At 38.8% G+C, this 71,133-nt stretch overlaps 4 protein-coding genes and 1 pseudogene across 6 annotated transcripts; all 5 read right to left on the reverse strand.

Annotated features, from left to right (window-relative positions):
• Nucleotides 1-1,107: 1,107 nt before the first annotated feature.
• On the reverse strand, nucleotides 1,108-3,176 carry LOC308404495 (arrestin domain-containing protein 3-like). Its single transcript, XM_080894567.1, has 6 exons — nucleotides 2,759-3,176; nucleotides 2,597-2,657; nucleotides 2,321-2,492; nucleotides 2,117-2,204; nucleotides 1,772-2,028; nucleotides 1,108-1,310 (listed from the first exon to the last, which is right to left on the reverse strand). Exons 1-6 carry the CDS (start codon nucleotides 3,012-3,014, stop codon nucleotides 1,179-1,181), a joined length of 966 nt encoding a protein of 321 aa, XP_080750693.1. The 5' UTR covers nucleotides 3,015-3,176; the 3' UTR covers nucleotides 1,108-1,178.
• A 968-nt stretch (nucleotides 3,177-4,144) lies between these two features.
• LOC308404822 (arrestin domain-containing protein 3-like) lies at nucleotides 4,145-7,070 on the reverse strand. Its single transcript, XM_080895052.1, has 6 exons — nucleotides 6,411-7,070; nucleotides 6,260-6,320; nucleotides 6,031-6,172; nucleotides 5,822-5,912; nucleotides 5,204-5,463; nucleotides 4,145-4,707 (listed from the first exon to the last, which is right to left on the reverse strand). Exons 1-6 carry the CDS (start codon nucleotides 6,667-6,669, stop codon nucleotides 4,450-4,452), a joined length of 1,071 nt encoding a protein of 356 aa, XP_080751178.1. The 5' UTR covers nucleotides 6,670-7,070; the 3' UTR covers nucleotides 4,145-4,449.
• Nucleotides 7,071-15,822: 8,752 nt separating this feature from the next.
• LOC308404821 (arrestin domain-containing protein 3-like) lies at nucleotides 15,823-19,026 on the reverse strand. Its single transcript, XM_080895051.1, has 6 exons — nucleotides 18,689-19,026; nucleotides 18,538-18,598; nucleotides 18,303-18,450; nucleotides 18,099-18,189; nucleotides 17,007-17,266; nucleotides 15,823-16,586 (listed from the first exon to the last, which is right to left on the reverse strand). Exons 1-6 carry the CDS (start codon nucleotides 18,945-18,947, stop codon nucleotides 16,323-16,325), a joined length of 1,083 nt encoding a protein of 360 aa, XP_080751177.1. The 5' UTR covers nucleotides 18,948-19,026; the 3' UTR covers nucleotides 15,823-16,322.
• A 911-nt stretch (nucleotides 19,027-19,937) lies between these two features.
• LOC308403929 lies at nucleotides 19,938-37,460 on the reverse strand (annotated as a pseudogene). The gene is made up of 13 exons (XR_013974679.1): nucleotides 37,226-37,460; nucleotides 35,358-35,520; nucleotides 35,186-35,282; nucleotides 34,595-34,851; nucleotides 34,260-34,510; nucleotides 31,055-31,061; nucleotides 29,064-29,457; nucleotides 26,870-26,911; nucleotides 26,046-26,106; nucleotides 24,158-24,308; nucleotides 22,805-22,901; nucleotides 22,469-22,725; nucleotides 19,938-20,644 (listed from the first exon to the last, which is right to left on the reverse strand). The product of XR_013974679.1 is annotated as an uncharacterized misc_RNA (transcript).
• A 20,168-nt stretch (nucleotides 37,461-57,628) lies between these two features.
• LOC308403889 (arrestin domain-containing protein 3-like) lies at nucleotides 57,629-63,112 on the reverse strand. 2 transcript variants are annotated; one of them, XM_080893685.1, is made up of 7 exons: nucleotides 62,673-63,112; nucleotides 62,528-62,594; nucleotides 61,650-61,797; nucleotides 60,658-60,760; nucleotides 60,282-60,547; nucleotides 60,042-60,136; nucleotides 57,629-59,091 (listed from the first exon to the last, which is right to left on the reverse strand). In XM_080893685.1, exons 1-6 carry the CDS (start codon nucleotides 62,941-62,943, stop codon nucleotides 60,044-60,046), a joined length of 948 nt encoding a protein of 315 aa, XP_080749811.1. In that variant the 5' UTR covers nucleotides 62,944-63,112; the 3' UTR covers nucleotides 57,629-59,091; nucleotides 60,042-60,043. The 2 variants fall into 2 exon arrangements, with proteins under 2 accessions (XP_080749811.1, XP_080749810.1); XM_080893684.1 differs by having other exon boundaries at nucleotides 62,528-63,112.
• Between the last annotated feature and the right edge of the window lie 8,021 nt (nucleotides 63,113-71,133).

A 71,133-nucleotide genomic window follows, 5' to 3' on the forward strand; every position in this document is an offset into this window, starting at 1 on the left:
TGTGTTTTGTGTGCTACAGCATCATTGTACTGGTGTTTTCTTAAGTTCGAGTACATTTGACCTTTCAGGGCTGCTGTAAAAAAAACACAAAGAAACCCTTCACAACATCTATCAAAATGCAGAGCACTCTAAAGTATCTAGGCGTACCATTGCCAGAGTCTACAATCAAGAGACACCTTAATGAATGTGAATTCAGAGGGTTTACAGCATAAAACTCACCACTAGTTATACTCAATAACAGAAAGGCTAGATTAGACAAAAAACATCTAAAAGAACCTAAAACAGATTAAATAGAAATGATCTTCTACCAGAATGATGGGAAGAGGAAAGGAGCTCAGCTCGTGACTTAAAGCATACCACATCATGCTTCAAACACGGTGGAGGCGTGGGAATGTATAGCTGCCAATGCCAGCTAGCGTTTACTGATGATATGACTGCTGATGAAAGTAGCAGGGCTATACTCTCGTTACCCAGAGCATATGCAAAAGCAACCCAGGAGCTTATCGAGGCAAAGAAATGGGATATCCTTCAAAGGTCAAGTCAGTCACCTGATCCCAACCCAATAAAGCAGCTTTTCATTTATTGAAGACAAAACTGAAAGCAGAGAGATTCACAGACAAGCAGCAGCTGCCAGCGTCTGCAGTAAAGGCCTAACAGTGGATGTCAAGGTTGTCACTGACTGCACAGGATTTAAAACAAGTATTAAAAATAATCCTTTTAATTATTTAATATTATTAAATATTATCTCAGTCTGTCCAGTTACTAAAAAAACGAGGGCTTTGTGAAAACCCCTGAATTACAGTCTGCACTTCAGTCAGATCTTGATTGTTCGATTTAAAATCCCCCGTGATGGTGTACAGAGGTATATTTAATAAACATCCGGCTTTGTTCATAAACTTATGGACCTAACTGCCTGATTCGGAAAATTAAAAATCAAACAATGTGGAGCTGTGTGTAGTGAAAGACACATTTCCCTCTAAATTTATCTTACTATAAATAAATAAAAATCTTTTTCTACTCTCTAATGTGGCCCACATCTCCACCTAGTGGACACTTGGGAAGTTGCCCACTTGAGGTAGTTCAAACATCCACTTATTTAAACTCGTGTTTTTATTTTCAGTCCTGATATTCATTTCAAAGAACATGCAAGCCACTTCCTGGTGATCTAACACATCCTTCTAACTAGGAAGCTTTCTAAACCAGATGGACCTCTTTTTCGTCTTTTTCTCATGTGGTTTTGGTGAACCCAGCAGGATGACCAGAGGGAGTTTGATTACAGGCTCTCTTGACAGAGGGACATCAAGGGTAACCTGTACAAATAAAATAAAGATACTTTGATTACTTACATTCTTTTTAAGTTGTGTCTGATTTTGCCTTTAATCAAAATCTACTTCTTCTGTAGACTAGATTGTATAATGCACTCTGTGTCTCCACCACAGGACCAGTGTTTACTGAAAGCACTGGCTTAAATCTGTTTGAGCGGATGGCATGGAACAGGTTGGACTGCAATGTGACGCTTTATGTGGTCTCATCAGTGTGTGGACAAGCCATGAGGAAATCTCCCCTTTCCTCCCTCTCACACTTCCTGTCCCCAGTATGCAGCCACTGTGCAGTGCTGTTACCGCTGTGCAAATGTATCCCAAAAAACCTCAGATCTCATTTGACTTATTGTCTCAGTGTTACACTGTTTCATCTTAAAATACGGTATTATTCTGTAATGTAACCTGGTGTAAGGCCATATCATTATACTGTCTTTAAACACAGTCTGTACCTTGAGTCTGTACTCCAGCTTCATCATGCAGCAGTTGAAGAAGGTAGGAGGGAGCTGCGGAGGGATACAAAGAACTTTGGTGGTGGTCTGACTGGTTTCAGCCAGAACAGGCTCTCCTGTCCCAAACAGGATGTCATTTGTGTGCACTTTCCTCTTTGACTCAGCAACAAAGGTCTGCTTCTCACACAGGTAGAATTTGGGTATTACTGCATGTGCTGAATCATTGAGCACTTCCACAGAGACTCCCACTGCCTCACCTGTGTATGTTTAGAAAAAAAAACCCACATTATTTATGTCTCAGTTAACAAAATTTAGGAAAATATATTCTGTGAGACATCGGTTTACCTTGCTTTAATCCCATTTTTTCTGAGGTAACATTCATAGTCACCTTTCCAGAGCCATAAAATGAAATCCTAGTTGCGTGTTGTTGCTCCTAGTATAACAATAATAATAATAAAAAAGGCAATGAAATAAGTCATGACACATTTAGGAGAGCTGAAGTTGAGCTCAGTCCAAAAAGAAAAAAGTTTTTTTTTTTTTGTCTTTTACCTGAAGTCCAATGATAATCATTTCTGATTTGGAGGCAAAGGGGAACTCAGACTTGGTCCAAAAAGGAAACTCCGTCTTGGTTTTGTGTACAAGCCAAATCGACTGAGTAAGCTGTGCCCGCAAACTGTATGTGATCCTGCCCCATTTCCCTTCATAAGATGAAGGCATGTCTCTGAAAGAACCCAGAGGGAAATGATTTCATTCAAACATATGGAAAGAAAGTGTTTACATAATATAGATTTATTATTAGAGATCATGTTAGAGGGGAACACATACACATCTGGAATTACAAAGTTGAATGAATACACATTCCTCCCAGGGCTGATGGTTACCGAACCTTATAAAAAGAAACACTTTATGTTACCTGTATGTTCGTCAGTATTTATAACAGCAATTATATATCTCTCAGCTCAGAAACTTTACTGGGACAATACTAACCATCTCCCTTTTTATCTTGAAGAATAATGTGTTCAAAATAAAAGTATTTCTTCTTGTTGCTGTGGGCCACAATATCCTCTCCTTCTTTTTCATGCCAAGTTACCTTAGCCTTCCCTTTGGCTTTGACCAAAAAACACTGCACTTTGATTTCCTTGCTGATCACCACTATCACATTTCCAGAGAGGATGTCCCCAGGGGAGAAGGTGCCTTGTTCGTTCACCTTGTTGAATTCCACAAAGAGATGCTTGACGGTCATTAGAAGGATATATCAAACCGTCTTCTTATGGAGTGAAAGTGAGAGAATCCTCATTTGGTTGAAATTAAATCCCAACAATTTACTGCAAGCAGGTTTGACTTGATCCGCTGGGATGGAGTCTTTCCTTGACGAATAAGGATGCCAGTAAGGCAGGCGTATTCAGTGGAGCAGTGGACCTTCTTCAGAAGCTGTATCTGCGTCACACAGTATCATGTGATCAAGCCTGCAGGTGTTGCTTTCACAAAGGTAACTCTAGCCTCTACCTGTGTCACTGGTGATGGTATCGTATTGTATTACTTAATGATCAAGCTAAGTGATGAAAAATTGGTGTAGAAAATTCAAACAACAGATTTCTGAGGGCAACATGATGTCACTTTTGTGTTGATTTTTATCAAATGACTGTTTTTTTAATGTTCTAATATGACGTTAAAGGTGAAAGATTTTTAATGTGTTTGAATACTGAGTCACAATAAAATTAATTTAACCTTATTCTAACCATAAAAGGTACATAAGATGGAAACTTTGTTTTGAATTAAGTGTTAGAGAGTGAAAGTCTGAAAACAGAGACCAATCCAACTTGTTCAGTGTGTCATACTGCATTTGATATACAGTGTTTAAGCAATAAAACTTAAAAAATTAATAATTAAAGGTTTTAGCACAACTTTGTGTGACTCAGTTTAGTTAAAAAGTGCTGAAATACACTGAATCATTCACCTGACAGCCAAAGTGCAGAACTGAAATTCACACAGAAGAACTTGAAAACTACCTCAACATCTGAATTAATATTGAATGCCCATATTCTTTAAATCACAGGAAGACTTGGAATATCTATCTTAAATGTCTAAACTCAAGAATCTCAAATGAAAAAACGGAATATTTTCAGTTTGTAGTTTTACAGTTTACAGTAAGTGTTATTATGGCTTGGTTCGGCATAAGTCTGCATGAAATTAGTATAAGTCAACATAATGTCCTGTGAGCTTGGTGTGTGTGTGTGTGTGTGTGTGTGTGTGTGTGTGTGTGTGTGTGTGTGTGTGTGTGTGTGTGTGTGTGTGTGTGTGTGTGTGAGAAAGAGCCAAACTGGCATCAAATGACCAGGTAAAAGAGTTTTAAATCTTTAAGTGTTTTGTGGGTTTTATTTTAATACTAACTGCATTTTAGTGGGGAGATAATCTACACAGACTAAACACAGAGACAGTAGATTACATTAGATCAGTTGAAATGTGGAAGAATTCTCCACAGACAGGTAAATGGTTTCACTTCTAATCATACATAATTTTCCAAGACTGTAACTCTGGTCAAAATACTTTTTGAACCATGAGGGTCCCAAGGACTCTCTCAAATAATGGGGTCTTTCCTGCTGTTGAAACAAGCTCCTCACTGGAAATACAATATATCATTATGGGTCTGTTAGAAGGTACACTTTGATCCACACAGTTCAAAAAGTTAACATCTCAATGCCATCATCATCGAGAGTGGTAGTGGGGTACGTCGCATGTGCTCCGTAGGGAGGTGGAAGATCTCCACACTGGGGTGGTGTTTGCTGGGGTGTAGTTCCCCAGGCTGGATTTTCTGGGTTCCTAAAAGTGTCAAATCCAATGCCAGCAGAAGGATGTGGTTGTTTCACAACCGCAGGCATGATAACTATAGGAAGTTTGAGCTTTGGATCAATGGAACATTTGATTTTCATTTGGACCTGTGAAAACAAAATAACACACAAACAGTATTGTTTAGCTTTGTTTGTTTGTTTCAATGAATGTAGATGTTGATTCGCATGATTAGGAAGTATTTATATCAGCAGGCCTTTGTTGTTGCCCTGTTTTGTCACTAGAGGGCTCCCGTGCTTTAATCCAAGTTTCTCACTCTTTGTCTTTTTCCCTATTAGTGTTTGCACTTGCCTCTTAATGAGTGCTTTTCTTCCTTTATATGGAAGTACTTTAGTTCCTTTGAGTACTTAGATCCTTTGTTGTATTTCCTTTTGTGAACGTTAAAAAGAAGAAAAGCAGTTTTCCAAAAAAATGATTTGTTACAGTTACCTGTGACAGAAAAGAGGTGCCACTAACCAACTAGCAGCCCAAATAAAACAACCAAAATAAAACAAAGACAAGCCATCCAAGCTTCCTACCATTAGTTATATTACTTAAGCAGTACTCAAGTACACAAACAAAAGGACAGCTCTACAAGTTGTTTACCTTCAGCATGTACTCCAGGTTGATGATGTGGCTGTTCAAGATGGAGGGGGGTAGGTCTCCAGGGATGGTGATCACCTTGGTCACAGTTTTTCTGCCAGAAGATGCTTCAACAGCCTCAGCCTTATCCTTAAGGATGTCGTGTGTGTAAACTGTCCTGTGGCCCTGGGCAAAGAAACTGTGTTTCTGATACAGTTTGAATTTGGGCTTCACTGTGCGACTCGAGTTGTTGTTGATTTCAACTGTGACCACGAGAGCTTCGCCTGTAAAGTACAGAAAGTTATCCTGTATAAATCACTGCCAAGCACAGAAAGACATTTCCTTACATCTACATAATATCTAACTTCCTTTCACTAATCAAAGGATCAGTGCCACAGAAACACCCCTCACTGAATCATGCACACTGGTTTCCTGTTTACAAGCACTTTAAGTAGCTGAGAGCTGGGATGAAATAAAGCAGTATTTTTAAATGATGGGAAGTATCATTTAAAAATACTGCTTTATCTGAAGAGTGAAAGCGCTTGACTCAACCAAACTTATAGTCACTTTCCAAAAAATAAAAATAAGGGAGAGGGCAGAAACTGAATACTGAAAGGCAGTAAGCCAAGTAAAGATAATTACCTTGCATGTATCCCATCTGAGTGGTATGAACATCTACTGAAACCTTTCCAGAGCCCAAAACAGATTTATCCTTATGAGTATACTGAGGTTCCTAAAAAGCAGACCCCCACATTATAAATGTGCTTTAAGGTAATGATCTCGTCTGCCTGAACACTATCAGTTATGAAATTAAATGATTGCTTTTTTTTTTAGGATTAATGATTTCTTACCAGAAGTCCAGGAATGCCCATGTCTGCCTTGGACACAAAAGTGAAGTGAGCCTTGGTTTTTCTTGTAATTGATTGTGTCAGCTCTGCTTTCACCTTATGAACAATTTTTCCACGGGCTCTTTTATAGGTTGATGGCAGTATTCTGTAAAATACAATACAAAAACATTCAAATGACCCACAAAGAAGCAGAATGGAAATCTAAACCTCTGATTAAGACAAGAAGAGGTACCCATCAGGAATCCTGAACGAAAAAGGATACACGTGTCTTCCTTTTCCAATGACTTCAGTGCCTGGAAAAGAAGTAGGTGTTGTTTTGAACAGTCTGTTAAACAAGGAACAGTGTATCACGTGTCAGCAACTGTGTTAATTCAATACATCACCATCGCGTCTTGATTCTCTCAAGATATCTTGTTTGATGTCATAATATGTCTCAGTAGCCCAGTAATCGCGGTAATCATTCTCTCCGTAATTCTCAGTCCAGCATACCTTCGCTCTCCCTTGTCCTCTAAAAATCAGCGATTGGATCTTGGTTTCACCAGACACCTCCACAATAATTCTTCCATTAATCATATCTCCATTCGTGAAGGTGTTTTTGCTGTTGATGGCATCGTATTCGATTGAGAATCTTGTAATGGTCATTTTCAGATGGCAAAAAGTGGGATAAAAAAATTCTGTTGCAAAAACCAAGAGAAAACTCAGGCCAGTTGTGCCCAGCACAGCCACTCTCTGCCGGTTATATCTGCTTTCAAGTATACAAATAATGTGAAACCAGTTTTTCTTGTATCATACACCCTCCCAAAGCAGTGCCACTAAAAGATTTTCAGCTATGGAAACTTAACGGGGTTTAACATGAGATTACATTATGAATGATTTGAGACACACTCTCTGGATAACCAGCATGGTCTCTTCACAACCACATATTGGGGCAGTGAAAAATACCACCTTGTTTCTCTTTATTTATTTTTTATTGTAGGTGTGACTGCCACATGCTGGCTGCATCACATGATATATTTCACCACACCTACAGTAAATTTTCCACTTGATGCAGATTACATGCCATGATGTTAAAACTCTTTGAAATCCTAAGCAGAGGTGATGAGAAGTAACCTTAACAATAGACCCCGTTTTTCAGAGAGATGACAAAAGGGCCTTTGGGGGGGGGAGCATGCTGCTGTTCTCACGGCCCCTGATTCCCAAGGCTTGGGAGATAAGTTTCCACATATTTTGATAGCAAAAATTTGGGGGAAGTTCCCCAAAAAGGATTAACAAATTCTTGTTTGGAGGACATTACTATTAAATAAAACAGTAAAAGTATCACTAACAACACTATAATATTCACAGTAGGTTTAGAAATAATATTATATGAACGGTATCAACTTTTCCTGGGGAAACACGTTCTAAGTAAGTTAGTGTTAATAAGTGTTAATGACCCCTCTTACCAGATTAATTTTGTCTTAATAGTCAAAATTAATCTGGAAACACTGGCAAAACCTAAAACATACCAGGAAAAAAATGTTGCGGTCAATATTTTGATGGCCCCATGAACTGAAAGCAATTAACTCAAAGTAAAAGATGTCTAGTTATGTCAGCTTCATGTTTTGTGGTATATCTTGAAAAATTACTAAAATCCAAAGACCACCCCAAAGACGTTTATTTCGTTAAAAAAGTTTATTATCATACAGAGCTTTATTTCAAAGATACCAAAAAAACAAAACAAAAAAGTGCATTATATGTCACCTGCAGGCTTGATATTGTAATGCTGTTAACCAGTGAATGGAAAATATTTTACTCTTTACTTTTCAGAAAGGGATCCTGGGATCGGAGAGCACGGGATGGAACATAAAGGTGCAAAAGATCAGAGAGGTATGAAGGTGGCAATCCATTTAAAGCTTTGTAGGTGAGCAGCAGGACCTTAAAATCTGCTCAAACCTGACAAGATAGCCAATGAAGGGATTTCAGTACAGCGTAATGCACTCAAATTTTCCAGTTTTAGTTCAAATGCGAGGCGCTGTATTTTGCACCATCTGTAAACCTCTAAAACTTTTCTTTGGTAGCCCAGAAAAGAGATTGTTACAATGATCAATACGTGAAGACACAAATGCATGGAGAAGAACCTCTGCAGTCTTGCTTGATAAAACTTGTCTGATTTTGGCTATGTTCCTTAAATAATAAAAGGTGGTCTTTGTTGTCTCTCTTACATGAGACTCAAAGGAGAGCACTGTGTCAAACCACACGCCCAAGTTTTTTACCTTCAATTTTCAAGATTAAATTTTGGGACATGTATTGAAATTTTTGTGGTCCAGTGACCATCAACTCTATCTTATCAGTATTAAGAAGCAGGAAGTTATCCGATTACCAGCCCCTAATTGCAGATAGACACGATTCTAATTTAGACATGTCAGCACAATTTCCAATGGTTAAAGGAACATAAAGGTGCAGGTTGTCAGCGTAACAATGAAAAGTTACATTAAAAGAACGTAAAAGAACACCAAGAGGCAGCAGATACAGGGAAAACAGCAATGGGCCAAGTACAGAGCCCTGAGGGACCCCATGCCCCACTGCACAGGTCTCGGAGAGATCATTTTTAAAACTAACAGTCTGAGATCTCCCAGACAGATAAGATCTCAGCCATGATAAAACATTTCCTGTAACTCCAATAAAATGTTCAAGCCTATCCGATAAAATACAGTGATCCACAGTGTCAAATGCAGCACTTAGATCTAGTAGTACTAAAACTGAAGTGCGATCACTGTCTGCATTTACCAACAGACTGTTTGCCACTTTGATTAAAGCTGTTTCTGTGGAGTGATTTGGTCTAAAAGCAGACTGAAATGGTTCAAACAGATTGTTTGTTGAAAGATGATCAGTGAGCTGCTTAAAAACAACTTTTTCAAAGACCTTAGACAAAAAAGAAAAATGTGAGATGGGTCTATAGTTTGCAACTAAGTCAACATCCAGTCCAGGCTTTTTCAAGATTGGCACTACCACAGCAGATTTAAAACATTCAGGGAAGACTCCGGTCATCAATGAAGTATTTAAAAGAAACAGAATGTAGGGTCCTAATACTGACCACAGTTCCATTATAAGTACTGTTATACATTTTCTGCTTTCTGGAACACGTAGACACTTAAGATATGAAGTGTTTAATTAAAAAAAACAACAACAAAAAGAAACAATCAGGAGTGGATACTCCTATATGAGGCAGTTAAACACACACTATAGGGATTTGGTATAGTCTATAGCCACAGAAGTGCTTGGTGAACACTAGAGTGGCTCTTAATGACCACAGTATGCTTCTCGGTGTTTTCACACCATTTCCTGGCAAAGCATCTGGTCAGACCTGTTGCTAGGATTTATTCTCAAAATCTGGCAATGGAGGGTACATTGCATATGCTCCATAAGGAGGAGGGGGATCTGACGGTTGGGGAGCTGCTATTGGTTGTTGTGGCTCAAAACCCCACACTGGAGGGTTTGGGTTCGGGTTCGGGTTGAATCCAAAGGGGGTAGCAGCAGCAGCGGGATAGTGTGGTGGCACTGCAGGATAGGCCTGGAAGGCTGGCAGGATGGCTACAGGAAATGTAATCTCTGCAGAAAAAACACTTTTGCAAACAAATGAACAAAGCGTGACAATTGTGTTCAAACGCTTTCAGCAGCTTTACACAAAAGTCTTTCACTGTGTAAAATAAAGAACCGACAGAGAGCTTTAAATATCGCTCTGCTGCGATAACAAAGTAAAATGAAATTCATTTTCTTTCGAGGAACAGAGCATTCCTTCTTGGACCATTTTAGGTTAGCACAGCATAGATCTGGGCTGTTAGCTGATCTGGTGACTGATCTCCAGTGTGACAATGGGTATTAAGTTACTGACTGGAAACAGTCTTGACTATAGGCAATACAATCCAGTCATATTGTATTGTGTGAAAGCAATGTGACGCAGTATAATTACTAAGGGAATATTTTTGAGGGCAACATAGAACTACTTTAGGCACCTTTTTTATCAAATCAAGATTTTTAATGGACATATTGGTGAAAGCTTTTTTAGTATTTAGACACAATTAAAAGTCAAAAATCTACTTTAAGCAACTCTTTCGAATAACAAAAAACAGCAAACATCCCTTAACTTTCATCTGACCATAAGAAGGGAATAGCATCCGACCGTTGCTTTGGATTAAGTGCTATAACGACTGTAAGTGTTACAGTATAGCTGCCTGGCAGACAGGATGTGATGAGTGTAGAAATAATAACCAAAATAAAACAGGAAGAGAGGCACAGCTAAACAGGGAAGCAAGATTATATTAATCCGGCAGAGCTTCAACAGCATTCCGAGGGAGACTGGGGATGCAGTGGCTTGCAAAAGTATTCGGCCCCCTTGAACTTTCCCACATTTTGTCACATTACAGCCACAAACATGAATCTATTTTTTTGGAATTCCACATGAAAGACCAACACAAAGTGGTGTACACGTGAGAAGTGGAACGAAAATCATACATGATTCCAAACATTTTTTACAAATAAATAACTGAAAAGTGGGGTGTGCGTAATTATTCAGCCCCTTTGCTCTGAGTGCAGTCAGTTGCCCATAGACATTGCCTGATGAGTGCTAATGACTAAATAGAGTGCACCTGTGTGTAATCTAATGCCAGTACAAATACAGCTGCTCTGTGACGGCTTCAGAGGTTGTCTAAGAGAATATTGGGAGCAACAACACCATGAAGTCCAAAGAACACACCAGACAGGTCAGGGATAAAGTTATTGAGAAACTGAAAGCAGGCTTAGGCTACAAAAAGATTTCCCAAGCCTTGAACATCCCACGGAGCACTGTTCAAGCGATCATTCAGAAATGGAAGGAGTATGGCACAACTGTAAACCTACCAAGACAAGGCCGTCCACCTAAACTAACAGGCCGAACAAGGACAGCGCTGATCAGAAATGCAGCCAAGAGGCCCATGGTGACTCTGGACGAGCTGCAGAGATCTACAGCTCAGGTGGGGGAATCTGACCATAGGACAACTATTAGTTGTGCACTGAGTGGCAAGAAGAAAGTGGGAAAGTGTGGGAAAGTTCAAGGGGGGCGAATACTTTTGCAAGCCACTGTATTAAGTCCAAATGGACCATGTTCAGCACTTCCATTGCCGAAGCCGCTGCACTGAGCTGCAGCCGCAAGGTAGTTGGTGCCTGTCATGGTGGTAATCCGCGAACCAAATGGAGGACACCAGAGGTAAGCGGTGCCACCAAGCTGAAGAAGGAGTCCTAGCGGAGGCCAAGCGGAATGCGGCACGGGTGGTGGCAGAAGCAAAAACTCGGGTGTGGGAGGAGTTCGGAGAGGCCATGGAAAAAGACTTTCGGACTGCCTCAAAGAGATTTTGGCAAACCGTCATGCGACTCAGGAGGGGAAAGTGATGCTATACCTGCACTGTGTATAGTGCGGGTGGAGTGCTGAGAAAATTGTCCGGCGGTCGAAGGAATACTTTGAGGACCTCCTCAATCCCACTGGCACGTCTTCCGTGGCGGAGGCAGAGTCTGGGGATGAAGGGGATGACCCGCCAATCTCTGGGGGCGAGGTCACTGAGGCAGTTAAACAACTCCTTGGTGGCAGAGCCCCTGGGGTGGATGAGCTCTGCCCCGAGTTCCTGAAGGCTCTGGATGTTGTAGGGTTGTCTTGGTTGACACGTCTCTGCAATGTTGCGTGGAGATCAGGGGCAGTACCCCTGGACTGGCAGACCGGGATGGTGGTCCCCATCTTTAAGAAAGGGTACTGGAGGGTGTGTTCCAACTACAGGGGAATCACACTCCTCAGCCTCCCTGGGAAAGTCTATGCCAGGGTGCTCAAGAGTAGAGTCCGTCTGTTAGTCAAACCTCGGATACAGGAGGAACAATGCGGTTTCCGTCCTGGTCGTGGAACACTGGACTAGCTCTTTATCCTCTCAAGGATACTCGAGGGCACATGGGAGTTTGCCCAACCAATCTACATGTGTTTTGTGGACTTGTAGAAGGCATTCCACCGTGTCCCTCGAAGGGTCCTGTGGAGGGTGCTCCGGGAGTATGGGGTGTCTGGCCCATTGCTAAGGGCCATTCAGTCCTTATACGACCGTTGCAAGAGCTTGGACCGCATAGCCGGTGTTAAGATTCAAGAATTGAGAAAGGGTACAAGAGGTGATCGAAAAATAACCACACTGGTCCGGCCGGGTGAAGTCAAACGAAGATTTTAATTCACACGTGGGAAGATCACTGAAAACAGCAATTGATCTTCGACTTACTAAGGCACAAACAATTATTTTATAACATCAGGGTTTGTTTACTGACGCCCCTTCATGCGTCACCGGTACATTTTATACATAGATCAGATCAACATCATCATGACTTTTCACCCAGAAAATCATCTTCTATTTTCATGGCTTGGTACTTTCCGTTCTTATCTTAAAATGAATTGTTCCTCTTTCTTGTCGAGACATAACTTAATCTCTCCTCTAAATAAGTCTAACTAATATGTGTGTATGTGTTGACCTCACATGCTCTTTGTGTCACCTCTTCACCTCCTACTGTCTGTGTCTCGTCCTCAAATGCTCTTTCTCAATTCACCTGTTGCACTTCTGACCTTTCACCAGGACAGAGGCTCACTGAGACTATGTGTATGTCTTCTACTAAATAAATGTTTTAACCAAGAACCTCTACTAAAACCTTAATATAAAATGACCTGATATAAGTGTTTTGTAAGCATGTATTGCAATTCCTTCTATGTTCTAGTTTTCCCTCAGCATGTATCACCTAGACACTCTCACTAGATGAAGCTCAAAACCATTAATGAACCTGAACATCAACTCAAATAAGCACAGATATGCAATATGTATAAAATAGTTATAACTGCACCTGGAATACAAAATTAATATAATAACTTGTATGCATAAACATCTTAAGGCCATCTTAAAGCTATCTGTTACAATGTTAAAGCAATGATCATACTGCAGATTATATTATGCTGGTCAAATACTTTTCTATTCATCCCCACACCGGCAATAAGTCAGACTTGTTCCTGGTGGGTGATGGGCTCCGCCAGGGCTGCCCTTTGTCACTGATTCTGTTCATAATTTTTATGGACAAAATTTCTAGGCGTAGCTAAGTGGCGGAAGGCTTTCACTTCGGTGGTCAAAGGATCTCATCTCTGCTTTTTGCAGATGATGTGGTCCTGTTGGCTTCATCAGGTGATGGCCTCCAGCTCACCCTGGAATGGTTCGGAGCCGAGTGTGAAGCGGTGGGAATGAGAATCAGCACCTCCAAATCTGAGACCATGGTCCTGTTAAGGTTCAAAATTGAGGAAGGAGAGTACAAACCACCCATGGTCCAGAAGCTCTTGGTCAAACAATGATTTTAATGACTACACACGTGTGGGAAGACACTCTGTACGCAGACAGCAAGTAGTCTTCGACTTCCTCAAAGCATACACAGATTTTATACCGTCAGGGCTTGATTTACTGACGCCCCTTCATGCGTCACAGACAGGATATATACACATACGTCAAATCAAAACCACAACGACTTTTAACACAGTTTAAAAAGAACATCGTCTTCTATCTTCATGGCTGGCACTTCCTGTCTACCTTTCAGTTCTTGTCTTGTTCCTCTTTCTTGCCGAGACAACAAGGAACGGTTCCTCTTTTACCGAGACAATTTTGCAGTTACAGCCAGACATGACTAAACTCTTTCCTATAAATAAATCTAACTAATGTGTGTGTGTTGACCTCACTCAGCCTCTATGTCACCTCTCGCACTTCTGACCTTTTACCAGACCAGAGGCTCACTGAGACTATGTGTATGTCCTCTACTAAATAAATGTTTTAACCAAGAACCTCTACTAAAACCTTAATATAAAATGACCTGATATAAGTGTTTTGTAAGCATGTATTGCAATTCCTTCTGTGTTCTAGTTTTCCCTCAGCATGTATCACCTGAACAGTCACGTCAGTGAAGCTTAAGACCTTTAAAGAACCTGAACATCAACTCAAATAAGCACAGATATGCAATATGTATAAAATAGTTATAACTGCACCTGGAATACAAAGTTAACATCATCATAAACATCTTAAGGCCATCTTAAAGCTATCTGTTACATTGTTAAAGCAATGATCATACTGCAGATTATATTATCAATGCAATGGTACTGATAATAATTATTTAACAATAACAGTAAAATAATTTCCCTGCTCCACAGTCCTCAGCCGGGAAAGGGTGGAGTGCCCACTCCGGGTCAGGGACGAGACCCTGCCCCAAGTGGCGTTTAAGTATCTCGGGGTCTTGTTCACGAGTGATGGGAGAAGGGAGCGGGAGATCGACAGACGATTTGTGCAGCAGCTGCAGTGATGCGGACGCTGTACCGGTCTGTTGTGGTGAAGAGAGAGCTGAGTGTAAAAGCAAAGCTCTCAATTTACTGGTCGATCTACGCCCCTACCCTCACCTATGGCCACGAGCTGTGGGTAGTGACCGAAAGAACGAGATCGCGAATACAAGCGGTAGAAATGGGCTTCCTCCGAAGGGTGGCTGGCCTCTCCCTTAGAGATAGGGTGAGAAGTTCGGCCATTCGGGAGGGGCTCAGAGTAGAGCCGCTGCTCCTCCACATCGAAAGGAGCCAGTTGAGGTGGTTCAGGCATATGACAAGGATGCCCCCTGGGCGCCTCCTGCACGAGGTTTTCCGGGCATGTCCCACCGGGAGGAGCCCCCGGGGCAGACCCAGGACACACTGGAGAGATTATATCTCTCGGCTGGCCTGGGAACGCCTTGGTCTTCCCCCAGATAAACTGGAGGAGGTGGCTGGGGGAGAGGTAGGTCTGGGCTTCTCTATTTGGGCTGCTGCCCCCACGACCCGGCCCTGGATAAGCGGAAGAAAATGGATGGATGGATGGATGGATGGATGGACGATAAAAAGGTTTGTTTTCTGCATTATTCGTTCGCTTACGCACAAGTCTACTGTTGCTTGCACCTCTGATAAAGTTTCACAAGTGTCAGATTTCTTTTTATAGATATAAAAATATGGATATGTACTGATAAATGATCAGAATTATAATATTTCTGACTGTCTGAGGCAAAATTTCCCCGATTCATGCTGAATCGATCGAATTGTGGATTGAATCGAATCACGACCTTGTGAATTGGAATCGAATAGATTCTAGAAATCAGTGACGATACCCAGCCCTAGTCTATAATTTTGGACAGTAAGGTGGAATAACCAACTAATACAGTTTTAAGACTCACTGCAGTTTCTAGCAAACATTTTTCAAGCTGCTTACCCTGAGTCTGTGCTCAGCTTTGATGATGTTGCAGTTGAAGATTGAGGGCTCCACATCACGGGGAATGGTGATGACCCTTGTGACAGTTTCTTCTGCAGATGGAGGGATGGCGTCTCCCACCTCTTTCAAGAGGTCTTTAGTATGGACCCTTCTCTTCTTGCAAAGAAACTGTGCTTTCTGTACAAACAGTAAATGGTAAATGGTGTTAAATTGAATTTATTTGCCAAAGACAGTGACTATATCAAATTTACTCCTGACCCCATAGGCCCCAACGTGAACCTTGGAGCACATACTTTTATACATCAGTTAATGGTTGTCGTGTCCAAATTGCCCAAATGGACTCTAAGGTTTTAGAAGAAGCATTACATTAGGATGTGTCATATGATGAGTAGAATATAAGGGTTCACATTAAACTGGAATCACCAGCCACAAACACAAGATGTTAGTTTTGCATTTCAAATATGATGTTTTATTAGAAAAATATAGTAACACAGCTTAAACCTATTCGCTGGAACGTTCAAGACAATTTACTACACAGCAAAAGCAAGACACAAGTAGGCAAAGTTCTTTGTGCTACAGAGTGCTCTGGGAGGCACACAGAGTCTCCACAGACTACTAAGGATCAAACCTCTACCAACATGACATTGATTATAAAACTCTAAGCATATATGAGTAGATATTTCTAAGCATAAATGACAATCAACAATACAAATCTGACAAACTCTTGTAAATATATTATTTACACAGATATTAAATGTATACAATCTTACAGTTTAAATAGGAAAGTAAATTAAAATCTGTTAGGAGTTAGAAGATAACAACTGCTAATATGAAAACCAGCATTTTCTGATTTATTGCCTCAATTGATGTCATCTTCACAGTTTGGGGTATGAAGGAACAAACAATAGGTGCTTGGTAGCTTTAACAGCACACCAGTCTGCTTTTCTGAATGTATTCAATCATTTGTGTCAAGTCTGTGTTTAAGGCTTAAATGTTCTCTCTCAAGGGAGATTTTCAAAGTGCAGTCTTATAATCATCAAGAGTGGTAGTGGGGTACATCGCATGTGCTCCGTAGTGAGGTGGAAGATCTGTAAGTTGGGGTGGTGTTTGCTGGGGTGGTGTTTGCTGGGGTGTAGTTCCCCAGGATGTTTTTTCTGGGTTCCTAAAAGTGTCAAATCCAATGCCAGCAGAAGGATGTGGTTGTTTCACCACCGCAGGCATGATAACTATAGGAAGTTTGAGCTTTGGATCAATAGAACATTTGATATTCAGTTGGACCTGTGCAAACAAAATAACACACAAACAGAATTGTTTAAGATTTTTTTGTTCAGGAATTATTGATTTCAGCAGGGCTTTGTTGTTGCCATGTTTTGTCACTAGAGGGCTCTCACGTTTTAATCCAAGCTTCTCAATCTTTGTTTTCTTCCATTAGTTCCTCTGAGTACTTACATCCTTTATTTTATTTCCTTTTGTGAACGTTAAAATGAGGAAGGAGAAATGCAGTTTAACAGTTTTCCATAAAAATGATTTGTTACAGTCACCTGTGACAGAAAAGAGGTGCCACTAACCAACTAGCAGCCCAAATAAAACCTTTTAAATGGCATATACAGAAACAAAGACAAGCTTCCTACCATTAGTTATATTACTTAAACAGTACTCAAGTACACAAACAAAAGGACAGCTCTACAAGTTGTTTACCTTCAGCCTGTACTCCAGGTTGATGATGTGGCTGTTCAAGATGGAGGGGGGTAGGTCTCCAGGGATGGTGATCACCTTGGTCACGGTTTTTCTGCCAGAAGATGCTTCAACAGCCTCAGCCTTATCCTTAAGGATGGCATGTGTGTAAACTTTCCTGTGGCCCTGGGCAAAGAAACTGTGTTTCTGATACAGTATGAATTTGGGCTTCACTGTGCGACTCGAGTTGTTGTTGATTTCAACTGTGACCACGAGAGCTTCGCCTGTAAAGTACAGAAAGTTATCCTGTATAAATCATTGCCAAGCATAGAAAGACATTTCCTGACATCTACATAATATCTCTCTACAGGAGTTCAGGATGCTTTTATGCAGTTGGCTAAAGTCGGGTGATCCAGAGGCCAAATTATCTGGGCATATACCATCAAGAGTCATCCTCCCAAAAAAGCAACAACATGAAACTATATAAAACAAAATCCATCTCAGTGTAACACAGCCATTATGCCATTTTCCTCCAAATTCATATGACACAAAATAAGGCACAAAAGAGTCTGGAGAGTTTTATTCTTACATGACTTAATGTTCCTGACACAAAAGGCGCCAAATGCAACCTTTTTTCTATCTTAAATGATTATTAGACTTTTCAACTTTTTGTCTTTACCTTCCTTGTAAGTCTAGCGTACAGTGGTTGATAATTTAGCTTGCCAAATGTACCCCCCTAGATGTTGCCAAAAACAGCACGTCAGCATCATACAGCTCGGTTCGTACTCATAAAAACAAAACTACAACAACAACTTTTAGCTTAGTACTCAATCAGCTATAACTTCCTTTCAATAATCAAAGGATCAGTTCCACAGAAACACCCCTCACTGAATCATGCACACTGGTTTCCTGTTTACAAGCACTTTAAGTAGCTGGGAGCTGGGATGAAATAAAGCAGTATTTTTAAATGATGCTTCCTTAGGGAAGGAGTCTAAGGAGTAAAAAGCTCTTGACTCAACCAAACTTATAGTCACTTTCCAAAAAATAAAAAATTAAAATAAGGGAGAGGGCAGAAACTGAATACTGAAAGGCAGTAAGCCAAGTAAAGATAATTACCTTGCATGTATCCCATCTGAGTGGTATGAACATCTACTGAAACCTTTCCAGAGCCCAAAACAGATTTATCCTTATGAGTATACTGAGGTTCCTAAAAAGCAGACCCCCACATTATAAATGTGCTTTAAGGTAATGATCTCGTCTGCCTGAACACTATCAGTTATGAAATTTAATCGTTGCTTTTTAGGGTTAATGGTTTCTTACCAGAAGTCCAGGAATACCCATGTGTGTCTTGGACACAAAAGTGAAGTGGGCCTTAGTTTTTTTTGTAATCTTCATTGATTGTTTCAGCTCTGCTTTTACCTTATGAACAATTTTTCCATGGGCTCCTTTATAGGTTGATGGCAGTATTCTGTAAAATACAATACAAAAACATTCAAATGACCCACAAAGAAGCAGAATGGGAATCTAAACCTCTGATTAAGACAAGAAGAGGTACCCATCAGGAATCCTGAACGAAAAAGGATACACGTGTCTTCCTTTTCCAATGACTTCAGTGCCTGGAAAAGAAGTAGGTGTTGTTTTGAACAGTCTGTTAAACAAGGAACAGTGTATCACATGTCAGCAACTGTGTTAATTCAATACATCACCATCGCGTCTTGATTCTCTCAAGATATCTTGTTTGATGTCATAATATTTCTCAGTAGCCCAGTAAACGTGGGTTTGATCTTGTCCGTAATGCTCACTCCAGCATACCTTCGCTCTCCCTTGTCCTCTAAAAATCAGCGATTGGATTTTGGTTTCACCAGACACCTCCACAATGATTCTTCCATTAATGATATCTCCATTCGTGAAGGTGTTTTTGCTGTTGATGGCATCGTATTCGATTGAGAATTTTTTAATGGTCATTTTCAATTGATGACAAAAAGTGGGGGAAAACAAAAATCTGTTGCAAAAACCAAGAGAAAACTCAAGCCAGTTGTGCCCAGCGCAGCCACTCTCTGCCGGTTATATCTGCTTTCAAGTATGCAAATGTTGTGAAACCAGTTTTTCTTGTATCATACACCCTCTCAAAGCAGTACCACTAAAAGATTTTCAGCTATGGAAACTCGACGGAGTTTAACATGAGATTACATTATGAATGATTTGAGACAGTCAAGACACACACACTCTCTGGATAACCAGCATGGTCTCTTCACAACCACATATTGGGGCAGTGAAAAATACCACCTTGTTTCTCTTTATTTATTTTTTATTGTAGGTGTGACTGCCACATGCTGGCTGCATCACATGATATATTTCACCACACCTACAGTAAATCTTCCACTTGATGCCCATTACATGCCATGTTTAACCCTTTGAAATCCTAAGCAGAAGTGATGAGAAGTAACCTTAACAATAGACCCCCTTTTTCAGAGAGATGACAAAAGGGCCTTTTGGGGGGGGGGGGAGATTACCAAGGCTTAGGAGACATCTTTTCATATATTTTGATAGCATAAATTTAGGGGAAGTTCCACAAAGAACATTAAAAAAAATTATTCTTTGTTATTGTCACTAACATCACTATAATATTCACAGTAGGTTAAGAAATAATACAAAAAGAAAGGTATCAACTTTTCCTGAGGAAACACATGCTAGGTAAGTTAGTGTTAATGACCCATCTTACCAGAAATTGTCAACTGTCTAAATAGTCAAAATTAATCTGGAAACACTGGCAAAACCTAAAAAAATACCAGGAAGAAAAATGTTGCAGTCAATATTTTGATGGCCCCATAAATTGAAAGCAATTAACTCAAAGTAAAAGATGTCTAGTTATGTCAGCTTCATGTTTTGTGTTACGCCACAAAAAACAAACCAAAAATAAGTAAATAAATCCAAAAACCAAAGAGGTTTATTGCCTTAAAAAAAGTTTATTATCATACAAAACTTCATTTCAAAGATTTAATCCACCCAACACCAACTTGATGTTGTAATGTTGTTAACCAGTGAATGGAAAATATTTTTCTCTTTACTTTTCAGAAAGGCTTTTAGGTGTAAAACAAACCAGTCAAACAGCATTACTTGTTCCTGTGATAAATGCAATGTTTTACATTTTGTCCCTTTTATTCAGTCGTCTGTCTGTAACACGCAGGCACTTAAGATATCAAGTGTTAAATAAAAAAGAAACAATCAGGAGCGGATACTCCTATATGAGGCAGTTAAACACACACTATAGGGATTTGGTATAGTCTATAGCCACAGAAGTGCTTGGTGAACACTAGAGTGGCTCTTAATGACCACAGTATGCTTCTCGGTGTTTTCACACCATTTCCTGGCAAAACATCTGGTCAGACCTGTTGCTAGGATTTATTCTCAAAATCTGGCAATGGAGGGTACATTGCATATGCTCCATAAGGAGGAGGGGGATCTGACGGTTGGGGAGCTGCTATTGGTTGTTGTGGCTCAAAACCCCACACTGGAGGGTTCGGGTTCGGGTTGAATCCAAAGGGGGTAGCAGCAGCAGCGGGATAGTGTGGTGGCACTGCAGGATAGGCCTGGAAGGCTGGCAGGATGGCTACAGGAAACTTGATCTCTGGATCTGAAGCATATTTTACGTCAAGGTACACCTGTAAAACACGTTAGATTGTTTAAAGTTACTCAATATTTGCAGAATTGAACCAATCCTCTGTTTTTAAGAACATGTTCAACAGGTAAAATCTATCAGCCTTTTCTTTGGTTACGGACTTCATGTATCTCAGCTTATGCTTATTTTAGTATTAATTAAAAGTTTGATCACTTTGTAGCTCAACCCTTTCACACAGGTTATGTTGGTTTTGAGCTGCAGATGTTACCCATTAACACAAATATAACTGCTGTCCTCAGTTACTACTAGTAGGTTCTTATGTCACATAAGTCTTTTGTTTACATTATTGCTTTTCAGTAAAATGAGTCAATAAACCATGGCAGACACTGGAGCTTTGCTCTATAAAGACAACCTATGTGCCGACAGTTTTCCACTATGCTCTATACAATACTGTGTTCACATGCGTGCAAAGCAAACACTTTCCTCAAACAAATGAACAAAGCGTGACAATTGTGTTCAAACGCTTTCAGCAGCTTTACACAAAAGTCTTTCATTGCATAAAATAAAGAACCGACAGAGAGCTTCAAATAGCGCTCTGCTGCGCTATTGCTCACAACATTCATACCATCTTGCTTATTTTTTCTGATCACATCAACATTGATGTGATCAGTTACATTACAGATCTTTTCTATATTCTTTGCTAGGATTTTAGCAGTAAAGCCCCTCAAATGAACTTTTGGTTTGGAGTTTACATGCAATAATGTGCAAAAGTCTTGAACCACCCACCGGTTCCTTTCTTGTAATTTCTAAAGTGGTCTTGAGAAATAGTTTGTCAGGTTTTCTTAAAGTCTTTCAGTTTCCTTTTTTTGATGCTGGCTGTCTTTTTTTCCCCCCCATTCATTTTTAGTTGAATCCTTTTAAGAGGAATAAAGGATGAATGTTTTTTGTTTGCTGAAATGCTTAACACTGAGCTATGAATAATTAATGCATGAAAAGGAAAGCTAGGTAACTCAAGGAATGAACCAGTGCCTACTCACACCAGGGGGGGGGAAAAAAAAAAAAAAAAAAAAAAAAAAAAAAAGAGCGTAGCAAAGAACCAGTTTTCCATTTAAATTTACATTCTATCTAGAAAGTATCTTTTTTCCTTTTTGTTTAATGTGTGCATTTCTACTACAGAATTTCAAAAAGCAAGTTAACAAGTTCTCACCAAAGTAAAATGAAATGCATTTTCTTTCGAGGAACAGAGCATTCCTTCTTGAACCATTTTAAGTTAGCACAACTTAGATCTGGGCTGTTAGCTGATCTGGTGACTGATCTCCAGTGTGACAATAAAGCAGTTCAAGTTACAGACTGGCAGACAGAATGTGATGAGGGCAGAAGTACAGCTGAAACCAAATAATGAGACAAAGGAAGTAAAACCCACAGAGGACACAGAGAGAAATAATAACCAAAATAAAACGGGAAGAGAGGCACAACTAAACAGGGAAGCAAGATTATATTGATGCAAACAAAGACAGAAAGAGGAAAAAGTCCTGTACCTCCTTGGCTTCCTGATTGGATTGCTTCATTTTTCATTTGATCACAAACAACGCCATTAGTATGGATTGGCCTACCTGGAGCCTGAACTTCAACATTACAAAAGCAGTGTGGAATCATGTTAATGGAGAACAGAAGAAAAGGAAGCCGACCTCCAAAGAAGAGCTTAAAATAAAAAAATAAAAAGCTATTTCTGAAGACTACTTAAAGAAATCCTTTTGTGGATCAATAATTTTGGACAGTATTGTGGAATAACTAACTTGTATTGAAACGATTAATACAGTTTTAAGATTTACTGGTGTTTCCAGCAAACATTTTTCAAGCTGCTTACCCTGAGTCTGTGCTCAGCTTTGATGATGTTGCAGTTGAGGATCGAGGGCTCCACGTCACGGGGAATGGTGATGACCCTTGTGACGGCTTCTTCTGCAGATGGAGGGATGGCGTCTCCCACCTCTTTCAAGAGGTCTTTAGTATGGACCCTTCTCTTCCCTCTTGCAAAGAAACTGTGCTTTCTGTACAAACAGTACTTGGGCTTGATCTCACGAGATGAACTGTTCTTAATGAAGGCCACAACTTTTAATCCTTCTCCTGCAATACCGAGCGGAAAAGTCAAACCTGACCTTTTCTTTAAACAAATACATGTCAGTATCACCTGCAGGCCTCTCACCTTGTCGGAAGCCCATTTTTTCAAGATTAACATCCATGGCTACACTTCCTGAGGTAAAAATGTTCATTTTCTTATCCTTAGAGTCATGCAGCGGTGTCTGAAAGAAAAACAAGAATGTAGCACAAATTAGGGCTGGGCCATATCATACTGTTCACGGTAATACCGGTATAATGTTGGGCAACGATAAGAAAATTAAATATCGCGATAAAATATGGGTAAAAGACGCATGCGCAGTGCCTTTGTTTTCATACGCATACGGCGCCGACGCAGAATGAGAAGGGTGAAAGCGGATCGTTGAATGAAACGGATGAACCAGAATTGGTTTGTAAAAATGCTGCAACTTCAGTGGTGTGGAACTGGTTTAGCTTTCGTCCGTCAGATACTCAACAAAACACTATTTTTGGTAGGGCATGCTAGCGGGCCGTCGTTATTACCGTGTTTTTTGGAAAATACGGCACACTTAAAATCAATTCTTTGATTTTTCTGAAAATCGACAGTACCCCTTATAATCCAGTGGGTCTTATGTATGAATTCTGGTTGTGTTTACTGACCTCGAAACGATTTTATGTCGTACACGGCGCTCGAAAATCTGTCAAATGTTTTAGTACGACTTTGCTAAGCTACGAACCCGCATCGCTTGATGGATTGTCGGAGCATTACGGCTATCGTAGGCAGGAGCCTCGCGGAGTGATACGTACTGCGCTTCAACATAATATTACTGTATTGTGTATAATCTCTTTTTAGGTTTTGTGGATATTATACACGGTTATGCTGAGGATATGTCGGCCAGTTTCCACTGGAAATGCCTTTTGGTTAAACTGTCAGCAAGGAATTTGTATTTGCACTGTTAAATTTTTATATAACTTTAAAACACATAACAAACAGTTGCTTGTTCAAGTGAGAATAAATTAATGTTTGTTTATTTTGCACTAATAAAGTTGTGGAGTTGTAAAGTATTTTGTCTAGTGTCAATTATATCGTCAGTTTTATCGTTATTGCAAATTTTCAAATGTATATCGTGATAAATATTTTTGGTCATATCGCCCTGCTCTAGCACAAATGCACTTAAATTCTCCCAAAAGCAGAGATATATTAACTTTAATAGACTTCAGCCACATTGATCTCAAAGCTAAGCCAGTGGCCCTTTCCAGTAAGACTATGTTTGGTGCCTTTAAAACCAGTGTTTTCACAAGGTGAGCACTCTGAATGCAAATACTGAAACAAGTTGCTCAATACATGTCCAAGCAGGTCTAAACAGGTTATTGCCGCCCACTCACCCCTTGTTTTTTGTTTGTTTGTTCTGTGGTTGTGCCAACTTTGTTGGAATGACTGCAAATGAGATAACACACATACCTGTAACCAAGATATACTGTTCACATTTGTCGTTGACACAAAGTTGACCATAGTTGAACGTTTCGTGTTCATCCTCATTGATCTGCTCAGCACGGCTTCCAGCGAGTACACAATTTTACCATCAGCACCTTTGAAGGAGGAGGGTAAATCCCTATTGAACAAACACCAAAGCCCACAGAACTGCGATGAGTTGATCACTTTCTTGTAAAATACACACAGCTTTTCACATTTTCTAAATGACTTAATAAAATGTTTTATATCAAAATAAACAATACAGCAGCCATAAACAGAACAATTACGAGTGAAGCCCTTTGGGATTAACGGTTTTTCAGCACTAAATAAATAAAATATGTTCTGATGTTCTTCCAGTTTGCAAACACAACTGGCTCAAGCTAATGCTATGCTGACACTTTTTACATGTTTTAGAACACTCCCTTTATGCACTGCCAGCGACATTCCAGCTGGCGGTGAAATCAGGCGAATCCTTGGATTTACAGCTGTGCCGTGAATGTTTAGGGAGTTATGGACCCGTGAGTGTTCAAATATCTGAATCAACTCAAGCTCAGAATTCAGACTTGATACATTCACCAAGTCACGAATCAATTAATGATAAAATTACTGGTGGTTATCTGCCCACATTCATACATGTACGTATCTAAAACTTCAGTATATTAATGTTGCTTTAATGTCTGTGAAGGTTCTCAGTCATCCAGGTCATCGTAGTCAAAGGAGCTTGCAAAGAAAAGCGTCTGGACTTCTTTAAGTTGCTTGAAGACGTTTCACCTCTCATCCGAGAAGCTTCTTCAGTTCTAAGGTCAAATGGTGGAGAGTCCCAGATATAAACCTAGTGGGAGTGACCCCCCACAGAGGGACAAAAGGACCCCCTGGACCCCCTAAAGTCAGCAAAGAGGCACAGAAAAGAAGACCAGACACCAGCGAGGGAGGATAAGAAGGACAGACGCAACAACATTGTCATCCCCTATGTAGCCGGTGTATCAGAGAAACTCAGGAGAGTTTTCTCCAAGCATGACATCCCGGTGCATTTCAGACCCAGCAACACGCTCAGACAGAAACTGGTTCACCCGAAAGACAAAACGCCAAAACACAAACTTAACAATGTGGTGTATGCTGTACAGTGCAGCGAGGAATGCTCAGACCTCTACATTGGAGAGACCAAACAGCCACTTCACAAGCGCATGGCACAACACAGAAGAGCCACCTCCACAGGACAAGACTCAGCAGTCCATCTGCATCTTAAGGATAAAGGACACTCTTTCGAGGATGCCAATGTTCACATTTTGGACAGAGAGGACAGATGGTTTGAAAGAGGAGTGAAAGAAGCCATCTATGTCCACTGTGAGCGACCATCTTTGAACAGAGGCGGGGGTTTACGACACCAACTCTCTGCCATCTATAATCCAGTTTTGAGATCCCTTCCCAGACGCCTTAACGCCCACTCACATCCTGGGCCATCTGACCTCAGGAATTTGCATGATAAGGTGGGGCCAGGTTTCAAAATGAACACACCCGAAACTCTGGCTGATTGGGACCCACGCCCAGTTTCCCACCTTGGCCCAGGCGATTAGAGGATCATCAGAGGGTCCTTTTGTCCCTCTGTGGGGGGTCACTCCCACTAGGTTTATATCTGGGACTCTCCACCATTTGACCTTAGAACTGAAGAAGCTTCTCGGATGAGAGGTGAAACGTCTTCAAGCAACTTAAAGAAGTCCAGACGCTTTTCTTTGCAAGCTCCTTTGACAATGTTGCTTTAATGTATACACAACCTCAGTGTGTTCACTTACTTTTCTGGAACCACAGCAGTAACAAAACACGAGGTTGTCTGTTTGTTCTTACTAACACTGCAACCATTTAAAGAAATGTTTCTTACTGGAAGGGGAACTGAAAGCTGAATGGGTAGACATGGATTCCTGGGGCAACAACGCTGCTGTCTAAAAAAAAAGAAAAAAAAACAAATAGTAAAAAAAATGTAAAAGATAAATACAAATTTAAGAAGAATTGTTCAGATGTGTGTTTAAGTTACAACTCCTACAATTACGAAGCAGGCCGTTGTAAAGGGATGCTGGGGTGAGTTTGATTTGGCTTCCTGTTTAAGTCAAATATTTAGGGATTACAAACACAAGAGCTGGAAAAGAACAAAAAACTCCTCAAGCTCAACGGATGTCTGAGGGAACAAAAACGCATGTTTGCATCACTTAGCTAATGTGTTTAGGGTTTTTTATGCTTGTAATTAGACATCAGTGATTAAAAAGCACTCTGGCTCTCACTACACTGCAACTCTAAGTGTAATCCTGCAGCAGGATTGCATTTACGAGCCACAATGACAAGACATGAAGTTTCAGTGTGTTGAAAATATTACAATTATATACCAGATAAAGATATGGCCATTTATTTTTCATATTAACTGGAGTTTATTTAGCACAAAGAGTTTGCCCATGTTTCAATGAACAGACAGCCTGACATCTGCCAGAGTTATTTAATCCAGCTTTGCAGAAGATGACACAACAGAAGGTGTAAAAGTGACAGACTGACAGCGTGAACACAACACCGGACGTGCAGTCTCAGCATTCAACAAGTGACTCAAGCTATAGCTGAATGAAATAAAAGCTCAAACACAGACAGCACACAAATATATTTCAGTAAAAACACAATCAAGCACCACTACAGGCTGAGAGAGGACGGTCAAATACTCACATGTTTGTAAGTTGTCGGTCACTAGTGTCTGTCTGTCGTCCTCTGAAGAGAAAAATCAAGCAGAAAGCAACGCAATCTGTCAACCTTACTGTGTTATTTTAGGCTGGGCAAAAACCTGAAAATCATGATTGTAATCTCTGAGTGTCTGTTAATTTCTTGAGTTATATAGTAAGAGATGGATTAAAATGTCTAAAACTAAAACTCTCAATTTAGAAGTTTACACTGAGAAATGCAGGCAAATCATGCTCTGAATCATCATTTTAACTCTAATCTTTTACTTCGATTTGATTAATCATATTTTCACTGTTAGTACAGAATCCATGTAAAAACTGGTGATCTGGTGCTTTAGTTGTATATGTGTTCTGACTGGTATAATCACTGACGAACAGCAGCGATGGGCTGAAAATTCATTTCTACAGGAAGAAACTTTGCTGCATGTTATGCTGGGCTTACACTGTGCGATTTTTTCAGTCGCGCGATTCAGCTCCTGCTCAAACTGTACGATTGACTCGCAGGGGTTAGAAGTTCATAGGTCACGATGCAGGGTCTCACACTATACCGCCCGATGCTCTGATGCGACCTGAGTGCTCACACTGTGCCTCCATAAAATGAAGGTTATAACAGAAAATCTGTCGCTCGCTCTCCCTCTCTGTCTTTCACTCACACAGACACGCACACCACCACCATCAACTTTGCTAAATTGCTAATGAAAAACATTGATCGGGCAGCTGTGACTGAGCAGCAATGTAAATCCCACTATTTTCACGGTTGTTGTGGTCGTGATAATTTTGTGATGCCACATCGAAAAGGCTCGGATGAGCTTTGAAAAGTTCTACAAGTTGTGCCTCCATCGCTTGTGTCCAGATCACACGCTGCACAGCCGTGCTGCTCCATCTTTTACACCAACGTTTACGTGTTTGCGCGCGAGCAGTGTGAGCGGCTGTGATGAGACCCTCACGAGCGATTGATGATCGGGAGCTGGTCGTGAGGTGTTAATCGCTTCTCGTTACCCCACGTATACTACACGATGCACGATGAAGATCACTCAAAAATCGGCTCAAAATGGGCCTAAAACCGCACAGTGTAAGCCCAGCATTAGAGCAGCAATGTTTGTTCCCCTCAGAGAAAGGGAAGAATGGGAAAAGGAAAACACCTGGCTGGAAAAAGTTAATATGGGCATGTGCAGTGAATATCAGCGCTATGTGGCCAGAAGTGTGATAATATAATTTATTTTGTGTAATAAACAACTGCAAGGATAGATGATTACAAATAGATGACTAATACATAAAAGTAATACATAGATGAATAATGATGATGAGTTAAGATGCGTAATCATGGGAACAAGCGGGTTTACAAACAGGAGCAGCTGATTAGCATTAGAAAAGCTGAAATAATACCTCAACTGAAGCCAATTGTACTAAATGCACTAAATGTGCACTGTTACAAGAATGTTTTTCTTTCTATTGTTTTCTATTATTTTAAGTTAAGCAGGACAGAGTTCTTTTAAAGAAAGATTTACTTATATTCTCAAAAGTTAAGCATGACAGGCTTCTGTTTAAGAAAGAGACCTGTTTTATTGTGTTAATGTTGTCATTTTGAGCTAAAAAATAAATGGCTAAATGATCATTTGTTTCACATGTGTTCATATCACAAAGAATAAACATCTACTTAAATCAAATTCAAGTCAAATGGTTAAAAAAAATAATTTCACACACAAAAAAAGAGCTAGAAAATTCACCACACTGGGAAGGGTGAAGACAACTGGGTCGCCCGGCCCTGGCCACGAGGTGTCCCTTATTTATTTTTCAGGGAGTTGGCAACCCTAAGTGTAAGCCCAGCATTACACAGAAAATAACTTTCAAAATGTTCAGTAGTTCAAGCAGATTTAGATTAGGCTGAAGCCACAGAGCAGCAGCATAAGAGATCGGCGGTTGAGCAGTTGTTGTGCAGCAGGAATTAGTCTCCCCCCCCCTCACCGCTCACCCAACATAAACAACGCCTGATGCTAACATTTCCTTCCACTGCGTTGACTTTAGTCCTTAAGCTGAATTTATTTGTTTGCTAAATTCTTTAAAACTATAAACTGAACACAAATAATTTAGTTTTTGGTTGTTCTTTTTAGTTTTTTGTTTGTTTTTTTCTAACTTAAGCAGGCTCCTCCGTGCACGCAGCGCAGAATGAAAAGCAAACTTACTTTTGCTGTTTTTGTCTCTGATGAAGTAACTTCTAACGCTGAAGTATTTGTCTTTGGCGTGGTATACATGCGTGGTTTGTCCGTGCCTCTCGGTCCACAAAACCTCAGCTTTCCCTTTGAATTTAATGAGCAGGGACTCTATCTGGAAGTCTTTCTCCGCTTCCAGCCTGACTTCCCCATAAATGACATCACCATTAGTAAAAGTGTTGCTGTCATTGATAGAGTTATAGATTACTTCTAATCTCTTGATTGTGGACAGCATAATTTGTAGTAACGCACTAGGAAACGTTCCAAGGACACCAGAGTAACAACCGACAGACTGAGATATGCGGTAGGTGTGTCCCGATCCTGAAGGAGGTCTTACATTACCGCGGCTTCGCCTTCCGCTGTATCTCTGATTTCATTTATCCAATAATGCGTGCACCCAATTAGTCACTTATATGGTGACACACAGTGACATGCAGGGGCGTAGTAGCAGTGTGGGGGAAAGTGGGACTGACTGCCCAGGGGTCCAATGGGTCAGGAGGAGCCTATCCAGACCTGCAATGAATAAGTTTGCTATTGTTTGCATTTTTTTCTTATATTGGAGAATATATATATATATATATATATATATATATATATATATATATATATATATATATATATATATATATATATATATATATATATATATATGCAGGGGCAGAGCGTGAGGGTGGCTTACTGGGCTTAAGCCCGGGTTGTTTTGTCAGAAGCCCGGGGTCTTTTGGAGTGTAATTTTTTCATAGTTAGATGCCTGGCTGACAACTGTATAAAACAAAAAGTACACACAATTTTCGAAGCACATAGTGCACACTGTGGGAATTTACGACTGTGCGTGAATCCCCCCTGATATTGGTATGATCCGAGCTCAGGCACTAAGCGACTGAGCGAGAGGGCGGGGCAGCTGCTGCCTGTAAGTGCGCTGTTGGAGAAACAGAGCCAGCCATACTAAGGAGAGCTTAAGTTTGACCAGTAGTGATGGGATTTCCGGCTCTTTTTAGAGACCCGGCTCTTTCGGTTTGGCTCACTACAAAGAGCCGGGTCTCTCGGCTCCGAACCGGCTCTTCAGGTTGTTTTGTTGCTTTAATTTATTTATTGTTAACAATAATATAAAATTATGCACAAAAGGAATTACTAACGTAAGAAAAAGTGGTTTTATTTATATATGTTTATATATAAATATATGCGGTGGCCCCTAGAGACAAAACACATACAAACTCCAAAACACATTTCTAGCATGAACTGAACTTCCAAAGCAGAGCTACTAGATCACTTAAATTACACAATTGAAAGCATGAAAGCATATGTGTATTGTTTGTGTATTTATACACAGGCACTCATATATATTCAAATAATTTAAAAACAATGTTCATTTACCTGTTACTACCACACACCAAATCCGGTCGTTGGTACTTGCTGGCTTGTGTAGCCACTAGGTAACAAAAGCTCAACACTGCACCTAGCATCCTGGAGCACTTCTGTTGTCTTTTGTACGTGTTTTGAGTTTTTATGTGCATCTGAGTTTGTACGTGCTTCAGAGTTCGTACGTGATTTGAAGTTTGTACGTGCTTTGTCTCTAGGGGCCACCGTAAATATACTTTTATTTATTCACTCCACATAAAATGTAATAAATAAATCATATAATACAAAAATCTACTATTCACATTTCAACTTTTAACTAATTAAATTTTCAGCTTTTTCCTTTTACAAATTTAAAGTAAAACAACACAATTAAATATGAATTAAAATATGAAAACTAAAAGAACATGCATATTCTCTGTCATATGGACCTGCATGAATAAACTTTCTGAATCCTTTATCATCTGCAACTGAAAATAGTTGTGGATGATTACTATACCTTTCTAATGTGACGTTGTTGTCCCTGGCTCTCTTTCTCTCCCTCTGGCTCTGTTCCTGTGCTGAGTGTAACTACCGCCCCTCCCCCCTCTTCCCAGCGTAAAGCACACAGCTCGCCTGCGGAGTGAAGCGAAAAAAAGTGCTAGAGAGAGGTTGAGAGAAAGGGGGGGAAAAAACATGTGATGGCTCGCGATAAGGAGCCGGCTCGCGTCGTTCACGTCAAAGAGGCGGCTCTAAGAGCCATTTCGTTCACGAACGACCCATCACTATTGACCAGGTACCAAAGCAAATCATTCCTACCGTACAAATAATGTAAATATGACGGTGCATCACGAAAGATTGATATCAAATTGATCACTTGACCAATATTACGTTACTTGCTCTTCAAGTGAATCAACAAATGGCGAAATGAAAAGCCGAACAAATGCTATTTTTTTAGAGAGTCTTAGCTTACGTGTGTTTATTTCATATTTTCAGTTCTTACCCTCCCCGACTAAATCGGTTTCAGTTATGTACTGAAATATAAGAATGGACATTAGAGGCTTCTTTCAAAGAAAAAACTCAGGTAAATGTTATTTTATATATTATGCTTTGTATGTTGTTCAGTATATTTCTATGCAAAACAAGAGGGATTTCAGTACACAGCAGGATATTCACATTTGTAACCAGATATTTACATACACTTTAGGGAGAAAACATAAAACATTTTTACTGTACAACATCAATTTAGAGTAAACTTTTGCTTTAGATAAATATTGAAATATAATTTTGAATTAGTTAAATGTCAGAATAAAGAGAGAGAGATCTGTCTATTTATTATCACTTTCATCAAATTTAGGAGTACATATACACTAAGTTTATTGTTAATTAATAAGAAAACTGCAGAGGATTCCATTCTGAGCTGAAGAAGCTTCTGATAGGTTAGTAGAGTCCATGTGAGTAAATTGGTGGCACAGCTGTGGATGCATATAAGGCAAAACACAGAGACTGTTTCTGTAACATGGGAAAATCAAGAGATGTCAACCAAAACACCAGGAAAAGAATCGTGGAGCTCCATAAGTGTGGCTCAAGTTTGAATACAATTTGGTGCCATTTGCAATTAAGAAATACAGATAGTTTCTCTCTTTACTCTTAAAGTTAACAAATATGTTTTTATATTTATCAATCTAAAAAAATAAACATTTAGTCTGATTTGATGTTGCAATTAAAAAAGTGTTTGTGTTTTGATCTGAAGAGTTTGTAAATATCTGTATATTTGATGATTGTCAGCACAAAGAGGGAGAGAGAGGAACAGAGAGGGAGAGAGAGGAGAATGAGGACAGAACAGAGGTGGATCAAGAGCAGGTGAGACACACATGTTAGCCAAATGGTTGTTTACCAAAAGTATCACCGTATCATAGGTACTCATGTATCTCGTACCTAGTGTTTCTTTTTAGGTTTGTTATTTTTCAGATTCTATATTTATTAAGTCATGCAGGCTTGTTTGCACAACAAGACTAAATAATAATATAAACTTTTCTCAATCTAAATAGTGGACTTTGGTAGAATTAAAAATAAGTGTAGTGCAGGTCTATGATGATTTTTAGTGCTACTATCATCTAGTTCTGATTCTGGTTCTGTCTTGGTTAAGTCCCAAGTAGTCCTGATTTTGAACTGTTGTAGTCCTGTTTTAATTCTGGATCAGTTCTGGGTCTGGTTGAATTGGGGTTTAGTCCTCGTGTCCTGATACAGCCCTGACCTTGTTCTTCCTTGCTGCTTAATTAAAAAACTAGTTTCAGGTGTCCTGCACATGTGATATATATCTTTCCCTATATGAAGTCATTCTTTTTTGAACAAAACTCAAAACAGAGCCAATTAATCTTTCAGTCATTTCTACCTCCCCCCCCCCCCCCCCCCCCCAAAAAAAAATAAAAAATCCCACATGCATACCACCCTTTTGGGCTAAGCCCCGGGTGTTTCAAATGTCTGGCTCCGCCTCTGTTTATATATATATATATACATATATATATAGAGAGAGAGATAATAAAATTATATATATATATATTTATATATTTATATATACATACATACATACATACATACATACATACATACATATAAAATTGTATTTTCTTAAGTAATTAGGCTCGTAAATGAATTTCCTCAGTGACCTGAACTTTCACACCCAAATGAGACAAAAGGGTTTAGTTTGCCCTGCGCTCTTGACTGTTACATAAGCACCCTAATTTATTCTATCTAGATCTAGATGACTGCTAATGTGCGCTCTGAGTCTTTCAACCAAGAATGCAAAATCAAAGAACCAAAACAAAAAAAAAGAAAGTCAGGTATTAATAAATTTCTTTAAAAAAAAATTAAAAAGGTGAGCAGCAGAGCACAACTAACAGGTTTTGCTACCAGTAGTTATTAAAGACAATGAGCCATGTCACATGTGGCATTATATCTATGAGAATGACCCAGCACAAATTAACACCATGAAGTGCAGAATCAACAGAAAGCTTGGAAACTTAGGAACAATAACTTCAAGCAGCATTAAACTTTACGTTGGTGTTTCTTTAACTGCTCTGAGGCAAGCACAGCTTTTTAAGGAAGCCAGACTGTTTCAGGCTGATGAAATTCTATCATGCTAAAATACCACAAGTAAAACTCATTTAACCATAAAGACACTACAGTATGTTGAGAAAAAAGGGATGAAGCATGAGAAAATGTGCGTATGATTTTTATTAATCGTAGTATAGGAACTAGCCACTGCAGATTGTTGTGTTCAACTGTCTGCTCAGTTATTTGTTAAAAAATATAATAACACCACCCGTTACTACAAAAACATTTAATCAAGGTCTTATCTTAAGATTTTCCTAGATGCTTCATGGTAGTAGGCTATACAGAAAAGCAAAGTGCAGGACTGTCCACTGTTCTATTTCCAGCACACCTGTAATGTGACTTGCATTTCCTCAGTGGGAAAATAATGCAAACATTTAGTGTTCAGAGACATGATTGGTCAACAGCATCTTGTTGCTGGTCATAGTTCAGAGATCACAAATGTGAGTCTTCTGTTGTCAGATGGATTAAAAATAATTAATGTGGACAATATATAATCTCTGGAATGAGAGGATTATTTATTAAATATTTTTTTATTCCTGCTATTACACATTTAAAGGGAACAAATATGGTCAACGACTGAAATTAAACCAGAATATCAAGCTGTAAATCAACCTATTACCAATTATTCTTACTCTTATTCTCTTATTCTTGCTCTTAATTAATTGCTATTATAAAAAATAGCAATAAAAACTACATCTGCACTACAGATTCTAGGGCTTTCTATCTAAACCTGTGAAAGAGGGGTACATCCCATATGTCTCATAGGAAGGTGGTGGAGCAGAAGGTTCAGGGGCAGCTGGATTTTGTAGAAAACTCATCCCTCCTGACATGTAAGGATTTGGAAATTGGTCAAATTCACTGGTCAAAAAGTCAGATGACTGCTGATTATCAGACCCCTCTAAAGCAGGCAGGATGACTATGTGGAACTTGACTTCTGGGTCTGAAGCATACTTCACATCCAGATAGATCTGTGGTGGAAAAAGAGTCAACATTACCATGCAACCCCATTGATGCAGAACAACATAAAAGTGAAGATAGATAGGCTTACCCACCCGGAGTCTACACTCTACTTTGATGATGTTGCAGTTTAGGATTGAGGTGGTCACGGTGGAAGGTACGGTGATGATCCTGGTGACAGTCTGACCTGCCGAGTGTGGGATGGCTTCACCCTCCTCCTTCAGGATGTCTTTTGTTTCAACTTTCCTTTTCTTATTTGCAAAGTAGCTGTATTTCCTGTACAGACAGTACTTGGGCTTAATGTCACGAGAGGATTTGTTCTGAACTGAAGCCATGACCTTTATGTCTTCTCCTGGAAAAACAACAACATCAGGTTAAAGTTCTGTCCTACAATATAATTACATTGATGTTATGCTGCATACAAAGCTGTGGAGCTGTGGATTTCAGTACTGCAAACTTTTAAGAGTTTAAGCTGTGTCATCATCTGTTTGATCTTTGCAGGAATGAGTTCGCAAAGGTTTTAAGATTTTCTATATTTCTGCAAAAATATAACACATTTCACATTTAACCAACATGTGCACTACATGCCTTATCTGTCATCATAGTCTATCTTCAGTCATAAAAAGATTCCCTGTGGAGTGAATGTATATTTCAGTAATGTGAGATTGCGAGCAAGTCATAATTACCTTGGAGGAAGGCTGTTTTTGGAATGCTTACATCCATGGCCACTGATCCTGATGTGAAGAGGTTCATCTTCTTATCAGTCATATTTTGCTGCAGAGTCTGAGAAGAAAATCACAATTGATGTACATGCAGTGTTAATTCAGGAGTGTAACATATAGCAGTTTGTAAGGGTACCATAAGCTCTCCATCAAGGTTTCCTTTGTGGATGAGAGTGAACTCTGCCTTTGCTTTGCTGTCTTTTCTCACTGAGTGGCTCAGATTTGCCTCCAATCTATACACAATCTTTCCATGTGAGCCCCTGAAGGAGGAGGGCAGCTCTCTGTAAGACAGGACAATACTATTAACAAATCAAAGTGGGTGAGTGGCAGGATATCATTTAAGGAAAAATTGAAAACACTCAAGAGTGCTTATCCTTATAATAATAGTTTTTTAATAAGTAATTATTGGGGGTTGACTTGCACGGTAATTAAAGTTGCAAGAAAAAAAAATATGATTGCAGGCAGGGGCGATTCTAGGATCAGAGCTTTGGGGGGTGCTGAGCACCCAGAGAGCTGCTCAGCCAGGCAAGATAATCTTTACTCGTCACGCTGAGACCCTGTCTCTGTCAGTCCCTGCATCCTTAAATGTCTCCAGTTGTACAGAGTTCCCTCTGGATGTCTCTTTGGTGCATTTAAACCCCTGTTCCTTCCTGTCCTCATCATCTGTTGTCTTCATCTCCGTTATCAGTCATCATAATTTTACCATCTCTGTGCAAGTCTGCAAATTTCTTTATTAAATCATAAGATTCTTAAATTCATCAAGTCTCTCTGTGCTTGGGTCCTTGTCAAAAAAACACGACATCACTGTTTTGTAAATTTTAACACAAGTTAATTCCCACAATTGTGAAAGAAAAGCAAAAGTCTGTAACAAAACCATCAAATCTGATAAAGGTTATTTAAATGCTGCAAAAGAAGAAGGGATTGGAATAAAAAAATACATATCCTAACCTTAATTACTGGGGGAAAATTATGAATGATGATCATAGTGAGTAAGAAGTAAACTGAGGGCATTTTTTGGACAGAGATTCACTTTTAATGTGTATGTATAATACAGATACATAAAAATACACTCCAAAAATAGAGTCCTTGAAATGTACAAAATATTGATAGAAAAATTATAAAAATGGAGGCAACAATGTATACAATGTATGAAAAGATCTTTACTGCAGATACTACTATGGCTCTGCAGATTTTTTATTTTATTTTAACCTATGTCGCCTCACCCTGAGGTTGGAAAATCTGTCTATCACTTTTTGGTGGTCAAGTCTCTCAAGCAGTTTAACAGTTTCTGTTTTGCCTGTCACTGTTCCCTGTCTGTTTTCTTACCTGGTTCTTCCTGACCTTGTACTTTCTCCTCACGTTCCCATCTATCCTCTCTCCCTCTTTGGAATGATAATCACAAATAGACTGTATTCAATTAGATGAAAAAAATATATTATTACGATCACTAATAAAAAAGTCCTCTCTCAGTGTACTTTCAAGCAATTTAAAGTTTTAGATTTTAAATTGGCTGTATAAATTTTAATGGGAGCAACAGGGCGGTCAAATGTCGCTGATTTTATTACACAGTAGGACGGATTGTAGCGAACATGTCGGAAAACACGTTTTCAACACTGTAGGTTACCTGGGTGTAAAGTTTTTCAGCTAAAAAGAAACATGGTGTGACTCCTACCCAACTATATAAAGAGTAACTGAAGGTTAAATGCAGCTAATATGTCCTGTGTTAAGCCAGGCACTCACACCTCAGCTCCGCTGCATCTCAGCCACCATCGCTCTGGCAGAAAGGACGCTAGAGCCAGAGCAGGGGAGAGCCGAGCTGGAACAAACCATTTGGGGAGGGTATCTATACTTTTGTTGTTAAAATGTTCCGTCTCAATTAAGCACTGTATGCTTTTTATATTTTTAGTAGTGTGTCACACAAACAGCAAATATTGTCAAAAAAGTAAGAAATCTTTGGGAGTGCTTTGATTCATTTTGGGGGTTCATTGAAAGACATAAGCGTACTTACCCTGAGATTCCTGAATGACAAACTGCTTGATGGTGAAGTATTTGTCTTTGCTGTAAAAGGTTATGACGGTTTTTCCGCCTTTCCCTTCAGCTTTACAAAGAGTGACTGTATTTTGCATTCCTGTGACAACTCCAGTGTATTTTGTCCTGTAATATAATCGCCACTAGCAAAAGTATTGCTTTTGTTAATGGGATCATATCCCACTAAAAAGCTCTTAATAATATTTGGCATAACGCTATCAAACGCTGCACAGTGCTACAAAAACAGCAAGTGCCAGCTAAGTGTGAGCAGCGAGGTTTTCTATCTCATGACGAGAGTCATCTTACAAAGAACTTTGGTAATAATTAAACCACAGGGACCTAAATAAGTGCTAGCACGTGGTTCTCCCGGGCCACCTGTTGTGGGATTGTTGGAAAACTTTGAGCAATATATATGATCATGTGATTGAACTGGGGAAATATTAAATATTTACTAAAAGGAAAGTGCATCTAGGTAAGGCTATTAAAAATAAATAAATATAAAATCCTCATTAATTAGTCTATGGTCAAGCCCTATGGACAAATCTGGTCTCACGCATGTTTTAATGTTTACCCGTTTGTTTCTATTCATCAGCCACTCCAGCTACACAAATTGTCTTCTTTGGGAAAGCCACACCCAAGCCCTCTACTCTTGAGCTATGTTTGTTTGCTTGTTTGTTTATTTGTTTATTTTTTACGTGAACTGTAATCTGTCTAGTCTGAGCTGTATGTAGGACCTCACCTAACACATTCAAACTTGGCCTGGAGTTAATCTCAACTAAAAATCTGAAAAGCTGTGTGAGCGGATATGGCAAAAACGCTGTTCTACCAGGTTGACAAAATCTGTCCCGAGACATGCATATGAAGACCTTCCGAAGCAGGCCGCTATAGAAATGTTTTAGGAAAGAAATGATATGTATGATGTATGAAATATGAGCATGCTGTTTCTGTAAGTGAATGAATGATGAAATTGAAATAATGCAGTTTCCTCAATGAGGTCACTGTTACCACGTGTACATGTAAACAGCATTACTCACACAGCACGTGGTAGCACGTGATATTCCTAAATCACCTGTTGTGGGTGTGTTAAACTTTACAGTCCCAAGCATGGGTCATGTGACTAAACACAGTGGAAATACTCCAGGGAAATATGAAGTATTTAAAGGTAGTGTTACAGAGTGTAGCCAAAATGAAATCTTTATTCTTCTTATTTGAGATTTTTTAAGGTCTTGTCTTTTTACAAAAGAGATGAATAATATATTTCAACTGTGTTTTCTTCTAATGCTTTCTGGACTAAACTCGACTCATCGTAGCACATGACAATTGAGTGTACTACTTATTATACTGCATGCCATTTCATTGCACATATCATACACCTGATTTGATGCAAACATCATTGAACTTTCACATCAATATAACTATATTATTTTCAATTATTGTGGTGTGCCTTGATGATCTGGTTTGTCCTCTGACAGTTTGAAAATACTATAAGGATGTCAGCAGGTTGTGAATATTAATATTAATCCTGTATTAAACTTGTAAAGAGACTAATATTGATCCTGTATATTTGATTTCAGCAAGTAATTGCAGACTACAGGATGCTGAGAAACCAAAAAGTGAGGGAACTTTAAAACCACACCAACATACCAATATATATTTTTCATTACATGTAATACAGGAGATGTCATTTCTGTCTACCCTAATGACCACTGCAGATTGTTACACACTTTTCATCTTAATTATTTGTTATGTTAGTTGTTAGTTATGGATCATGAAGGGAAAGTGGCAAACAGAGACTGCTCATGTACAGCGCCCTGAGTTCTGTGTCTTTGGGTAAGAGGTAAACTGCTAAATTGCACCTTTTCATCCTTAAACCTGCACGCTGCTGCCCTCTATGGGAAATAAGATGGACTGCAGCATATTTACAACCAGGGCACAGTAGCACAACAGCAAGCTCAACTAGTCTGATAACAAACACAGGCATCAAATTTTAGTTGAAGTTCGTGTGTGTTATTTAATTTATGCAAATACTACATTAGATCACAGAGAGATACTCCCATACAGCTTATGACAAAATTTAATCCGAAGTGATTGATGGCCCTAATCATGACCTTTTGACCTCCCCCCTCCCCCCCGGAAGTGTGTAATGAGCGTGACGAATTGCATCCGGAGAAGGGGGGGCGGGAAACCCCCGACATCCGGAGAAGGGGGGGGGAAACCTCCGGAAGCGCGCCATCTGTTGTTGGGAAAAAAAAGTTTTTAGAGGGAGGGACTGCAGCAGGGGAGGAGAATAAAAAGCAGAGAGGAGGCGTCACAATTTCTAAGGCACAGACACACAAGATGGATCCTTTCATTCTGCAGCCCAGCAGCGCTCCTGTTTACTTGGACGGCGAAGAAATCTGCTCTCCCTCCGAACCCTCGAGCATGGGGGGCAGCAGCTGATTCTGTGGTGTATAGAGAGACAGAGCGGATGTAATTTTAGTTTCTTAAGCTGCACCGGCGTTTGTAATGGAAATAAAGAGTGACTTCCTGTAGAGATTTCAATAGTATTTTATTTTCCTATAATACAGACGCTGTAAAAAACCTTTAAGATACACCATAGCTTGTGATGAAAAGAAGAACTTTCTATCCGCTTGTAACCTACAGGCTGCCTACCCTATATGTGTAAAAAATGAATAAATATCCCTTAGTGAATACTACTTTTCCTTTTGAGAGACTGAAAAACATACCATAATTGCCGTGACAGGCGATCTTGTTTCACACACACACACACACACACCGCGGGTCAAAGAGGAGTGAGATGACTTCCTGTAGAGAACCGTTTCTTTCAATAGTAATTTTATTTTCCTATAATACAGACGCAGTAAAAAACCTTTAAGATACACCATAGCTTGTGATGAAAAGAAGAACTTTCTATCCACTTGTAACCTACAGGCTGCCTACCCCGTATGTGTAAAAAATTGAATAAATATCCCTTAGTGAATACTACTTTTCCTTTTGAGAGTCCTTTTTACAAGAGACTGAAAAAACAAACCATAATTGCCGTGACAGGCGATCTTGTTTCACGCACACACGCACACACCGCGGGTCAAGGAGGAATGAGACAGCGGAAGAGTTTTTTTCTTCATTACTTTTACAATGGGTTTTCTCAATAGACAGAAAATGATGATGCTGAGGAGTCAACAGCCGATATTATCATTGCTTGTAACCCGGTAAATAATTTCGTACATCTCCCAATAAAATAAGTCTTAGTGGAAAAAAGCTCATATTCGAATAAGTTTATTAAAGCACCCCCCTCTGTGGGAAAGAGTTTTTTTTCTCAGAGTCAAGTTTAAACCATGAGGAGAGTTTTGTCAACAGGAGACGGGTTTTGTCCATTTGGTAAAACAAATATCCGCCTCAAAGTCGTATTTTACCGTTGCAGAATGTGGAAAACAGACGGCGTTCGCAAGAAGGCAATCAAAAAAAAAAAAAAAAAAAAAAAAAGGAAATTGGATACCTCCAACTCTCCCGACTGCGCACACACACACACACACACACACACACACACACACACACACACACACACACACACACACACACGCTTGCATAGATAAACTCTGAATATAGTAGTGGGACTTCAGCTGTTTATGTAACTTACTATCTTAAGACTTTTGTGTCTACAATAATTAGTTTCCTTGGAACCAGATCCCTACCTGTTAATAATTCTCCACTGTACCCATGGTTCAGAAAATTACAGTCAGCCTGCCAGGGACACGTCACTCAGAGATAGCTGTCAATGTGGGATTTTTTTCTCCCCTTTTGTCCAGTTAAAGCTGCCTTTCATTCTTCAACACAGCTTAAACTCTAATAGGTAAGCTTTCTTGTAATTTCTTAGTTCTGCAGGCTTCTTGAAAGACATCCGAGACTCTTCTTTGGATGCTGGCTGCCTTTTGTTTTGTTTTCTGTCAAGATGATCCCACACCGCTTCGATTATCTTGAGGTTCGAACCCTGGAGAGATCAATCCATGACTGATGCGTTGTTTCATCCAGGCATACTTTGACTACATTGGCAGTATGTTTGCGATCATTGTCGTACTGAAAAATGAAGTTGCTGCCAATCAGACACTACGTGGTATTACATGGTCGATCAAAATCTGGTGGAACTTTTCTACATTCATAATTTGATTAATTTGGATAAGAGCTCCAACAACACTGGCTGAAATCCAGCCTCAAAGCACGGTAGAGTATCCACGCTGTGTTAAAGACGGCTATAGACATTCACTGTTGTATCTCTCTTCGGACCTCTTCCATGCATATTTCAAATTTGGATTCATTACTCCATAAGCCATATTACAGCTGATTTCTTTTTCCAGTCAATTTCTTGTGTAATTTGGCACACCTCAGCCTTATTTTTCTCTGTTCTCCTTCCTTAAGAATGGCTTATTAACAGTCACCCTTCCAACTCAGATAACTTTTGATGAGGTTTCATGAAATGTTTACAGCACTTGAGTTACTCGCCACGGCCATCCTAAATGCTAAGAACACTAAACTTTAATTCTAAATTACGTAATTAACGTTAACCAGAAAAAACAAGCCAAAGTCGAAATGTTGCTGAGCTGACCTGTGGTATGCTATGTCTTCTAAAGCACGTATAATGTAAACAGAACTGGTCTTTGCACAGAAGCCTGTGGAGCTTCATAATTAACCTCAGTGTGTGAAGAGGACTCTCCATTTAATAATAGCTGTAATAAAATGTTATGGCCGACGGTGTTAAACGCTGCACTTGGGTCTAGCAGGGAAGATTTCAACTTTTCAATATGAATGAAGGCTGAAAACTGATTAGATTAATGTCTGATGATCTTTTCCGTGCTTCTTCAAGTTTGTAACACCAAACATATTAAAGGATGATGTAAGGCTCACAGGAAGAGTTTAATTAGACACACATTTACTATTTTCTTTATACTCTTTCTTTCTTGACATGTTTAATATGATTACTATCAGAGGAGAAAATGAACCTTGTGTAGTCTAAAAACTTTTTTATTTAATCAAACTGTAATGTTGTTGAACTCTGACGGACGTGTCTTTTAATCTTGTCAACAAATCCTTAATCATCTAAATCTGCCATTTATCATCTTGTAAAATGTTCCCTCTGCTTCTGTTGCACATCTCCCCCCGACACTCTCTGCTTCACCTGTCCTGTGCAGGTGGTCCAACCCCTGCCTGCCTCCTTAAACTGGGGTGTTTAAATCTCTTTACCTCTGTTGTGAACTTCACACAAAGTTTGTGGTAACAAAATCAAACTGACGAGGATCTCGTTTGAAAAACACACACACTCACGAGACAAAATAAAAACAGACTGCTCAAAGCAAAAGCAGAGCCCTCACAGCTGGTAGTACAAACACAGTGACAACATGCGTATTAGATACCCTCAGTGCCAAAAGCATAAATATGAAAAAAATGTGATCACCAAGAATATCCTAAAAATGGCATTGAGGTGCGTGTTACAGTAAAGAAAAAAAAAAAGTAGCCAAATTTTCATCGGAAAATGTTGAATTTTAGTAAAAACAATGCTCTGTAGTTTGATACTGTCGTTACAGACAAAGCAGATGTTTAAAGCCTTTGGACGCACATTTGAAATGCACTCATTCTCCTTATCAGCTGGAAACATTAAAGCCGTAAAATGACTTTTTCAAACGGATAAAAACTATTGAACAGCAGCAATGTTGAGCCTGTTCCAAAATTTGAATGTACATGTGTTGAAGGTGCGGGTCTTGTTGAATTATTAAACATACATTCTTTAATTTTTCGAGCCACAAAAACAACAACTTTTAATTTTCTTCTGCTTGAGTATCGGCCTCGGGTAGCTCTACTTATCATTGCTCAATCAGTTGTCTGTTTGTGCTACTTTTTTTCAAGGAGCAGTGGATTATTGGTAAGGGTGACTTTATGTGTTTAGTTACTTAAGTGGAAGTACTGTGGATAGTTTTACCTTACATACATAGATCTACCAGTACAGCTTCTGAGGTATCTGTTTACAAAATGTTATAATCTATTCAAAGGTTCTTTGCAATTTTACATTGATAAACATTATCCTTAACACATTTGGCCCACATAAAGTACTATGGCCATCACACGGTCATTTAGAATTGTTTAAATAACTTGTGTCTTAAGTCCTTCCATCAAACAGAAAATTAAAAAAAAAAAAAAAACATGGTTCACTTTTACATCACAAAATGTTAGAAATATAAGCCGTTCATAACAACCTGAAAGGTTGGGAGTTTAAAATGCAAACCGATGGAAGCAGAAGTAGAAGACTATAATGTCTCAGAGCACACGGTGTCTATTAATGTGTAGACATGTATAAATAAGAGCTTAATAAAGATGCTTAATTTCTTAAGAAATAAACAGGTGGAGTGATCTTTATCAAAAGTGGATGTTGCATCTGTGGCTAAACCACTGTACCCAAAAAAACTTTAAAAATCTACTGTGTGTGAGGCTGTGTAAGTAAAGCTTGCCCTTCACACCTGCGTGTAATAAACCATTTGTTGGGGGTTGTGGATTTGGCACCTCAGCATTGTGAAAGTGGGGAAACATGTTTCTGGCTGTGCATAAGATTCCTCCTTACAACTTAGAATCTCAGTTCTAAATGAAATTCAGATGTTTTTTTAAGTATGGCTAATGTATTATTTGACTTCTAAGGCACGCACACACACACACACACACACACACACACACACACACACACACACACACACACACACACACACACACACACAAGAACAACACAGAGAAGAAGAAGAGGGGGTCGTTTTACTACACATCATAAAAACGCAATCATTCATCTTCCAACTGTATCTTTCTGTTCTGGCTTTAGAATCATAGGTTGTTTACTGAGCCGTACTTTGGGAGTCATACTGTTGTGATACTGAGGAGAAAAGGGTAAGGTTTGATAGACTAAACCATTACACACACAAAACTTGAATAACCTAAAGAGTGTGTGAGACTGCTAGCTGTGTTGTTCAGCATTAAACTCATCTACAAATGTGTTAGTAAAGAGCGACTTGTACTTCTGTCCCATTAAGCAACGGTTTAACAAATTTCACTGCAAACTATAAAAGGAATCTGGATTTATATAGAACATAGTAGTGATGGATTAAGTGCAGGAAACACTAGTATAAGGTGTCTATTGAACAAATCTCCTTCAGCGTTCAAAATGACCAAAGTGAGGCCTACAGGCGTTTCTCTCGGTTGGTTGTGTTCAGGGAAAAAGCAGCTAAATACACTGAGACTGCTCCGCATTGTTAGCGAGTTAACTCTGGATATCTGTAGGTTTTGTCAAACTTGGAGTGAACAAAAGCAGAAAAACAGTAAAAGATGCAGACAGTGAAAGTCTGGTTTATTTCATGAACACAATGAAACATTTTACAGTCCACAGAGCAAAGTAGCATACATGATAAATAGATACACATAACATGAGAAGTAAAACTCGTCGTCTTACCACATGTTATATTCTGTAAACTTAAAATAACCACAGAAATTAGAGTTTAGTGTTTTAAGTCATCTATTAAAAAACATGAGTCAACATTACTGAAGTGACGCTTTAACGATGCGTCTTATCACCGTGTTTATGATGATAAAACATGTCCTCTCGTTAGTAGATGTCAGCGCTGTCACTTGTCATGAAAATGTCCAGAGCCAGGGTTCCTCTTTAATTACCATTGATCATTAATAGGGTCACAAAAGATTTGTCACATTATCCCCATAAACAAAATTGCTTTTATAGAAATCATTGTGATACAAATATTTAGATTCTTGATTCACAATGTGCACGAACTCAAAATCTTTAGAGGTTCATATTTATAAAGTATCGCAAATAATACATTTATACCATTGTATGAGCTACACTTCTTGTAAAAACTGATTGAAAAAAGCTCCTGTCGTGACCTTCCTTCTGTGAGGACACACACACACACACAGAGAGAGAGAGAGGGGGAGATCATTAGGATTGGAGGCGTTTTTGGATTTTCACTTATTGTTGGCTTTACAGTCACATAAAATTCATTCCAATTTTTTTGCCTTTGCTTCAATTAAGGTGTTTCTTTAAATCTACAGCAGCTTCCTTTTCAAAAAGTTTACTGACATAGTAAGGAAGTAGCTAGGGAACTCAGTAAGTATGAGCAACAACAGCTTAGGGACTGTTTCTACAATAAAGAGGAATTCATCATCATCTGCAGTTCATCAAAAAAAAAAAAAAAAGTGCCATTAAAAACAATTCAGCAGATCCTCAAAGTATGGATACAATCTGTTTTCAGCTGTAGAGGTACGCTTCATGTACTTATCAACATGCAGTTTAGAGGCTTGCATTAGAGTGCTTTGGTACTTGGGCCTCTTTTATTTAGCACGGTTATACCATTGTGTATTTAGCTATATAAATATGCTCAAGAGTCTATTGTATGTTTGTCATGCAATTAAAAATTCAAAAATATAATTTTTAAATCAGTAACTTTGCAGTTACTGATTACCAGTTACCCAATAGTTTTCATGCAATTAAAATTAAATTTTTAATTGCATGACAAACATACAATAGACTCTTGAGCATATTTATATAGCTAAATACACAATGGTATAACCGTGCTAAATAAAAGAGGCCCAAGTACCAAAGCACTCTAATGCAAGCCTCTAAACTGCATGTTGATAAGTACATGAAGCGTACCTCTACAGCTGAAAACAGATTGTATCCATACTTTGAGGATCTGCTGAATTGTTTTTAATGGCACTTTTTTTTTTTTTTTTGATGAATTGCGGATGATGATGAATTCCTCTTTATTGTAGAAACAGTCCCTAAGCTGTTGTTGCTCATACTTACTGAGTTCCCTAGCTACTTCCTTACTATGTCAGTAAACTTTTTGAAAAGGAAGCTGCTGTAGATTTAAAGAAACACCTTAATTGAAGCAAAGGCAAAAAAATTGGAATGAATTTTATGTGACTGTAAAGCCAACAATAAGTGAAAATCCAAAAACGCCTCCAATCCTAATGATCTTCCCCCTCTCTCTCTCTCGCTCTCTGTGTGTGTGTGTGTGTGTCCTCACAGAAGGAAGGTCACGACAGGAGCTTTTTTCAATCAGTTTTTACAAGAAGTGTAGCTCATACAATGGTATAAATGTATTATTTGCGATACTTTATAAATATGAACCTCTAAAGATTTTGAGTTCGTGCACATTGTGAATCAAGAATCTAAATATTTGTATCACAATGATTTCTATAAAAGCATTTTGTTTATGGGGATAATGTGACAAATCTTTTGTGACCCTATTAATGATCAATGGTAATTAAAGAGGAACCCTGGCTCTGGACATTTTCATGACAAGTGACAGCGCTGACATCTACTAACGAGAGAACATGTTTTATCATCATAAACACGGTGATAAGACGCATCGTTAAAGCGTCACTTCAGTAATGTTGACTCATGTTTTTTAATAGATGACTTAAAACACTAAACTCTAATTTCTGTGGTTATTTTAAGTTTACAGAATATAACATGTGGTAAGACGACGAGTTTTACTTCTCATGTTATGTGTATCTATTTATCATGTATGCTACTTTGCTCTGTGGACTGTAAAATGTTTCATTGTGTTCATGAAATAAACCAGACTTTCACTGTCTGCATCTTTTACTGTTTTTCTGCTTTTGTTCACTCCAAGTTTGACAAAACCTACAGATATCCAGAGTTAACTCGCTAACAATGCGGAGCAGTCTCAGTGTATTTAGCTGCTTTTTCCCTGAACACAACCAACCGAGAGAAACGCCTGTAGGCCTCACTTTGGTCATTTTGAACGCTGAAGGAGATTTGTTCAATAGACACCTTATACTAGTGTTTCCTGCACTTAATCCATCACTACTATGTTCTATATAAATCCAGATTCCTTTTATAGTTTGCAGTGAAATTTGTTAAACCGTTGCTTAATGGGACAGAAGTACAAGTCGCTCTTTACTAACACATTTGTAGATGAGTTTAATGCTGAACAACACAGCTAGCAGTCTCACACACTCTTTAGGTTTTTCAAGTTATGTGTGTGTAAGGGTTTAGTCTATCAAACCTTACCCTTTTCTCCTCAGTATCACAACAGTATGACTCCCAAAGTACGGCTCAGTAAACAACCTATGATTCTAAAGCCAGAACAGAAAGATACAGTTGGAAGATGAATGATTGCGTTTTTATGATGTGTAGTAAAACGACCCCCTCTTCTTCTTCTCTGTGTTGTTCTTGTGTGTGTGTGTGTGTGTGTGTGTGTGTGTGTGTGTGTGTGTGTGTGTGTGTGTGTGTGTGTGTGTGTGTGTGTGTGTGTGTGTGCGTGCCTTAGAAGTCAAATAATACATTAGCCATACTTAAAAAAACATCTGAATTTCATTTAGAACTGAGATTCTAAGTTGTAAGGAGGAATCTTATGCACAGCCAGAAACATGTTTCCCCACTTTCACAATGCTGAGGTGCCAAATCCACAACCCCCAACAAATGGTTTATTACACGCAGGTGTGAAGGGCAAGCTTTACTTACACAGCCTCACACACAGTAGATTTTTAAAGTTTTTTTGGGTACAGTGGTTTAGCCACAGATGCAACATCCACTTTTGATAAAGATCACTCCACCTGTTTATTTCTTAAGAAATTAAGCATCTTTATTAAGCTCTTATTTATACATGTCTACACATTAATAGACACCGTGTGCTCTGAGACATTATAGTCTTCTACTTCTGCTTCCATCGGTTTGCATTTTAAACTCCCAGCCTTTCAGGTTGTTATGAACGGCTTATATTTCTAACATTTTGTGATGTAAAAGTGAACCATGTTTTTTTTTTTTTTTAATTTTCTGTTTGATGGAAGGACTTAAGACACGAGTTATTTAAACAATTCTAAATGACCGTGTGATGGCCATAGTACTTTATGTGGGCCAAATGTGTTAAGGATAATGTTTATCAATGTAAAATTGCAAAGAACCTTTGAATAGATTATAACATTTTGTAAACAGATACCTCAGAAGCTGTACTGGTAGATCTATGTATGTAAGGTAAAACTTTCCACAGTACTTCCACTTAAGTAACTAAACACATAGTCACCCTTACCAATAATCCACTGCTCCTTGAAAAAAAGTAGCACAAACAGACAACTGACTGAGCAATGATAAGTAGAGCTACCCGAGGCCGATACTCAAGCAGAAGAAAATTAAAAGTTGTTGTTTTTGTGGCTCGAAAAATTAAAGAAAGTATGTTTAATAATTCAACAAGACCCGCACCTTCAACACATGTACATTCAAATTTTGGAACAGGCTCAACATTGCTGTTGTTCAATAGTTTTTATCCGTTTGAAAAAGTCATTTTACGGCTTTAATGTTTCCAGCTGATAAGGAGAATGAGTGCGTTTCAAATGTGCGTCCAAAGGCTTTAAACATCTGCTTTGTCTGTAACGACAGTATCAAACTACAGAGCATTGTTTTTACTAAAATTCAACATTTTCCGATGAAAATTTGGCTACTTTTTTTTTTTCTTTACTGTAACACGCACCTCAATGCCATTTTTAGGATATTCTTGGTGATCACATTTTTTTCATATTTATGCTTTTGGCACTGAGGGTATCTAATACGCATGTTGTCACTGTGTTTGTACTACCAGCTGTGAGGGCTCTGCTTTTGCTTTGAGCAGTCTGTTTTTATTTTGTCTCGTGAGTGTGTGTGTTTTTCAAACGAGATCCTCGTCAGTTTGATTTTGTTACCACAAACTTTGTGTGAAGTTCACAACAGAGGTAAAGAGATTTAAACACCCCAGTTTAAGGAGGCAGGCAGGGGTTGGACCACCTGCACAGGACAGGTGAAGCAGAGAGTGTCGGGAGGAGATGTGCAACAGAAGCAGAGGGAACATTTTACAAGATGATAAATGGCACATTTAGGTGATTAAGGATTTGTTGACAAGATTAAAAGACACGTCCGTCAGAGTTCAACAACATTACAGTTTGATTAAATAAAAAAGTTTTTAGACTACACAAGGTTCATTTTCTCCTCTGATAGTAAGCATATTAAACATGTCAAGAAAGAAAGAGTATAAAGAAAATAGTAAATGTGTGTCTAATTAAACTCTTCCTGTGAGCCTTACATCATCCTTTAATATGTTTGGTGTTACAAACTTGAAGAAGCACGGAAAAGATCATCAGACATTAATCTAATCAGTTTTCAGCCTTCATTCATATTGAAAAGTTGAAATCTTCCCTGCTAGACCCAAGTGCAGCGTTTAACACCGTCGGCCATAACATTTTATTACAGCTATTATTAAATGGAGAGTCCTCTTCACACACTGAGGTTAATTATGAAGCTCCACAGGCTTCTGTGCAAAGACCAGTTCTGTTTACATTATACGTGCTTTAGAAGACATAGCATACCACAGGTCAGCTCAGCAACATTTCGACTTTGGCTTGTTTTTTCTGGTTAACGTTAATTACGTAATTTAGAATTAAAGTTTAGTGTTCTTAGCATTTAGGATGGCCGTGGCGAGTAACTCAAGTGCTGTAAACATTTCATGAAACCTCATCAAAAGTTATCTGAGTTGGAAGGGTGACTGTTAATAAGCCATTCTTAAGGAAGGAGAACAGAGAAAAATAAGGCTGAGGTGTGCCAAATTACACAAGAAATTGACTGGAAAAAGAAATCAGCTGTAATATGGCTTATGGAGTAATGAATCCAAATTTGAAATATGCACGGAAGAGGTCCGAAGAGAGATACAACAGTGAATGTCTATAGCCGTCTTTAACACAGCGTGGATACTCTACCGTGCTTTGAGGCTGGATTTCAGCCAGTGTTGTTGGAGCTCTTATCCAAATTAATCAAATTATGAATGTAGAAAAGTTCCACCAGATTTTGATCGACCATGTAATACCACGTAGTGTCTGATTGGCAGCAACTTCATTTTTCAGTACGACAATGATCACAAACATACTGCCAATGTAGTCAAAGTATGCCTGGATGAAACAACGCATCAGTCATGGATTGATCTCTCCAGGGTTCGAACCTCAAGATAATCGAAGCGGTGTGGGATCATCTTGACAGAAAACAAAACAAAAGGCAGCCAGCATCCAAAGAAGAGTCTCGGATGTCTTTCAAGAAGCCTGCAGAACTAAGAAATTACAAGAAAGCTTACCTATTAGAGTTTAAGCTGTGTTGAAGAATGAAAGGCAGCTTTAACTGGACAAAAGGAGAAAAAAATCCCACATTGACAGCTATCTCTGAGTGACGTGTCCCTGGCAGGCTGACTGTAATTTTCTGAACCATGGGTACAGTGGAGAATTATTAACAGGTAGGGATCTGGTTCCAAGGAAACTAATTATTGTAGACACAAAAGTCTTAAGATAGTAAGTTACATAAACAGCTGAAGTCCCACTACTATATTCAGAGTTTATCTATGCAAGCGTGTGTGTGTGTGTGTGTGTGTGTGTGTGTGTGTGTGTGTGTGCGCGCGCGCGCAGTCGGGAGAGTTGGAGGTATCCAATTTCCTTTTTTTTTTTTTTTTTTTTTTTTTTTTGATTGCCTTCTTGCGAACGCCGTCTGTTTTCCACATTCTGCAACGGTAAAATACGACTTTGAGGCGGATATTTGTTTTACCAAATGGACAAAACCCGTCTCCTGTTGACAAAACTCTCCTCATGGTTTAAACTTGACTCTGAGAAAAAAAACTCTTTCCCACAGAGGGGGGTGCTTTAATAAACTTATTCGAATATGAGCTTTTTTCCACTAAGACTTATTTTATTGGGAGATGTACGAAATTATTTACCGGGTTACAAGCAATGATAATATCGGCTGTTGACTCCTCAGCATCATCATTTTCTGTCTATTGAGAAAACCCATTGTAAAAGTAATGAAGAAAAAAACTCTTCCGCTGTCTCATTCCTCCTTGACCCGCGGTGTGTGCGTGTGTGCGTGAAACAAGATCGCCTGTCACGGCAATTATGGTTTGTTTTTTCAGTCTCTTGTAAAAAGGACTCTCAAAAGGAAAAGTAGTATTCACTAAGGGATATTTATTCAATTTTTTACACATACGGGGTAGGCAGCCTGTAGGTTACAAGTGGATAGAAAGTTCTTCTTTTCATCACAAGCTATGGTGTATCTTAAAGGTTTTTTACTGCGTCTGTATTATAGGAAAATAAAATTACTATTGAAAGAAACGGTTCTCTACAGGAAGTCATCTCACTCCTCTTTGACCCGCGGTGTGTGTGTGTGTGTGTGTGAAACAAGATCGCCTGTCACGGCAATTATGGTTTGTTTTTCAGTCTCTCAAAAGGAAAAGTAGTATTCACTAAGGGATATTTATTCATTTTTTACACATATAGGGTAGGCAGCCTGTAGGTTACAAGCGGATAGAAAGTTCTTCTTTTCATCACAAGCTATGGTGTATCTTAAAGGTTTTTTACAGCGTCTGTATTATAGGAAAATAAAATACTATTGAAATCTCTACAGGAAGTCACTCTTTATTTCCATTACAAACGCCGGTGCAGCTTAAGAAACTAAAATTACATCCGCTCTGTCTCTCTATACACCACAGAATCAGCTGCTGCCCCCCATGCTCGAGGGTTCGGAGGGAGAGCAGATTTCTTCGCCGTCCAAGTAAACAGGAGCGCTGCTGGGCTGCAGAATGAAAGGATCCATCTTGTGTGTCTGTGCCTTAGAAATTGTGACGCCTCCTCTCTGCTTTTTATTCTCCTCCCCTGCTGCAGTCCCTCCCTCTAAAAACTTTTTTTTCCCAACAACAGATGGCGCGCTTCCGGAGGTTTCCCCCCCCCCTCCTTCTCAGGATGCAATTCGACACGCTTAGAGACAGATGGCGCGCTTCCGGGGTTCACCCCCCCCCTTCTCCGGATGTCGGGGGTTTCCCGCCCCCCCTTCTCCGGATGCAATTCGTCACGCTCATTACACACTTCCGGGGGGGAGGGGGGAGGTCAAAAGGTCATGATTAGGGCCATCAATCACTTCGGATTAAATTTTGTCATAAACTGTATGGGAGTATCTCTCTGATCACCTTAATGCTAGCACTAATTAAAATGGTTCTAAAAGTCTGCATATGATGGACTGTAAGGGGGTGACATCATTGAGATAATAATAAAAGAATGTTTCTGTTCTGAAAATAATGTTAATAGCAAGTGAGCATTAGCCATTTTTTATCTGGAACAAAAAGACGCAACCTACCTACTGTAGGAGCAAATCCCAACTCACCACCAGCCTCTAACGTTGGCTTGGAGAAAATGTTGACCAGAAATTTTTCTTTATGTTTCCTTAGGTTGATTCAGCATCAACCTTTGACCTCATTTTGTCTTAAAGCAGTTTTTCAAAATATATATACATATGGTGTAAAATTCTTTATTTGTTCAACTGAGAGCAGCACTCTGGCGCTGCTCATGAGCTTAATTCACCATGGCAGCTAGTCCCAGATAACGTGGGAGTTGTTGAACTCCAGACCACTTAGAGAAGTTTCCTTCCAGTGAAGTCATTTATTTGGCATAAATTGTAATTAGTATACTGGACTGAAGGAAGTTCAAACCACTGATCTCCCATTAGCGAATAATCTATTTGAGCTACAATCATTCCAGCTACATATCTCCAGGAACACATACACAAAAACATAAACAGACACTCAAAGCCTGAAAATAATGCGGGTCATGCTGTTTCAACTCATAGTTCTTTTGTTTACTATTTACAGTGCAGTCTATTGGTATCACAATCTTTACATTATCTGAGACAATCTCTGAAAGATGCTCTGAAAGAGTGTACTGAGATTAGGTATTTTCTATTTTAACATGAGTTTAAACAGAAAGCAAGGAAAGCTTTGATCATTTTTTAAAAGTGAAATTTAAATATGGTGAATTTGATCTGAAGTATGCCCTGAGGCATACTTCACATACAGATAGACCTGTGGTGGAAAAAATATTAAATGTAAGTCTTACTTTTCTCGAAATCAGAGAAAACAGGAAACTAAAACCATAATTTGCATGGGCTCAGTAAAATTGGACAATAGAAGATTCTCTGTCTTTGCTTCTTTTTCCTCTCAGGTTTGGAGTGAGCTGGCTCCTCAGCTTTTTCCTGGGATCATCCTTGCCATCAGCTCGTTTAATCTGCAGTATTTAAAGAACCTGCACTCTCTGCCAGATCATTGCCTGCTCAGTGGTGGTGCTGCAACACAAGGCTACCAATTTATTCTCTCTCCTCTTGCCGACTAGTCGTTTGGTGTTATAGTCGCTGGAAAAAACTCAAGCTGACTCCTACAAATCCTACTCATCTGAATCCCTGAGCTAGTTTACTTATGCTAAAAGAGAAACACTTCCCTGTCACCCACCTGCCTCTCTAGCCTTCTCTCCCCTCAACTTGCTGTAGTAATCAATCCAAGACTACATGACTTCATGCAATCAAAGTAACCCTCACCCATCTCTAGCTTGATCTCTCCTCTTCAGCAGAAATCACTGCGTCACCCCTTTAAAGAGTGCACTCACCTGTTAAACTGTTAGTGAGTCCTGCATTGAAGTCCATATTTACTGACATTATGACTGTTTTGGCACTAAAAAGTACTAAAATCAATCCAACACAAAAATAGCTGAATGGCCTGAAGCAAGTATTTAATGTAAAGAAAGCCTCCTACATAAAATTTTCATGTGTGTTATTAACAGATTTTCTAAAAGGCACATGTCCCACAGTAAGCAGGTAATGAGTGAATCGTTTACTAAGCTGAGATTTTTGGCTGTAATCTTTGTTGCTGCAGGATACTTCTGTTGTGTTCACTCGCATATGTGGGATCAGATTCAGGCTCAAACATGTACAAAGGGATTTGTAAAGTTACCTGTTGTGATGCCACAGCTCTGCAATAGAAAAGCCTCACTTCTGGAGCAAGCGATAAGCAGTTTAAGTGTTTTCTTTAATAATTTATACAATATAATAAGTATATTATCAAGTTAGGTTTGCTGTTAGCAAAATTTAAGTTACTTGTGTTCCTAGCGGGTTTGCCAGTGATAATTTTCAAATGCACTAGCTAACTTCTCGGCTAATGCTAATTGAAAGCTCAGACAACATCACTGGCCATTTGCAATGTTGATGATGATGCAGGAAGAACACCAACACGGAGATAACAGATTGTGCATGGACAACATGCAACATCCATGGTCACTGATCCTGATGTGAAGCGCTTCATCTTCATATCTTCCTCAGTCGTCTTTCTCGATCCCAGTGCGTCTCTACACCTCTCTGCATTAATCATTACTTATTATTATTCGCTGACTCTTTTCCACAGCATGTCTTTTGTGCAGTCTTCCTCCAATCACCTCAATCAGTCGCAGCCCCAGTGGCTGTCCCTCCCTGAGCCTGGTTCTGCTAGAGGGTTCTTCCTGTTTTTCCTCCCCACTGTCACCAAAGCGCTTGCTTAGGGGGTCATACAATTGTTGGGGTTTTCTGTTTTCCTTGTATCTTTTTATCTCTTTTGATTATCTTAAATGTACAGCACCTTGCTCAACAGTTTTTGTTTTAAATGCACTAAATAAATAAATTTGATCTTTTATTATTGTACAATATAAAGCACCTTGAGGCACCTTGAGGCAACTGTTATTGTGATTTGGCACTGTATAAATAAAACTGAACTGAATTGAAATCTTATCTTGGCTGTGGAGTCTTACAGGAAAATCACAAACTGGTTACATGCAGTATTAATATTGCATGTACAATGCACCCCCACTGAGCAAACTCAGTGGGGGTGCATTGTCTGGCAGTTTGTAAGGGTACCATGGATGAGAGTGAACTGCCTTTGCTTTGCTGTCTTTTCTCATCAAGCAGCTCAGATTTGCCTCCACTTCATACAAAGCCTTTCCCCTTGAAGGAGGACGTCAGCTCTTTGTGAGATGTGACCACAAACTGTACAAATCAAACTGGGTGAGTGACAGGACATCTTTCAGAAAAGAGAGAACACACTTGAAAGTGTTAATCCTTAAAGTCTGTGGTAATAATAGTTTTTCCCGATACATTTCAGAGACAACTCACTGTGAAGGGACTTGAAAGGTGAATGGGCAGACATGGCAGCCTGACTGGGAACTAAAGCAGTCATTTAAAGAGCGTTTCATTTCTCATTAAAGAAAGGCTTATAAACAGACTCTTGGATTGCTCTTGTCACTGTGGTTTGCTAATTTTACTGAAGGACGGTTTCCACCATGAGGAGGACAAACTAGGAAACAAATTTAGTAAGTCTTCCTTGTATTATTTGTGCTACTAGTTTGAATAGGACAGGATTACATTTACGTCTTGGGAAAAAAAGATCATCTTAGGGTCTGATTTTGTAAACTGTAAGAATATGTTTAGCGTGTAGACTAGTTTTGTCAAAATACCAGAAAGGCAAAAGAAAAAGAAAAATGATTTTGTAATACAAATTTTAAAAAATGAAAGACAAAGAAAGACCAAAAAGGATCTATAAAACCTTATAAAAGCATTACGTTATTTTCATTTCACCTACTTTATTATTATTATGCCATCACACTGCCTTGCAACCATTTAGCAAAAGACTAAACTGTTATAGTGGAGCAGGGCTTTGGCTTATTTTTACAGTTTGCCTCAATATACTTTGATAAGTTTGATAGCATTTGAAGGTGGACACACCACAATGCATAGAAAACGCAAGGGTTCAAAAAAGTAAGTACAGTCACTTTTGAAAATGAAAAAAACAATGTACTACCCCTATTTTTTTTTTATTCCTCAATATGAATAAGTACATCACTTTTCTAGCTGCAATAATATTGGCCCTATACTATGGTCCTGTACTAGTTAATGAACAATGCAAGAAAAACCAAAATAAAATCAATCAATCAAAAAAAACAAAAAAACTTACTTATCCTGACCTTCCTCAGTGATAAAGTTTGTCTTGAGTGTATTTTGCAGTCTTGTGACAGCCCATTTGTAATTTATCCTGTCAGAAAATCACTATTGTTGAAAGAATTGCTTTTATTTCTGGGGCTTATATCCCGCTGAGGAGGTCTTAATATTATTTGGCATAACATCCTACTCAGTACTACCGGTACAATAAAGTGATACGTGAGACGGAGAGGATGGAGGTTTTATGAGCAGGTGATGAGGAAGGAATTTGCTGATAGATACTTGGGTTTAATTAATAATTAAACAATATGACCCCAATAAATCATGCTTCCCTAAGAATGTACTGATTTATGCATAGTTTTGTTGTTGCTGTTGTTGTTAATTTGACTAGCACTGATATGCAAATTCACTAAGAGCTAAATACTACATTTAAAAGCAGTGTGGCCTGTCAGCTTTTTACCTAAAACCTAAGAAAGGCAAAATAAAAGCTCCATGATGCTGACAATAGTAGTTGTGAACCACGCAGGCTTGTTCTTTTTGAACTTAAACATTTCGTTGCATGTGCCTCTTTTTCCGGAGACAAACTTGTTTTTGTTTTGAATTCCCACGATTTAAATTGAGTGGCTTCATTATTGCTTTTTGTTTACTGATGTTGTTCTAGTCATAATAAATGAAAATGTTGCACAAAGAAAATGAGTGAAATCAGACAGAATAAAATAAAAAGAAGTGAAACCTTTTCTGCTGAGTCCACTTTGTTTAAATATTATGTTGATTTACAGGTACAATAAACTTTCTAAGCATATATTTAAAATACAGTTGCTCGTTCGAATCAAATCCATCCAGACTTTATCCCGACTCTTAAGCCACTTTTGGTAGTTTTCCCATCCATCTTTGTTTAACAAGCTCCTTATTCTAACTTTGCACTGGAGTTCCTTTGCTTAATTCAAAGTTAAAAATAATCTTTATAAGCAGTAAAATCTATTTGTGGCGGGGCGTGGCCTGCGGTGCCGTGCAGAGGAGGCGGACGCACCTGCACGGCATCCGCAATCACGCCCCGCCGAATTAAATATTGTACTGGGTCCTGTGGTTGGGTTGTTGTTGTGATAGTGTTGAGCGGGCAGCGGGAGAGCTGCAGCTCTGTGAGTATTGTGGACAGCAACCGTCAAAGCTTTAATAAAAAGCATCAAAATGCCACTGGGTCTGCCGTGTATGTTTACACTATTATTTCTACTGTGTAGACAACCCTCCCTTTAAGCAGGCTATCTTCTGATTGGATGTCTCCTGGGATGACCACATTATGAGTATCCCTTCTTGCCAGCATCACAAAGACCCAAGAGGCAAAATGTTACAGTGATTACTTGTAGATACACTGACCTAATCATTGGCCCAAATATTACCATCAAGATACACCACATCATCTTTAAGAGTAAGAAATACATCACACACACACACACACACACACACACACACACACACACACACACACACACACACACACACACACACACACACACACACACGTGTTCTACTAATTGTTTTTATTTTTATAAACAGTTGAAATGCAAATGATGACAATATAACATGCAGCGTTTGTGAATATGTACATATAAATTTATAAATTTGATAATTTGTCCAAAACTGGACTATGACACTGTTACACAAGTCTCCTTTTTCTTCAGTCACTATGATGAAAAACTTCACCACAGACTATTCACATCATGTAGATGGAAAGAAAGATTTCCAATTCTAAGACTTTCCAGTTTTAACATCCTTTACCTGGCTATTCTCCTCCAGTCTTGCAGTCTATACTGGCTCTCTCCATGAAAATTTAGTGTTAGAAACTCCATAGTATGATTTATTAAACTTCTGACAGCCACCACATATTTTCTCAGAGATGGAAAGGTCAAGGATTTTATTAAACTTACACCAACACTTATTGACCTTCACCCGAATGCAGTGATATACGCTGTGACTCGTGACGTCGCGTCTAGCCAATGCGCACCATGGCAGCTTTGCAGTACAGCACACCTTATACAAATACATTCACAATAACGTGAAAATTGGTAACAGACGGCTGTAGGGATGATTTTTTTAAAAGTGGCATATATGAGATTATAAAGCATAAACCTGATGTACATCAAACACAACACTCAAAACACATAACACATGTAATAAACTGTACAACAAGCATAAACACACATACAGACACATAAAAGCATACAAATATACACAGTTTTCTGACACAGGTGTGGGAATATATTTGAAGTTCTGTAAGAGCGAGTGCTGAAACCACCCGCACCAGATTTGGATCTTATTCTGAGTGTTGTTACAAGACCTCTGCCTGATGACCTTAAAGGCCTTAGTGGGATTTAATAAATGAGTAAGTCATCGCCGTACTAGGAACACAAGCATAAAGGTGCTCTATTGACTATTGAAAGGATTTTGAGTGTATTACTTCAATCTACTATCAACATGAAAATGTAAAGTTAAGGTAACACATAATTAGTATAGCCAGTCATATTTGGCAAAATATTTTAATTATTTATGCCTACTCAAATGGTGATAGGCTGTATCATCTTCATTAACCAATTCATCAAACAATTTTTCTGATTTTTCTATCGGTGATCAGACAGCAGTAGCTTGTGAATGCTTTGTGCTTCAATGATACACCAGATATCCCAGTTTACAGGGATATCTGGTGTATCGTTTACAATACACCAGATATCAGGAAGCTGTGAAGCAGACTAAAAGAAACTGTAAACTGTTTACAATTTGTCTCTAGCACAAACAGTATCTAAGTCATTTAAAGTAAAAAGGTAAACAGGTAAAAAAAAATGGTTAAGATAAAATGAAAGATGCATCGAGGTCATCAGAGGAAATTAACATGTACAACTGCATGTCATCAACATATGAATGGCATATGAACAGTAACACGTGTAGGAAGAGCAGTGGTGATATGCTCCATGTGGATCCTCAAAAACACCCTGTGTTGCTGCACAAAGGAAAAATGAAAAGCTTGTGAAAATATCATGCTCGCTGTAAGTCAATGCTGAGGTAAAAGTAGATTTTTCTCATGGTATATGTGCTATATGTTATGAAATAAAATACATTCACTAATTTCTTTAAAAAAATATGTTCAAAAAATATTGTCTATAAAGTTAAGATTAAAATTTGGTTTGCAATTAATTCCAGAGTTTATTTACAGTTAGACTGAGAAAAAACAACTAACAGGTTTGTAGGGATGGAATCAAACCATTATGTTGCTATTCGAACTATTTAACTCGCTTCCTCTTGTGTCTTGTTGTGAGCTTTGCTTTGTGTTTAAATGTCTTAATTATCTCCTCATTGCCATCCTCAATTCCTAACCAAGCCCCTGTATGTATATACAGTCTCATCATTGTTGAGTCATCTGTGTTCTCCTTTGATTTCTGTTTTTTGAATATCTTCATGGTCTTACTAGATTTATGTTTTTATTAATTTTTGGGCTTTGTTATTTTGTTTATTGAACTTTGTACCAATTCAAATAAATGGCTCACCTTTTTCTATGAAGCTCTACCATCTGTGTCTGAAACTATGGGTCCTTATCGCTCTCTAATCGACACACAGCATACTGTGACAACACTGAAGAGTAAATGTTTAAATGCCTCAATGAATTCTGTCAGATTAACCCCTGAGTACTGTGAACACAGATTTTTTTTTCATGACAATGCATAATTCTTCTTCCCCAAGTTATTGTTATTGCCTTATTCGTCAAGACTGCGGTGCACAGATGATGTTTTGCATTTTGACCAAAAGGGAGACATTTTAATACAATATTAAATCGACATTAAGCTGTGAACATTTAAAACTCACAAGTGGAAAAAAGGCCACCCCCAATGCAACATCATACCATTCTGCATCATGTATTATTATCTTGTAATAGTAGAAACAAATTTTACTTACAATCACACTGGGGGATAAGTTTGCACGGGGGCATCACACAGGATGATTGGAAACAGCACAACGACCTCATCCAATGCTCCTACGTGGAGTTTAACCTGCAGGAAACAAAAAACAGAAGCTCATTAGATTTTAATGAATAAAAAAAGAAATGGATCCAAACAGGCTTTTGCTGTCTGAACAGCTGAGGTAAACTGGATTATCAATACATCCATGACTTCTCAACCCATCACAGGTACTAACCTCAATAATGTAATCAACAACCAGAATGCTGCACTCTGAGATGGTTAAAGATGCAGACGAGGGAATAGCGAGCATGATCTCAGTGCGTACATAAGAAACCTGAGCACCAACAGGTTCTCCTGACACACACGCCAAAGTTTTGATAGCCATCTTCCTGTTGCGCTTACTGTGGGTGTAGAAAGTCTGTTTCTGTTGCAGCTTCACCTTCGGAGTAGCTGTTTTAGATGAAGGGTTACTAAATTCACAAAATATTTTCACTGTTTCGCCTAGTGGAAGAAAAGACAAAGTGGCAAGTTATTTCAATCAAATTCTTCAAACTTAGCTATTATTATTGATTATACAGATAAAACGATTATCTGATGGATGGAAACCATACCAGGGGTGAAAGCTTTCGTCGCTACACTAACTGTCAGAGTGACGGGACTGGAGTTACACCACAAGCTACACGGTGTCACGCTGTTTGAACCTGAGAGTGGCGCCTGCAGAAAAACAACACACTGATAGTGCCACAGATAAAAAAAAAAAAAAAAAAGTGTAATATACCAATACTACACTGTTTTGGTTTTGGGATTACGAGAAATCAACACCTATTTATTACTCTTATGCAGAAAAAGTTGCACAAAATGAGCATCAGCGGACCAAATCAATCAAACAATGGCTTTAGAATAATATGAAGAAATGGAGCAATCCCATCATTCTCTGTTTCACTGCATATTTGCAGTAGCAGCTCAGGTTCCTTTGGCATTGCATGGTGGAACCGTATAAAACTCCAAACATATCCAACATTTGCTATAGTTACAGTAACAAAAAAAAAACCCAAAAATCTTAAATTCATCACTTTTGGTCCCATAGTTACTCAGAGCCTCGGTGGGATTCATTTATTAGAAGTGAGAGCTTGTGTACAGTCTGGTTTGTGTCCATTTATTCGAAAAATACGTCTGAGAACATGAACAACTGAAGCACAATACAAGGTTCAATATAATAGTGGTCATTCAGTCTGTGTTGGTTACGACTGGAACATAATCAGATTTTAAAGATGTAAATTGTCTCTAAATGCAGTTAGACAACTCTGAATCATTCTTGTACAATAATTGCTCCCATAGGGTTGAATGAAAGTACAACAAAGCAAACCTGGGGTTGCAGAGCTTTTTCAAAGTCAACATATTGAGTTGTGAATGCAGGAAAAACATAGGTGTGGCAAGTAATTTCAAATTTTGGTTCACTTAAAAGGATTCCTGGGACAATTAGTCGAACAAGGTGTACTTAGGGAGGCCTGTGAGAAATATCAGTTTGATTACAGAGAAACTGCAGACACTGCAACAAAAACAAGGACTCCTCAGCTGATTCATCTGAAAATGCACCACTTACATTCAACCCTGGCTGGTTGGTATCAATGTGGTTTACAAACTTAAGCTCTGTCACAAAGTCCTTGGACATACGCCACGGTCTATTAATGCCCACTGTCAAGGTATATGCTATTTTTCCGTGAACCCCATGAAAGGACGATGGGAAGTTTCTGGGATGCAAAATAATAGAAAAGATAGAAAAAAAAGTGATTCAGGCGCATACAAATTCAACAGTTTTACAATAAACAATAAAAGTAAGCATTATGTTAATGAATCAAAAGGTTGAACTACAACACAAGTTGTAGGTTTTGGATTTTAAAAACCAAGGGCCCATTCTTATCTTATATCTACCAAAATCCCTTCATTTTTAACAGTGGCTCTTTACTTAAGTCAAATCTACAGTTCCTGATTTCTTAGCTTTTTGCATAATTGTCACACTTGCATTTTTCAAATCGGCAATCAAATTTAATAGCAGACAAATATAACTCAAGTAAATACAAAATGCACTTTTAATGAAGATCTAAGCGGGGGACACACCAGCCCTCGAGGACTGGACTTCGTTTTTAAATCTTTTAGCCTGCTTGACTTTGTCAGACACGTTCTGTTTTAGTGATATCTTCATTCAACACGTCTGGGAGTAATCAGGTCTGGGTGGCTTTTTGTGAACTTAAACTCAGCTTTCCAAAATAACATGGCTATTCACCGTTCATTCATGATTTAACAAATAGAAATGCATTTAGCATTTTTTTAAAGGTTATCATTGTCTATTAAAATTTGTTTGATGAAAAAACAAACTAACTAAGAAATCAGGAAGGGGGTAAAGACTTTTGTCAGCATGCCTCCCTGAGTAAAACGCTTCACACGCTAGTGGGTGTTTCACAGTTAAATGGTCATACACACCCTAGTGGGAGCTGACATGTGAACGGATACACATGCGTCCCGAGTTGAAGTTTTGTCCCACGAGTAGCTATAAGAAAAGGACAAAGACAGTGACTGTTTGTTTGCCATGTATCACTGCGTCCAAACAGCACCAGTAACAGCATACCCCTGTCTTCTTGCAAAATAACTCCTTTTAAGTCGAAGAAGTCCAGCCTTGCAGAGTAACGTTTCCTCGTTTCCTGTTTCCCTCCACCTCCTCCGGCGGTCCAGTGCACATTCACGTTTCCCTTCAGCCTCGTTGTTATTGAAGTGATCTTTGTTTCTTTTGTCAGATCAAAAGAGATGTGACCTATGATTTGGTCGCCACTGGAAAAACTATTTCGTCCATCGTGCCTGATAAAATTGATTTTGAAATTTCGGATTGTCTGCTCGAACATCGCAGAGAAACAAAACTAAAGACAAGTCTTACAGGAAAGAAAAAGTTTAATACGTCTGATAAATGCAATCAGACAGAAAGTGAGAACAGCCGAATCGAATAACTTTTTTCTAATCAACAAAAATAAAACTGCGTAGGCGACACGCTACTCCGGGGGGATCGCCCTGACATTGGGCGGGGTCACGGGTCAAGTATTCCGTGACCTCCGTGGATCCGTCGAAATGAAAAAAAAAAGCATTTTAAAGTTGTCGCTTTTCGTTCTCCATTTAGCTCCCGTTACTTTTACATTTGAGATATTCACAACCACCTTTGTTGTTGTTGTTGTTTTTACATGAAAGTAACTAATCTACTTTTAGTAAATATGAGTTGAGCCTGTTTTGATAAATATTCATATTTATGAAGCTGTAACATCCCTGACGTGTTGCTGTAATGTATTAACTTATGTGTGATTAACTTTTTTCTTATGGAAATATCACTGATTGTAATTTACGACTATTTAATTTATTATTATTCAATTACTTAATTTATTTTATTTGATGGATCTTTCCTTACATTACATAGTTTATTTCTTATGTAGATTATTTTTTAAAAATTAAATTAGATTGGTTTCCATTGATAGCATTCTTCTGACAAACTGGAGACTGTAAGAAACAGTTATAATACACAGTACAACCAATTTATTAGAGCACCACCCAATGCTTATGCCCCACAGCTGACATAAATTAACAGTACTGGTAATATCCAAAATAACTACACCAGTATTCTCCAGCTGTTTAATCAAAATTATATATTTTTAATCTATTTTTATTTTTTATTATTATTATTGTGTTACAATTATTGTTTTGTTTTGTTGTTTAAGTTAACATTTTTACAAAAGCTGAAAAAAAATAGTAAGTAAATAACAATATAAAGTTTTTGTAAAATATTTATGTTTTCCTGTGTTTCTGACAGAAGGCTTTGTGAATTTTCTGAGCACTGTATATAATATAAAATCATCTGTCTACACAGGTATTATTGGGTTACACAACCAAATCCCTTTTTTTCCCTTTTGCTTTTCTTCCTCTTCCATGCTTCAAAATAACGTTTTGGCCTCGAGGTACTGCTTTTCTCATCTGTCTAATTAACTGTGTTTTTCTAATCTAAATGTGATCTCTTATTATAAGAGGAGACAGACTGTATCCACAATGAAACATTTAGAAAAAACTATCATCATCAAGGTTGTTAAGAGACTTACACTTTCATATTTCAAAGCAAGTATATTTCTTAATGATGAACATTAATCAAAATTTGAAGTGCAAGTTTGACACTGAAGAATGTTTTATATATATATTTTTCACTTATGAATAATTAACTTCAAATTGTTTGGAAATGTTTTTACAACACTTCCCAGATTGATGTGCAGTAACAATGTAATGTCTTTCCTGCTTGGCATTGTGTTAACACAGACCCACAAACTGCTAAAACCCCTGCTTTAGATGCGCTCACACTTGCTGATGATCAGTTGGCATTTGATTAGCACCACCTGTCTGCTACTTACCCTTTTAATTCCTATGAAAGCAGTAAGGGTGTACTTAGCTTTTTGCACACTGCTTCTGAATTTTGGCTCAGTTTCTGTTAAATAAATAATAACATGGTGTGATATGTCATGTTTTGTACTTCGCTTTTTTAATGTCTTGCATCGAGAACTGAAAGAGAGCAGGCTTTCCTTGACATGACTGTAGTTGAACTAGCCTGACCTTTTAACAATGTGTAATTGTTACACCACTAGATGGCACTCCATACTTTATTGAGGCACTCTATCATATATTGTAAAGCCATGCATTATTATACAAAAACATACTGACAACATCACTCGCCATTGCAAAACCCAAATGTCATGTTTCCATTATGTGGAAATCAATTATTTCAGAACTACTCACTGAATAAGCTGCAGTGGCATTTTACTGTGTTATGCTTTAATAAGAAGTGTTTTAACTCCCCTTTGATGGGTTTATAGTACACAATACAGCCATAAAATGAAGATAATGACCCATTAAAACTGACAGCTCACGACATTTAAAAACTCCTGGCACAAGTTAACCTGGACACATATCTTTTCAGACCTGCTCGCTTGCCACTTTTGAGAAGGGAATAGACCAGTCAGCAGCCTCTTTAATTTCAATGGAGAGTATAGTGAGCCACAACATGCAGTGCAAAGGACTTACGGGAGTTTGTGATTTCGGCAGCCAAATATCACTATGTGTAAGAGACTTGCTGCTTTGTAGTGCATATATACAGGATGTTAAAACATATACAAGTGACTGACAGCGATCACAGACTACCCCACACAGATAACCGTTCACATTAACTGTTCAACGCTGCCAGTAGAACACATTTTACCATCGAGTTTAGAGAAGTTACTAAGAACATCTTTCATTAAACCGACCTTCCAGTCTGGTGCCAATATTATAAAGGCCTGAACATTTATTTTATGGTTTATGTTATATGTTTTAGGTGTGCGTGTGTGTGTGTGTGTGTGTGTGTGTGTGTGTGTGTGTGTGTGTGTGTGTGTGTGTGTGTGTGTGTGTGTGTGTGTGTGTGTGTGTGTGTGTGGTTGTGTGTGTGTGTGTGTGTGTGTGTGTGTGTGTGCGGGCCTTTATAAATGTAAATGTTTGACAAGACTGTTTGCAATATTTAGATCATAATATCAAGACAGCGCTTCAGCTGCATTTTAAAACAGGACGAGCTGAAAAGCAGAGGTCGGTTTAATCAACAAACTTTAATGATGTCTGTTATTCAACCACTCAAAGACTCCAGGCTTATAAACAATGGAAAGAATTTATTGTTGCAATAGCGCGGGAGACGCCACTTGTGGAAAGCTCAAGATCCCAGCTGTTGCAGAAGAACTTTGGTTTTGTTAACAATTACAATCCCTTTAACACTAGCACCAAGTCTAGCTAGTGGATAAGATAACATATAAAGCACAGGAACCATTTCTCCTCTGCTTTTGTTTACCTTTGTTGGACAAAATAAAAGATAAAATCTCACGGAGCCATTTTAAACTGTAAATTAGTTCATTAACTTTAGCTAGTAGTTATTTTACTGTTTACAGTTAATTATTATTTCAAGGTTGCAACTTGTTTACAACATTAGATTTGGTCTTTTTTCTATTTTTCACTCATTTTCAGTCCCGTCCTTGTACCTGATCATTTCTGGAAAGATGGTTTTTGTCTATTAAGATACTTAAACACTAAACAGTGAACCATTCAGACCTAACTTGACAAACTGAACCACACAAAACAGATAAATTAGCAAGACACTGGTTTTAAATCGTGTCGTTACGCAGGTACATTGCTGACAGACAAACTGAAATGTTTGGGAGAATATAGTCACTTTACCTGTTTTATCTTCAAAGCAGATTTTTGAGTCAAAAAGACCTGAATGACAGAGTGAATGATCTGAAGTCCTGCAACGAGTCTTCTCAGAGTTGATGCAGTGTAGTAAAAGTTACCTGGTTGTTGTGAATCTGGAAATTTAAAGTGAATGAGTGTTTGGCACATTTTGCTATTACGCTAGAGAGTTGTAGCAACATGATCTGCTGATTCAGATCTTCACATGCGCGTGTATGTGTGTGTGTGTGTACTGCTTGAGTGCACTAGCACACACGACCATTCATAATAGGCTTAGCAGTTTCTGATAAGGGCACCTATCAGGTTTAGTTGAGCTCATGGTGACTTGACTTTTCCTGCCAACTCAGTAAATCAACCACACGTAGTATGATGGCTGCGCACACATCTGCCTATCCATATCTTTATCTCTGAGATATCACATCACAGTGTTAGTTAAACCACACAGCAGCTGGTATTCTGATCTCGTCAGCTGGTTCGTGCAACATGTTTCCATCATTATCAAAGTTTCTGTATTGCAGACTGTTTTCTTTTGTTTTACATGAGCTCGAATTGTGGATTTGCTTGTGATTCTTCTTTTTTCTTGTTACATTTCACCACTTTAATGTCCTCACAATCTTGATTTCTGAAATGATTTCTGTTTTGGCTACATGTAACCCCGTTGTTTGTTGTTCAAGAGGAGAGCAGACATTTCAGTAATTCAGACCTAAATCCAAAGTGAAGTAAAAGAACCCAGAGGATAAGCCGCGTTATTGATCTGTAGTTTCTACACACCGCCTCTCTCCTCTAGTTAATCCACAGGGTCAGCTCTAATGACATTGAGGAGCTCCTCTGGCAGTCAGCACTGCTGCCATTTGCAATTTAGATAGAGGGAAAGGAGACGAGGAGGAGGAGGTGTATGAGGGTGAAAATGAGGAAAGAACCTGAAAGACGGGGGAGAAAAGGAAAAGATGAGGCAGAGAACTGCGGTAAGCTGAAAGAGAAAGACAGGAGGGATGCATGCACTGCAGGAAAAGATTTTGGGAAGGCAAAGACAGAAAATACATCAGGTGGATTTGAATGACAGGAAGTCAGAATGTGGAAAGAGTTGGGGCAGCTTAGTTGTGCACATCATGTCTTACAAATGTATGACAAATGACACCAAATCCAAATACATACTATGAAAATAAACAGTTCAAAATTGGGGGAAATATGCTTATCCGCAGTTTTCCTGATGGTTATGTGGAAATTTTGTCTCCAGCTTAGTTAGATCAGGATAAAGACAAAAAATTAATAGGAACTGAAAACACAGCTTTCAGTACCAAACTGTAAAAATATGAATTGTTCATTTGAAAAGCAGGAGCTCTGTGCACACATAAGAATCTCCTCATCTAACGTCAGCATGTTTCTAAAATCTCATAACTATTCCTTAAACCAGGATGTGGAGGAACCTTAGTGTCTGATGGAAACATTTAACATAGAGCTTCAAAAGAGAACTTTTACATTTCTAATAAGGCTCATGCTGAGAGGAAAGGATTAACTATGTCAGACGTTTTTCTTCAGTTATGTCTTTTCTTTTCTATTTTGCACTGGCTGATAGAATTCCTGCGGCAAAACAGGAAAGCGCAAAGGGAACAGTTGGCAAACCTAATCTTGTGCAGATCCTCTGATAGCTTTCTTCTCCACAAACAATGCTGGTCCAGACTAGAAAGGCTCAAGAAGGGTGCTGAAAGACCCAACAACCAGGCAGAGCCAAGCTCTCTATCAGCCTCTGACAGCTCAACACTCAGACACGTTCATTTAGTGGCAGGAAGATATAGCTAAATCACCTCAGAACAGTCGTGCCACTTAATGCTTCATATCCTCTGTTGTTGTTGTTTTTTTCTTTTTGTGTGCTTTTATCATTTCATTTCCGTGCTTCATTTAAAATGTTTTTTCTAAAGCACGGGCTACTATTTTTCCTCTTAAACAAACTAATTATTCTCTTTCTGTTGTTTGTTTGTGAGAGACCTTTTTAAATATCTAAATTCATATCTGTCTTTACATTAACTAATTCAGTCCTCGTTCCTGTAATGATGTTTCTGCACTATTTGCACAATGAGAGACGACCTGTTTCTTGCTCTCTGGGAAGTTTACCACAAGATGAAGTAACTGTACGAAAAAATACTATTTTAAAAGAACATCACAGATTGCGGTCTGTGTTTCTTTGTGGTCGGACTTTAAAAGCTATTGCCACCATGATGTCATTACCACAGAGCCAGTGCTACAGCTAGTGAGTCAGAAACTGCAGGGTTCTGTAATGTAGACTACAAATCAGTCAGTCAGAGTGTGTCTGTCGCACTGCCTGTGGTTAACACACAAACAACCCACACACAATTGTCAGCCCACATGCTATATTCATGTCTAAAGTTAATGTCTAAAGTACTGCTCCATCTCAGAGTATAAGAATTACCTCAGTAAAACAAAAGAGGTGCTTTGTTCCATCGTCAGGCTAAATCCTCCCTCAGCAATTACCGTTCACCTTCCTAAGACCTCGGCGAGGAACAGAGCAACACTCTTTCTTTTAAAGCAGGCAGTGGAGCATGAAGACAGTGGCGCTCTACAGTCAAAGCCAGATCGCCATTCTTCTTCATCATCTGCCTGTGTCTGGAGCTTTAAATAAAATCTTCTGATTCTGTTAGTTTCCACAGCAGGACCGTTTGTCATTGTTTCACACATAAGAAAAAGGTGTTTCTAGTGAGAGAATGGCAGGGGATCACTAAAGTCACTGGTACTACTACTGTGGGAAGCAATATCTTGTACGTTTTCATGGCAATCCCTATATTTTTAAACTATGTACACACAAAAGATACACACAAGCCTACTTCTAAAATTCCCCACACGTCTGCTTGTTTAAATCAAATATTTGCCTTGAAAAGTATGGAAAATCTTTTGCCAACAGTGGTAATGCTTAAAAATCCACTCGGTCTCCCCTCAAAACTCTTATTTTATAAATCAGGGAAGAAAGAGATGTCATCACTCGAATCACTTTTGACTTGACTCTTCATTAAGCTTTTCCCATTTCCCATTTAAGTGTAATGCAGCTTTGATCACATTATCAGGCACTAAAATGCCATAAAAGACAAGTTGGAATGAAAAAATGACCCTTTCCAGCACACTGTAGTGCTCTCACTGCTGCTGCAGTTGTTTACATCGGGGCCGGTGGGAGGCTTCCAGACGCAAAGGTTCTGACAGTCTATCAGTGGAAGAGGGTTTTTAATATGGCCACACAACCTCTGTCCTGACCTTGATGCAGGACCATCCATCATCTAAGCTTAGAGGAGACATAAGGTTGAGAGGTGTATCCACCAAGGTTAGAGTTTTCAATCCTATCACGCATTCTTAACAGTAGTATAAAACCTCTGTTCTGATTTCATATTAAAGCCCCTACGTGTGGGATTTGCAAGGGGTTGTTCAGAAAAATACTGTGGCAGTGATAAATACAGACGGATAAGTAGTGCTGATAATAAAAGTTAATATTTTACTGTTAATTGGTATTATGGGATTGAGTTCAAAGTTGCCTGAACTCTTAGATGTGAGGGCCTAGATGAGACAGACAGCTATCTTACATTTACTTTCGGCCACTCTGTTCATATCTATTTAGGTATTTAGCAGGCTAGTCTTAAAGTTGTACTAGCAACTGGTTGCCTATTTAAAAATCCCTTAGCAGTGGAGCTACATTAGCATTCATTTCACATTGTTTTAAAAGCACAATACTTTCTCCTTTTTTTTGGTCCCTATCAACACTCGAGGAAATATCTGCAGCTGACTTTGTCTGTCTCCCGGTGCTGCTCTGTAGTGTACAGAAGACTTTTAGAAGTTGTTTAATGAGAGCGTTTGCCTGCTGTGGCTGGAAACAACACTCATGAGAGAAAAGAGAGTGAACCAGAGTCAGAAAACCAAAGAGCTTAAAGATGTGGAAAATCTCCACAGAGCTGAGGAGAAGTGCAGAGTTAGTTCCAATATCCCATTTCAGAAATTTGCCAAGTTTGGGATTAAAAAAAGAATAGCTTGTCTTATTTTAGCCCTAAAACAACAATTTTTTTGTATTATTATTATTGTTATTCTTCTCATTATAAAGGTTATCATTATTATTAGTAGTAACAGGACTTATAGTGATAATTATTCACATGGATTATAAGTAAGAAGTGTTGAAACCTACACTACCCTCTTCCTTTTATCTTTTTGCATGTTTGTCACACAAGTTTCAGATCATCAAACAAATTTTATAATAGACAAGGACAACTTGTGTAAATACAAAATAGAGCTTTAAATGACAATGAAGGGAAAAACGTTATCCAAACATACCTGGCCCTAAAAACTAACTGGTTGTGTCACCCTATTGAGAGAAGAGACTTTAACATCTCTGGAGAAAGTTTGCCCCACATTTCTTTAATTCAGTCATATTGGAGGGCTTTTGAGCATGAATGCCCTGCCTAAGGTCATACCAAAGCATTGATTAGGTGACAGCTAAACCTTCATTTTGTTTTTGGTTTTTTTGAGACATTCAGAGGTGGACTGTCCTGCTGCATGGGCCAGATGTTCCTTGAGGTTTAGGCAACGAACTGATGGTCGGACACTCTCAGTCGGGATTTTCTGGTAGAGAGCAGAATTCATGGTTCCATCAATTACAGCAAGACTTCCTGAAGCAGCAAAGCAGCCCCAGACCATCACACTACCACCATCATTTTGCTGGTATAATATTCTTTTTATGAAATGCTGAGTTCATTTTCCACCAGATGAGTCAAACCTTCCAAAAAGTTCAACTTTTGTTGCATCAATTTCAA

Source organism: Rhamphochromis sp. 'chilingali' (genome assembly GCF_963969265.1).
Source record: "Rhamphochromis sp. 'chilingali' genome assembly, chromosome: 10".
In the NCBI taxonomy this organism is placed as follows: Eukaryota; Metazoa; Chordata; class Actinopteri; order Cichliformes; family Cichlidae; genus Rhamphochromis; species Rhamphochromis sp. 'chilingali'.

What these genes read in the sequence shown, in the direction of transcription:
- LOC308404822 (XM_080895052.1), bottom strand. Translation starts at nt 6,669, where the DNA reads ATGACCATTACAAGATTCTCAATCGAATACGATGCCATCAACAGCAAA. An exon ending in GAGAGAATCAAGACGCGATG is followed by an intron (nt 6,321 to 6,410) that starts GTGATGTATTGA and finishes CTTCTTTTCCAG; the next exon opens with GCACTGAAGTCATTGGAAAA. An exon ending in TCAGATGGGATACATGCAAG is followed by an intron (nt 5,464 to 5,821) that starts GTAATTATCTTT and finishes TGTACTTTACAG; the next exon opens with GCGAAGCTCTCGTGGTCACA.
- LOC308404495 (XM_080894567.1), bottom strand. Translation starts at nt 3,014, where the DNA reads ATGACCGTCAAGCATCTCTTTGTGGAATTCAACAAGGTGAACGAACAA. An exon ending in AACTTTGTAATTCCAGATGT is followed by an intron (nt 2,493 to 2,596) that starts GTATGTGTTCCC and finishes GGGTTCTTTCAG; the next exon opens with AGACATGCCTTCATCTTATG. An exon ending in AAAAATGGGATTAAAGCAAG is followed by an intron (nt 2,029 to 2,116) that starts GTAAACCGATGT and finishes AAACATACACAG; the next exon opens with GTGAGGCAGTGGGAGTCTCT.
- LOC308403889 (XM_080893684.1), bottom strand. Translation starts at nt 62,943, where the DNA reads ATGTTCGAGCAGACAATCCGAAATTTCAAAATCAATTTTATCAGGCAC. An exon ending in ACATGTCAGCTCCCACTAGG is followed by an intron (nt 61,798 to 62,527) that starts GTGTGTATGACC and finishes TTTGCATCCCAG; the next exon opens with AAACTTCCCATCGTCCTTTC. An exon ending in GACGAAAGCTTTCACCCCTG is followed by an intron (nt 60,548 to 60,657) that starts GTATGGTTTCCA and finishes TTCTTCCACTAG; the next exon opens with GCGAAACAGTGAAAATATTT.
- LOC308404821 (XM_080895051.1), bottom strand. Translation starts at nt 18,947, where the DNA reads ATGACCATTAAAAAATTCTCAATCGAATACGATGCCATCAACAGCAAA. An exon ending in GAGAGAATCAAGACGCGATG is followed by an intron (nt 18,599 to 18,688) that starts GTGATGTATTGA and finishes CTTCTTTTCCAG; the next exon opens with GCACTGAAGTCATTGGAAAA. An exon ending in TCGTTCAGGATTCCTGATGG is followed by an intron (nt 18,451 to 18,537) that starts GTACCTCTTCTT and finishes TGTATTTTACAG; the next exon opens with AATACTGCCATCAACCTATA.